Source organism: Colletotrichum aenigma (assembly GCF_013390185.1).
Source record: "Colletotrichum aenigma strain Cg56 chromosome Unknown KSG_Cg56_contig08, whole genome shotgun sequence".
NCBI lineage: Eukaryota > Fungi > Ascomycota > Sordariomycetes > Glomerellales > Glomerellaceae > Colletotrichum > Colletotrichum aenigma.
Window position 1 is genome coordinate 3347885 of NW_023500914.1, and position 67388 is coordinate 3415272.

Here is a 67388-nt window from a genome sequence, read left to right on the forward strand (position 1 = left end):
TTGTTGAGGAGCATAGTCAGCGAATAGTAATGGAACATTGTGTTTTTCACATAAGTCACGGGCGCGTTTGCAATGCCGAGGATTCGCTTGTGCAGTGTACCAGTTCAGCATTCGACATTGTGTATGTTGCCGCTGAGACGATGTACAGCGGAATGATCCACTAGCCACTTGCGGTACAGGAATGAAGTGAAATGTGGTACTCAGACGCGTTTGGCAGTTGCACATCATGCTCCAGCAATGTTTTCTATAGCTCAATTGACGCAGCAGCTCTGGGAACCAATGTTAGTCCTGCGGGAAGGACTGGTGTTTAGGATGCTAAATGCTGAATGCAGACGCAAATGTGAAGAGTGTAGTGAAGTCTGGTGCAATGCAGGGGAGACGCCTGCAGGGCGAGTAACTTAGGATCACAACAATAATAGCATGTTGTCAGGAATTGCCATTATCTCTCATGCAACATGATATTTCCTAATTGACATTGCTGTTGTAAATTCGATGGGAACATAGGGCTGCCCTCACCGATTCCAACACCAAAAGAGTGGGCCCAGAGGCACTCCGAAACAAAGCACTTACGTTGAGGACACCTACAAACAGTAGCAGAGAGTAATCATCAGTATATCGAAGCCAAAACACCAATATGGTATATCACCGGTGTCTGCGTCCACTGCCACCCCCACTTCCACCGTAGCTATTGGCACTGTTGACCGCAGGCTGCATCACAAAGTTACGTATGCCCATCTCGCATGCCTGACGCAATGCTTGATGCCGCATGCCGCCTCTCATACCAGAAGCCTTATGGCCAACAAAGGTGTCCACCAAAGCAGCACCCAGGGCAGCTGTGGCTACTTTGGTGCCCTTCTCGCCGATCCAGGGCCCGGGCTCATTACGCATCTGATAGGCCGCTTGGCTGCCGACACGAAATGCGGTCTGGGCAGCTTCACCAAGAGCTGCGTACCCAACGGCAGACTTCGCCCGTGGCCGAGCTCCTCGCGCGGCGTTTCCTATGGCAGGATTCCTGGGCACAGACCGACCCCTTGTGGAGCGTTCCTGCCCTGGTTGGACAAAGCGGCCTGGCGAGTCATTTCTCCCATTACCGCGGCCCGGGGCCGCATGTTCAGCAGAGCGTTTATGGGGTTCGTTCTGGTAGTCTGAATGGCGAGCACGATATGTCGCGCTAGCCCTACGCGGAACAGCGCCGTCATCCTCTGCGTGACGTGACCTTCTCCTATCGCTGATCTGAGGCTCTGGATCGTAGTCGGCATAACGGGAGCGGCGCGTATTACTGGGACGCATTTCTGGGTCATAGTCAGGGTATTTGGCGCGTCTTGTCTCGCTTGTTCGGGGCGGGTGGTAGGCATGTTGTCGCTCACGACCCCGACGAGATGCGGGCGCGTATGTGTCGAAGCCTTCTCGATCATTGGTGGCCCGATACGAGTCCCCCGCGGAGGGCCCATGGCTTCGCGCTCGCCGAGGGAGGGCTTCATCGTAGTCGTCGTGGTAGTTTTCCTTAGGAGCTTTGCGATCACGCCTTGTATCTACTGGAGCTATGTGGTCGTCCAGTACGGTGTCCTTGCGCTCTTTGCGGTGCCTGCGGGTCTCGCGAGGATCTTTCTTTTGAGCATGTTCTCGCGGGTTATCATCGTAAGAGGCAACAGGTGCGGCTGCAGGCTCAGATCTGTGGCGACGGCGAGGTCCCGGGCTGCGACCCCTGGGAGGATATGGGTCGTCGTATGGGGCGGCTGCCGGACGGCGATACTGATATGCATGCGGCGGGTAAGAGCCATCCAAATCGATGTCGGGTGCTCGACGGTGAGGGCGTCCCATCCTTAGTCAGGATGGTCGGTTGTGTATCCAGCTGATGAGAGGAGGCGAGGGAGGTAAAGGATGGTCAGACAGGCAGATTTGTAGCGAGAATCCTAGTGGCTTTTGGGAGGATTGATTCTAGAGACGAGCATGGTGAGCAAAGAGACGAAGACTATGTGAGGGGGAGGAAACCTGGGGGTTGCGTATATAACAGTGCGTAAATCACACGGGAGTCCATGTTGTCGTCGTTTGGGGGTGGGGAGGGGTGTGGCGTGGGTTTGGGTTGGTTGGTTGGTTGGGTCAGGATGATGGGTGCGAAAATGAAAAGGTCTGGGTGGATTGATGGAGAGACTAGTCTAGGCAGTGTCGACAGGCCGGAAGATGAAGCCAATACGATTGCAGGCACACATCCCTCTTCCCTCTGGTCTGAATGACTGCCTGTCTGTCATGGAAACCAGGCCTGACCAGCCAAAAACCGAGATCAGACGGGAGTTGTTTAACGAGGATAGCGTCACACGTAGGCGATCGGCTGACCGCTGTAGTTTTGCGGGGGTTTACGGGTCGGAGGACTCCACTGCAGTCGCGTGCGTTCGCTCAGTGGCTCGGGGTAATGTTGGGGCTCTTTCTTGCTTCCCACAAGTGCGGTCTTAGTCTTCCTTCGCCTCACCTGGTGGAACCAGTGAGGCAACCTCGAACTCTGCATCATACTTAGCCGTAGGTCGTTTGATAATAAGTCTTTCTCCAAGGGCCCGGCCTGCCACGTCGTGTACTCTCCTCACCAATATTGAGTCTGACCTCTATTCCCCCCCCCCCCCCCCCCCCCCCCCCCCCTTTTCTTCTTTTGCCCTTTCCTTCAATCTGATTTCATGGCTCTAGTCGCCCGTTATTCCAATATTCGTACCCAATTATCTAACCAAGCAAGCAGAACTTGGCGTCTCAAGGTCACCTTGTTACATTATCACGACATGGGCTCCGGAGGAATTCGCTGCAGGGCGGTTGTGTTGTGGCGGCATCTGGAGTGCTGCAGAATTCGAGGAGCGGAACTTGCCCTGAGCCAGCCTATCGTTGGTTGTGGCCGGCTGGAAACCCACATCTAGACCTCGGACCCCCGTGCCAACGACATGCAGGGTCCAACATATGACGTCACATGAGGTCAAGGTGCGTCTTCAAGCCACCATCCAGACAAATGCTGTTGGAGTTTGCAATCCCAAACGCATTGCATCCGCACACCTGCATCACGATCCAACATCATGAAGTCAGCTTGTCCACAAATTCATGGCTAATCTGCCTATCAAGCCCCCCTGAATCCCGAGGTGCAAGCAACTCCGTGGCATCACAGCACTGATCCCAACTTCCACTCCAGGTGTCGTTAGTTCAGCTTTCTACTAGTCGAACTACCCAACACCTGACTTTTCACTAGTCAGTGTCCTCGACACCGCTTGACTGCACACTCACAGCCAAACCAATGCATCCTGTAGGGAAGGAGAAAGAATGCAGGGCGGTCAACACTTACTTCGGCCCAGTCTGCATGGTACTGCTTCTTTGATCAGACGGTACTCCTGCTGAAGATTCGCTGCGGGTGACGTCGTGAGATTACTTGACATGGCAATGAAGTCCAATCGCTCAACCTGAGGCGGCACACTACCTAGGTAGGCCAGCATTCATCACATCACGCGACGTGAAAGGAAAGAGAGGGGCAATTGCATTTCGGGTGTCGCTTCAGATCGGCCCTGAGTTCTGGGAGCGTTAGGTGCCGAGTTGGACACGTCCCCCTTCAAAGGTTATCAAGTTCGGATGACATTCAACTACTTAATCTGGCGAAGGCAGAATCCTTATGATGGGTACTGGCATGGATGGAAACCTCGATAATCGAGTCTAGAGGTGCAGGCGCTAGCATCGGCGTTCCTGAGACTCGCATGGGTTTGCTGGCCAACTTTCGACTTGACCAGAAGCCATCCGTTGCGCAAGACCAAACTTCCCACCTTAGATGCTATGCACAGGCCCTATTATTGAGCCAAGGCTAGCGCGGTGTGGGATGGATGATTACCTTAGCAAAGCAGGCCCCTGGGACTTTTCCTACTTTCCCGCCGCTGGCCTGGTCTGACTCAGCAATACCGCCCGCATCTCGATGCGTGCTGTGGTTTCTCTCTGAGCACAAAGTTCTAAAGAGATCGCCTATCCTTCCTGTGTCTGCGCGGCTATATTTCCTGCGTACTTAATCACTCCTGTTCAGAGACGATAGGAGCAGCGACGACGACGATTGAAGCACGACGATAAGTAGACTAGCCACAGGAAAAGTAGTCGGCATAGCACAGGAGAAATAGGCGGTCTCGTTCTAAAATCTCACACAAGCCTCAAGCAAGTCGGACAAGGCATCGCCGAGGTTGGGTCGGTCCCAAACCCGTGGCACCGTTCCATATCACAAGCGGGCTGCGCACATGTGCCGTGGGAGACAGGACCCTGATTAACATACAACGCTGCTGTTCAAATATTGCCACTCCGGTCTTCGGGCATCGCGATTTCGAGACTCTAACATCAGCCAAACAGTCCTACGGTCGTGTACGAATACGTTATTCTGTGGGCGCTTTCCCTCCCGAGCTCTCGGATCCCGCGGTGCAATCCCGGCGAAGTGCGCTGGTTTCTGATTAGTGCTGGTCTGTCGTATTTTCAGCGATATCCAAAAAGAAAGCGGGGCCAAAGATAAGAGATGTCTCGTTTGGGTTATATGTCCCGTGCCGCGAAGTTGTCCTTGGATAACGGTCGGCTGTTGTCCATCTGAACATGCCGCCGTATTCTCCACAACCGAGAATGAGATGGGTTGCCCACCTTGGACGAAGCTAGGCCAAGATGACAGTGCATTGACATGCCATCTGATCCCGAACATTCGGGTCGTTCCTTCGCTTCGTGCATGAACCAAGTGAATGTCACTGAAAAGGATGGAATATCCACCCCGGAAACTTGGGACATTAGATCGAGGCTGCACTGTCTACGACGCTTCAAGGCTGGCCGTGAAACTCTGCAATGAACACACATTGTAGAACGCATCACGCTTAGCCGGTAGCCACTGGTGATGAAATACCTAGTCTGGAGCCGCGGCCAAAGAAAGTGTGGCCAGGCTTGCAGCGGTATGTGTCACGACAGCGAGTCAGTGACTATAACCCAATGGAATCTGCAAACACTTGTTCTTGCATACTCAGAACCGAGCGACGTCAGCAGGATCGCCAAAAAGCTATCTATCGTGACCACACCAGAATCACATATCCCATTTAATTCGACCATCTTTCGAATCTCTGGGACTCATAAGATGATCCACGCGCGGAAACGGCATGGCCGTCAGGCGAGGGCATGATTCCTTCCTTCCTGCACATCCTCACTCATGCAGTCTGGTGGTGGTGGTGAAGGCGTTTGTCGGCGATGCGCTAGCGCTGCGGTGTGCCCTCCCTCGGTTTCCCAACTTGCAATTCGTGGGGGTGGGCCGGGCCCTTGCTGGAGTGAGCTGGCAATCACAATCGAAATCGTAATCAGCAGCCGGGGTGCATGTCGGGGGGCTCCTATCGCTCAGACGAATGGCAGGTAACAGATTAGACGTGAACTGGACCAAACATGCGTACACTCTTTGCCGTCGGTGGAGTGGTCCGCCGACGACCGTTCTTCGCCCGGTTTCGTCCAAGAAGTCGTCGCCAGGCATCCAACCACGATAACGAATGACGGGGGACGTAGTCCGGGCGACGCCGTTCGGGCAAAGCAGTTGTAGAAAAGGGGAGGGTGGGTTTCTCCGGCCGCCAATTAATCCATCCATCGACAGCTGGTGGCGCAGAGACAACAAAGTCAGAAAGGGTATCTGTACGTATCTACTGATTGTACTGTACCAGAGGCTGGAATCTCAACATCAAGTAGGTACCCAAGAAACGGAAGCGCCCAGGGCAAGACATTACATCGCAGCAGTGGATATGGTGGACATGGCCGGCTTGGCGACAACCGGGACGTGGCCTTCGCCGACTTTGTCTCGCATGGCTGGTTTACCAGATGAGCTTGTATTACCAATACCAGGGCGACAACTACTATGTATGTGCTAGCTACCTACTGCGGAGGAGCTGACGATGCTGATGCCAAGAACGAACGACATGGAGACTGATTAGGACATGTCGCCCTCCCGTCGCCAGCACACCATACCGACCGCGCCATCTGAAGAGTTCCACGAGGTGGCGCTGTCCGGTATCCGGCGGTCTGATGGCGCTGTCAAGACGCACTGCTGCGGTGTCAAGCTGGAAAAAGAAAGCAACGGACGGCGTTGAAGTCCACACGCGAGGCTGTCCTCAGCTACCTATACCTTACCTCATTGCCTGTTATGGTACCGGACGTCTTTTGGGCTCTCTCACTACGGCCCCGCCCGGCCACGGCGGGCCACGTCCAAGAACAGCATAGCACCGGGCCTGTGAGCCCAATCAAGCGTGGCAATCGCCCCTCTTCGAAGCTGAAAAATGGGGTGTTAATCCCGCGGTCAATGGGCGGCTGCGGCAAGTAGAGATAGCTGCCCCGGCCGAGACAGCTGCCCCCATGTGGAGGCACCAGGCGGGCTGCAATGTACTGTGCTGCCGGTCATCGGCCGCGAGGCTCCGCCTCGTACAATCGAACACAGTATGCGTACATCTCATCCCACGGAGGTTCCGGCACGGCACCGATGGCAATGGTTGGTTTATTGCTGAGCCTCCAAAGCCCAATGTACCTGAGTGTGCTAAGTCAGTCCCCGAAGGAGACTTGGTCCCGAAAACCAGGGCGGGAGGGAAGAGGGAGGCAGAGATGCCAGAACAATGAAAGTGACTATTATGCGTGCAACAAGTCCCCTCCGTTCTAGGCTTCCTGCCATCTTTGCCCGGCTGCGGTAGCAGTGACAGAGGCAGTCGGCGCGATACCACCATCAGCCGGGGCACAGCATGATTCAACGTCGGAGAACCCTTAATCAAGACCAAGTGCTCACCGACCCAAGGTTCCTTGCCTTAGTGTGCATTTCCCGTACCTTAAACCACCTTAGCTCAAGATGGGTCCGAACCGTGCAGTCAAAACATAGAGCTCCTCGACTTCAATGGGGACTTTTTACCTGCACTTCATGCCCCTGCCCTAATGCTAGGCAAGGCGAGGTACCTACCCAAGGTAAGGTAAGGTCGGGTAGGCCGCACTTTTGTGCGACTGGACGCTGTTTTCCAAACCCGAAAACCTTTCCGCCTCTTTTGTGGGTCGCGAGTCCAAATTTCCGTAACATCCAATTCTACTTCTCGACTTCTGCAACCCGCCATTTGCGGCAACGATGCTCTCGTCCTGACCCTGACCATTACCTTTTCCCGCTTGAGCACACATACTCACGGGCCTCTCTCCTTCCTCCCAGCACCTATGCTGTTCTGCATTTGAATGGCGCCGTGTGGCGCTCGATACGGCAGGTTTCTGACGTGACATGGCACCTGAAATTGGACGATAAAAGTGAGGGAGTTCCATTCCCGAACGAAGCCACACCGAATGGAGACCTAGCTGCTGGCGGTGGCGCCTCCATACCATGTGGTGAGGACGGGAGGGTATCCATTCGTGTGGCCAAGTGAGTAAACGGCCATACTAATCGTGGGTCCTATCTCTGATGACCTGCCTTAGATATCGGCTTAGCCATACCTTAATCGGTAGCCGCGAAAGAAAAAGACAGCGGTCGGGACGCGCTTCCTTTGTTTCTTCTCCCCTCCCCCCTCGTCGCCCCTTCCCCTCCCCGTAGAATCCATCAATACTTTTTCAACCCCGTCCATGAGTGAGTTGAGTTCAGCTTGACTTCTAGCCCGTTGACGCGACCGCGTCGCACACAAGCGCCGCGACGCCCTCTGCCTTGGTAGGAGGTGGTCCGGTCCAGCCTTCATTTGGATACCTTACCACGGCGACGTCGACGTATAGCGCCCAGGACGCTGCCATGCATGCGGTGCGATGCCATGGCTATGTATCCGGGCCGGATGCAAGTACCTTCCCGCGCTAAAGGGCTTGTCCGCCTTGCCTCACATACCTTACTAGTCTTTGCGATACATGTACGGATGCCACACCATTCTCTTGACATACTGCGTAGAACGATGGAAGCCAAAGTTAGAACGTGGGTGCCATGCCATGCACCTCCATCGCATCAAATCCCATCGTTCCAGCATCCGTATCCTTGCCCACCTGCCCGCCTACGGCCTGCGCCAGTGATCCACGCCATGCCCCATCACAGGCTGGACCCCCCGCCCCCCCGGCGATCCAGCAAATGATAATCATTTTCGCGCTATTAAATAATGGCTCGAGTTTTCTTTGATAACGGGACTGACTGGCTGGATGTTGTCCATCGGCCTTGCCTCCTCCGAATTTGCTGCCGCGCATTCTACGCAGCAGGTTGATAAAAACCTGACGTCTTGCCGCTCTCTCGGACAGCTTGCTGCTTCTCTAGGCTTGTCCTCCTCCTACCCACTTATCACCGTTGTCCTTGTCCGGTCTTCGTCGGCAGTGCGATCTCGAACCAGATCTGTTGCACTGGAACCTCCTGCGTCCTCGCAAACTACCTATCGCTGGTGTCAAGTTGACTGAAGCTTTCCCGGTCTTGCTTTTCACGCTTGCTTTTCCGGCGACGAAAATCTACGCTGCCACCTTTCTCACTTTGATCAGACTCTATCGGCTTTTGATCGCCACACCTGGTCATATTTTCTTCTTCGTTTCCATTTTCTTTCTTTCCCCTGGCCTGTAGACTGGGCCGTCTGATCTCTCCTCGGACACCAACGCTGAAGAGGGAGGGGGGAAAATTTTGTGCAAGATGGGGTGGATTCATAACGCCAATGCCAAGATCGCCGCTAGCCCGGTCGGTCGGTGGTTCCAACTTGAAGGCTCCGGCCATGTAAGTCGCAGTGCCCCTAGATCATTCCTTGACTATCCCAATTGGCGTTGAGCTCGGCTCGCCTGCTTCTCATGGTCGCAGGTCGCCGTCAGACGCGAGGATGGCAGGACTGGATGGTTTTCTTGCCCAATATCTGACTGCGGTTACTAACCGAAACAACTGCAGCCCCGAGAGCGTAAGGGCTCGTACTTCTTCACCGAGATCCGTGCCGGTCTTGTCGCCTTTTTCGCCATGGCTTACATCATTGCCGTCAACTCGTCCATCGTGTCTGATACCGGCGGCACCTGTGTTTGCCCTCGTACAGCCGATGACTTTACTTGCGACAAGGACGAAGATTATCTGCTGTGTGTGGCTGAGGTGAAGCGCGACATCGTCACTGCTACCGCCGCCATCTCTGCTCTGGCCACCTTTTTCATGGGTCTGCTTGCCAACATGCCCGTTGGCTGCGCCCCGGGCATGGGTCTGAACGCCTACTTCGCTTACTCTGTCGTCGGCTACCACGGGACCGGCGCCGTTCCCTACCAGGTCGCCCTCACTGCCATCTTCATTGAGGGCTTCATATTCTTCGGCCTCGCTCTGCTTGGGATGCGCCAGTGGCTTGCCCGTGCCATTCCCCGCTCTATCAAGCTCGCCACCGGTGTCGGCATCGGCTTCTTCCTCACCCTGATCGGTCTGACTTACAGCGAAGGTATCGGCCTGATCGTCGGTGCCACCTCCACCCCCTTAGAGTTGGCCGGATGTGAGCAAGGCCTCATGGTGGACGGCCTTTGCCCCTCTTCAACCAAGATGCGCAGCCCAACCATGTGGATTGGCATCTTCTGCGGTGGCATACTGACCGTCATGCTCATGATGTACCGCTTCAAGGGCGCCATCCTCGCTGGCATCATCCTTGTCAGCATCATCTCCTGGCCCCGCGGGACCGACGTTACCTACTTTCCCTACACTGCTGTCGGGGACTCGAACTTCGACTTCTTCAAAAAGGTTGTCGATTTTCACCCCATTCAGCATACCCTCAATGTCCAGGAATGGAATGTTGCCGGTTACAGTGGCGCCTTCGGCCTTGCCCTCATCACCTTTTTATATGTCGATATTCTTGACTGTACCGGCACGCTGTACTCGATGGCTCGATTCGCAAACCTTATCGACGAGGAGACGCAGGATTTCGAGGGCTCTTCTGTCGCTTACATGGTTGACGCCCTTAGCATTTCGATTGGCGCCCTCTTCGGCACTCCCCCAGTCACTGCTTTTGTCGAGTCAGGCGCCGGCATCTCTGAGGGCGGAAAGACTGGCATCACTGCAATGATGACTGGGCTTTGCTTCTTTATATCAGTCTTCTTTGCTCCTATCTTCGCTTCTATTCCATCCTGGGCTACCGGCTGCGTCTTGGTTCTTGTTGGATCCATGATGGTCCGGGCCGTGACCGAGATCAATTGGAGATACATGGGCGATGCTGTCCCTGCGTTCATTACTATGGCTCTTATGCCCTTCACGTATTCCATCGCCGATGGCCTGATTGGTGGTGTCTGCAGCTACATCTTGATCAACACCCTAGTCTGGGTGATCGAGAAGGCCTCTTTTGGCCGCATAGTTCCCCCTAATAAGGACGAGAAGGATCCTTGGACGTGGCGCATTCCTGGTGGCATCCTTCCGCCGTGGGTTAGACGTCTCATCAAGGGCAAGAAGGACTTCTGGCGTGCAGACCACCAAGATGGCGGCAACGTCGCCGAGGAGCCTCAGCCTCTGGAGAAGACGGCCAGTTCTGACCAGGGTGGCTCGGTGAACGGGAAAGACAAGGACGTTGGCGAGACCATCTCACCGCGGGGTGACAGGTCATCTTGAGTGGTATCAGTAAGGGAGGATCTTGGAAATTATAAACATAAAGTACGAATGTCTTGCTTGTTACTTGGACAGGATACCCGACCATGGACATGCGTCCAGCATTATTTGCTTTAAATTTACAACAGCAGCAGTAATGAGAAAGGTGAATATTCCCACCCGTGGTGCTTGCTACTGGCTTGGTAGGGTGTTTTTGCCGGACATACTGCGAGTGGCTCTCATGACGTACGAGCTGGTTCAGGCCCTGACATCCTCGCCATTGCCGAGAGTAGCAATCGTGCCAATTGCAGACTCAACAATGCCGTCCTGAGTATCGTGGGGGCTTGCAGCTTCAGCGTCGGTGGATACGGCTGGTGCCGTTGTGACGGCTTCGCTTCCAGCTTGTTCCATGGCAGCAAGTCGCGCAGCCCTGCCTTCCTTCTTTCGCGGTACCGGTGCTGTGGGATGTATCAGTAGACGAATCATTGCCACAGATTTTCAATGGCAACGAGAACTTACCGCGGCCATTTTCCTGGACGTAGAAACGCCGGAGAAGACTGACAGCTTCGTCACGGCCCCATCCGCCCTCTGCTTCGAATCCACGCTCCACGTTGCCACCATCGCCGGGTTGGTCTGTTGCTTGGCGGTTGCCCATCAGCATGCTCTTGTTCGACGAAGAGCTAGATGGTCGGGAGATGTTGCTAGCGTTAGTGGAGACCTGGAGAGGCTTTGTTGCAGGGGTAGGATCGGACGAGCTGGTTGAGTTCTTGTGAATGCTGAACACGCCACCGGTGCCGCCAAACTTGTCGTTGACAGCGCCGAAATAGACCTTGTTGATGCCAAGCTGTCGCAGAAGGCCAGCACACATGACGCAGGGTTCGACTGTAACGTACAGAACACACTCCCGGACAATGGAGCGGGCGACTTGAGTATCTCGGTGCAGCTTCTGACCGTAGGGGTACAGGTGACCGTTTCTGACATAGTCATCGTCCATAGGGAACAAGTCCGAGTCGTCGTCATCTTGAGTGTCAGACTTAGAACGCTGGTCGGCCGACGAGTCGAATTGTTTATCGGCCGGCTTCTCAGACTTGCCCGCTCCGTAGGAGAGAAGGGCGGACAGTGCCATGAACTCAGCATGCCGGGTACCGTTCCGAGTAACATTTGTTGCATTCATGCCTCTGGCCACGACGGCTCCCTTGTGGACGAGAACACAGCCAACGGGTGTCTCGTTCGTCCTCAAAGCCAGACGGGCCTGCAGGAAAAGTCAGCCACTGCGTTGAACAACCTCATCATCACGTGGCATTCAAGAATAACCACAACCTACCATATCCAGAGCCTGGTCCATGAAGACCTGATGGATGCGCTTTTCCCCGGTAGGAGTGTAGGGGTCACGGTTGATGGAGCCGGACGACCGAGGTCGAGAGGCTGCGTCATCGACGGAGAGGCGGGTCAAGACGGCAGTGGGAGCGACAACTGCAGTTGGGGGAACTTGATTCTCCTTGTCGTTGGTCAAAGCAGGAGCGGTCATGGTCTTCGGAGAATCTGGGTTTCCGGCTGAGTCTCGAGTATGGGAAACGATGGTTCGAGGTGCGACATCGGCCATTTTCGATTGTTCCAATGATGGTGGCAAGTTTTGTTCTCTTGGGGGAGATGATTGTGACTGGGAAGACGCTGCTGAGGCGGATGGAGGTGAAGGGGAATGTGATGGTGAGGTCAACGGTGGAGCAGATTTGGTGTTGGGAGAGAAGGGGGATTTGAGACGGGCGAAGACTGTCTGTAGGAATTTCCCAGTCGTTGAAAACCGCTGCATCCTTCTTTCCTGTGACTCGGAGTCATCTGGGGTCGATCCCATTGTGGAAGGCGCCTTCGTCATATTGCCCATCTTGGCAGGCTCGTCGATGCCTGCCAGTCAACAAGACTTCTTCTGGACAGGCTGGGCAGGTACCGCAAAGATCCCAGACAGCAACAACAATACTTAGATGCGCACTTGCAGGTGCAGGAGCAGCCTCCGTGGGCCTGGGCCTAGGCCTGAAGGTCTGGGTTATCTCCCTCTTTGTAGAGCAGAAGAGCAGGCAGGCTCCAGGTTTCAGGCACCTCTTTTGAGCAAACAAGTGGTCTGCTGATGAAATCAACACTACCTGACACAATCTTCTTTTGACTGCTCTCAAGTCCGCAGCTTGTCTAGGTCATCTGATTCAGCGTTCCTCCTCATCAAAGCCTTAAGGTTAGGAGAGGTCAGCATCGACCTTTCAAGGCAGAGATCGGGCACGAGAATACAGCACCAAATACCTAGTCCGTAAGCTTCCCAGTCAAAAGGTCTTTGTTGGTCTTTCCGATAAGAGTCTCTAGAAAAGTACAAGATAAAGGGTAGTGTCTAAGGCGACAGACTTGAAAACCAATGGCGACTCAAACCTGCCGGCAAAAAAAAAAAAAAAAAAAAAAAAAAAAAGTAGAAAAGAAGGGGACTGAAACAGGTGGGAAGCAGGTAAGCCCAGGAGTTCAGTTTTCAGTTGCAATGACTACTCCCTATGGCGAGAAACAGGCCTCAACCGGAAAGTCTTCTGCCCAGCCTACCTATGGTGAAGTCTGTTCGTCGTGGTCGATACCGAGAAACCAAGTTCAGAGTGCACAAACAACCCATCAGTCACATCGTGAGATGAACTAGGTTTGCAGGAATGAAGTGGGAACGTGTTCGATCACGTGATACGAGCTGTTAAGCAGTGCACTGACCATCTGAAAATGCCAAATTATACTACCAACAATTCAACTCGGCTTACCGATCTTACAGTAAATACATATATGCCACACAGGAGTCGACAAAGGAGGCTTGCAAGAAGTGAGTAAGTGCAACAAGCAACTGCTGGTTACACCCATCATGTCACGTCATCTCTTGTTATCATAGATAGAAATGTGAGCAAGACAGTATATTGTTAATCACACAAACTAGCAGGATATACAAGTTCCCTTTCCAACCTGCGCAATCAGCAAGACTGTCTTGCCCGATGATTAAGCTGACATGGCAGCCCTCGCTGGGCAATCATATCTCATCAAAACAGAGGGGTATCTCAGAAACCAACGCTCCCATAAACATCAGCAAACGCTACAACTCATTCCTTGTCCATAGAAGCCAGGAACATCCATCCAAGCCACTGGTCAACGAAGTGCCTATTAGAGCACTTGCGCGAAGCGCAGAAGCCTGGGCTCAACTGCCGGGCTCGCCCGGGGGTTTTCCGCGGCAATCTGGCGACGGGTGTGTCGTAGTCTCGTGCTGACGCAGGAGAGTAGCCTCGCGCTGTCGCTGAAGCCTTGCGGCTTTGGCGTGGTACTGAGACGGCTCTGTTGCGGTCTCAAGCCATGGAGACTTGAGTAAGGGTAGTAGGCCTCATACATAACGAGGCCAAAGAGGATCTGGACAAGGCCACCAGCAAGTGCTCGGGCTTCCAGTGAAGTGCCAATCTTGCCAAAAACTGCCACAATCAGTACTGCAGACAATAGTGCCTGTGTCATGGACAGCTGATCGACAAGAGCGCGACATGCGATTACTACATGATCGCCGACCATGGCCTCAATCGCGCTTTGCACTCCAGTCACCTTAGTGAGCGAAGACCGGGAGCTGAGCGGCGCAGACGTGCCACGACTAATCGCCGACGATGTGCTGGCAACCGGCGCGCCACGTGCTGGCGTGGCCGTGGTCTCGCCAACGCTCTCACCAGAAATTGTCGCCGTGGTAGTCGCGTAATAAGACTGCTCCTCGAACAGTGTCGAGAAGCGATCTGAAGAAGCAATGGTGGGTAGCGGTACTTGGCTTGGCACTGCTCGAACCGGAGACGCGTTGAAGCTTCCGCCTTGTGCGATTGCTAGTGACGTGTTGGAACTACTGGCCAGCGCAGCGCGGGCAGAGGTCAGTCTCGTAGTAACGTCGCTGGCGGACTGGTGCGATAGGGCTCCATCATGACTGCCATATGTCAGCAGCGGTGATTGTGCTGACCGGCTTCGGCAGGCATCTGGACGGATGGTGGAGGAGGCGCCAAGGTTCTGTTCCACTGTCAGCGTGAACATTGAAGTTAGGCAGTCAGAAGTGCGCACCAGTGAGACATTTTCAATCTCTGAAAATGAGGGGAGTGCTCTTCCACCTGATGGTAAGATATGCCCATGATCCACATAGGCAGTTTCGAGGAGTTGCGGTAATGTCAAGGCGCCGGAACCAGCTGTGCTGACCGCAGCTCTTTGGGCCAGGTTGCCTGTCTCGGCATCGTGTAGGCTTACAGACCGGCGATCTTGGGTCAAGCTTGGGCGCAAAGACGAAGCCTGACCAAAGTTGGAGGCACCAATTTCGTTGACCAAAGCAGAGTCGTCGTCCAAGAAGCTCGGCTCAGGAGAGTACAAGCTGAAATCGACGTAGTTGTTGGCCGGTCCTGAAGCATCCAGGTACGGTAGCGTCGGTGGACGTAGTGCGGCATTCTCGAACGAATCGGCGACAGAGACAGTTTGGAGGATGTCGCGGTTGGCTTGTAGTTGATCGAAAGTGGCGGAGGGCGTCGCGGGCGAACGGTTTGACTGTGGAGAGAGATGGCCCGCGGGGTCGAAGAAGAAGTCGTAGTCGAAGGGGGTGACATTGACGGCCTCGTCGTCATACTGTACGAAGGACTCCCAGGATTCGGAAAAGTCGAAAGATGTGTCGGCAACCTCAAGAGCAGGTAAGATCGGCTCAGTAAACAAGGACGGAGATATGTTATGCTGCGATTGTCGGTCTTTGACAGTACTAGTACCTGGTACAGTCGAGGTTCTGGCTTTCTTCGCTAGCCGAGCTGGGGTGGCGGGTTGCGCCTGCGCAGCTGCGGTACGCTTCTTGTGGCTTGGGTCGCACCGGACCTTCTTCTTCTTGCAAGCATCACAGGCCTTGATGATGCGCATGAGGTGTGCGTGATCCCGTTGCTCCTTCGTCTTGCAGCCGCGAGAAGCAGAATTGGTGACATCGCGGCCATCCTTGGTCATGATCTTCATTCCTGGGAGATGAGAGAAGTCGCTGGCTTGTGATTTGGCGGCAGCAGAAGCACTCTTCTTTGTGATCTTTGTGGGCTTCGTCTCCTGGGCTACCGAAGTAGGAGTTGACACGGACACAGTGCTTGGCGTCGAATGGGACCAGCTCCAGTCCGAAATGACAGGGGAAACGAAGTTGGAGTCGTAGCCGGAATCCTGCACGGGGCTAGACCGGGCAGACACTGCCTGTGTCACGACGGGATAATACTTAAAGGTTTCTCCTGTAAGTTGGGAGTACTCAAAGAAGTCCATCGAAACGGTGGCCCTCTTCTCTTTGATGGAGGCGGGTCCAGGAAAATAGGCATTGATGAGGTCGTCAAGTTGCTGGGTACCCAAAGCAGGGTAGAACTGCAGGGAGGCGCCAAGGAATGGTTGGCAGATTGAGAAGCCCTGGAGAGCGCCGACGGAGTTGTTGCGAGACATGGCCGCCATTTGATTGACGGCGGAAGCTACGGACAGGAAGCGGCGAAACGTGGACGATATTATGATGGACAATCAAGTCCTTGAGATAGAGGTCGGTTCTTTATTGCAGAGCTGGCTGAATCGATTCGTCTGAGAGATTGTAAGCCTCTACGGTATGGTTCTTGCAGCCCGTCCCTGCCGGGCATCTAATTCAAACCATCCCAGTTCCCCGCGTGCAATGGCTTGGCACTACCTAGGTAGGGGGGTATCCGCCGGCCGGTGTGTTGGGGGGGGGGGGTTCGGGCCAGGCAGACATGACCGGAAAGACTTGCGTACCTGGAACAAATTCGATGCGGCAAGAGACTATTACGTTTTTGACGATAGAAGCTTCAGAGCGTGTTACTGTAGGATCGGTTTTTGACTCAGATAGATGAGATAGGGTATTGATGATTTCCAGTGGGAAGGGAGGTAAGCCTGAGGAAGGGGGAAGGTCTCCAACTTGTGAGTGGCTTCAGCGAGTCTATCACTCGGCGTATCAAAGTCGACGAAGAGAGTAGCGAGAAAAGGAAGAAGCGGAAAGGCTTGGGCGGGAAGGGCGGGCGGGAGTCATGGAAGGTATTTCAGGTTGAGGCAGCTCATGTGCACAGCAGCATCGTCTGGTACCTTGTATACCCGGCAAGGCGCAGCCTGTCCGTGGTTTTGATTGAACTCGTCGGCGAGATGAAAATGGACTAGCGCCCTCGCGACGCCGTTTCGTAGCCCAGCCAATCATAGCCGCAAATTGAGGCCAAAGGATCCATTAGAAGTTCTCTAATTGGTTGCCCAGACCCACCTCCAGCGCGCCAGACATAAGATTTTCGGCGACCGAATTGGCTCTCGTCACGTGACTGTGAGTCAGCCTCGAAGTCAATAGCGGCCGCTCCTGGACGTTCGCACCAGCCATGCAGCTTTAGGCGGGGGCGGGCTAAAATGCTGCAATGCTGACAGGCGACTTTTGGGATACGTACCGCGTCCATGCAAGGACATTGTTCTGACTACTTTCGATGCCTTTTCTGAATGTCAGCAAGATGCCACACCCTGCACTATCGTTCTTTCGTCTTTCAAACCCCCTGCTCATAATCCTCGCCCTAGACTCACAGCGATCTGGTTTCCAGCTCAAATCATGGAAAGGACCGAAGGAAAGCAGGATACTGGAAGACTACGGCTTGCAATACAGCAAATGCTTAGGTGTAGCGGGCATCAACAGTCCTCCTTTGCACTGCGCGCACTTTTTGGGACAAGACAGGAGCTGCCCAGGCTGATGTCAGCTAGGTCGTTGGTTCGCACATTACAGGCCTATTCCACCGCGTCACCGGTCTTTATGACTATGATGAGTGTTATGTTCTTCCCGAGCGCTTCTCTCGCTGCCCAGAAAAGAGGATTCGCAATTTGAAGGTCTGGCCCTCCCAGTCGCAATCGTGAACTTCACGAGGCAATATTAAGAAAGATGACTCTGCCGCGCGTTGAGCCCACCCGCCAGCCGAAGGTCTAGATATACGCAGGCTGCAAGGGGCACGAACATAATAGAGGTTCTCTATTGACCTCATTACTACTATATTCTCTATAGGTTTCAATCACTATTATCATCCCTACAAAAATTTACTGTCCCATTGTTAGTGTTGCCCTTCTTACCCTCGTCACCATGCCTATCCTCATCGTCCTCATTGCTGAGCTAGTAGCGAAGGGATGGTTGACGGTGTCGGAATCGACTAAGCCTGACAGAGTAGTACGTTCAACAGACAAAGGTGTGTTCAGTTCCAAACCTAAGACTGCATCTGTCCGAGTTCTACGTTAGGATAGAAGGCGCCTGACCAAGTTGTTTCTGTCGGGACCCCCGCATGTTGGGGATGAAAGAACCTTTAAGAGGGCGTTCGCTGAACTCCTGGGCCTTCGTAGCTGTTTGGAAGCTGAACTAGGCATTTCGCAGTCCAAGTGTTCATTCGTTTGATCGTTCACGCCTTCGTACCTCCAGTGGGCCGAGTTCTTCGAGGTTTCTATACCGGGTAGTATGGTGCGATCGTAGCTGCTCAATCGCAAGGAAGGTTCCGTCCCAGTTTTCGCAGCTACCTTGACATCCCTATGATTCTTCTTGACCTGTCTCCCAATAGCCAAGGGCATATCTTGCTAACTAAGACGAGTGGTGATTCTGCAGGGACGCAGCCCCGCGCCTGTCGATCCCTGGAACGAAAGGCAGTGGGCCTAGTTGCCATGTTGCACTGAAGTAGCAAGTAGAGATGTGGCTGAAATTAACGGGGTTTTCACCTTGCGGTTGTGATACCGGAACGTCACCATGACGATAGCCACTTTGCCAGGTGAACTTGTCGATTCCTAACATGGAACGTAGCTTGGATGGGAGCTCGCACCTTTCTGGTCTGTTGAAAGCGGTGGCTCAAAGTGTAAGACTGAACTTAGAGGCTGAAGCCGGCCACCCCTTCCCCAAGCCTACCATGGCTGCCCAAGTTGCGAACCATGATGTCGAGTAGCAACTGAGAACGGCCGACAAACGACACTTCGAGTGCGAGGTGGGAAAGTAACAATGCCTCGTTAGCTTGCACATGGCAAAGTTGCAATCCTTGGAGAGAGAGCAGTCAAAACAAATTAAGACGCTGACAGTGAATTGGACTCGTATGCTGGCTGTATTGCGTTGATATCATTCTATCCATGAATTTTCCGTCAAGACCGTACGCTGTCGGCGGTATAGGCTCGGTTTGAATATCAGTCCGCATCCAGCGCTATTTCCACTTAGCTAGGCCTTGTACACCCCAACAGATCGTATGCCTCTCTGCTCCACGGTCCGCCATTCGCTTTGGAGAATCCTGGTAAATGTACGGTAGACGTGTCCGCCTCTTCGGGACCGGTATTCTTGTCCGAGTCGGGCTTTGACGCAGTGACACTGGGGAGTGTCAAGCTCGAGTTTGCTGAAATGAAAGATTGTGGGACGGCACCGGCGGCGTCAGATTTTGTAGCCGCCTTACGCCCTCTGGTAGCCGGATTGACGAGTCGAGCTCCTTTCGTTGATTTCGGTACTTCACTTTGTAAGATGTTGATTCCTTCGTTGTTTGAGAATCTGGGTGCCCTTTCATTTTTTCGTTTGTTGACCTCTTGGAAGAAGCTCGACTCTGGCTCAGAAGATTGGTCACGCGATAGCGATTGTCTTTGGTCAAATGAACCAATTATCTCCTTGCTCTTAACGCTCCTCCGGCCAAGAGATGCCAGTCGAGGCCCAACATGAACACTCCAGGCTTCTGTATCCTGATGCGCATCACGCATAGACTGGCCCCCTTGCCCCCGAGAGTGTCGACAGACCATACCTGCGTCGGGCAAGGTCGCCGTATCCATGTCGCGAGATGTCTGCAGCCACTGGTTGTCATTCTGGCCCTCACACCGTTGCTGCAGCCCATCATTCCCATCGCCACTCCTTGTTAAGTCGATCGACATTCTATGATTGCGCCGTGTCGTCTGATCTTTTGCAGTGACTGGAAGGTCATCACCTTGTTCGATATTAGGACTGCAACTGACTCTGGGAACGACCAATGAAGTATCTTCACACGCCACCGTCATTCTGTCCGTTGTCGCATCAAGTTCCGACATTCTGTCATAGTCGGCGGGGCTTCTTGATGTAGCTCTGTTTGACATGTTTGATACCATCAACAAGCCACGCTTCTGCCTGGACTTGATTCGTAGCTTTGCCTTGGGCTCGTCTGGGGTATCAGGTTGGACAGCAATTGTGGAAACAACATCGCACTTCGTCCACTCGCCTTCTCTGACTGCATCCTCGGTGGATCGTCGTGACGGTTTTGAATCCGTGCTGCTCTTGCCAGGGCAGAGGCCGCTGTGATGGGCCTTTTTGTTCTTGGGCTTCTGGGTTTCGCGCAGGGACGGCGCCATATTGCCTGTCATTGTCGACGCTAAGAAAGAAACCTCGTCTATAGTGAAACGATCTGGTCTTTGAGATTGGGTGCCCTTCTCCCGTGGATGCTCTGTTGATATTGGAAACTCGTCGGAGCTGCGGGGCAATTGATCAACCCGCAGTACTGGGTCTGCTTGCGACACTTCGCAGGGTTTCACGACTGCGATAGCTTTGGTCTTGCGAGTTCCGCTGGGCTGACCAAAAGCAGCCTGATGTTTTTGGAATGCCCTGGTGCTGGAGGTCTTCGAAGGCGTATGTGCATCAATCGTGAGATCCACCGCAGCAGGCAACGGTTCATGGGCAATGTTTGCTGCTCGGATGGGGCGAGCAGAACGACTTCGTTCGCTGATGGGTGTTATCAGTGGCTGGCTGCGGATGGATGCACTGGCCGACCACGATGATAGAGTCAAGGTGGTGCCGAAAAGATTCTGAGCATAGCCAGACTTGCTCGGAGGCGACACGTCCCTCTTCCTCCTCTTTGCTGGCCTCGCGTCCTCGTCCTGGGAGCTTGGAGCCTGGGCCGCTATGCGATCCTCGTAGAGAGATGTGGTAGGTATCACCGCTCTTCCTTGCAGTCCACGTGGGGTGTTGAAAACATCGGCCAAGTGGCGTTGCTTGAAGTGGGGATGCGGTTGTTGCTGTGCTTGGTGTTGTTGCCGCCGCCGCCGCCGCTGCTGCTGCTGCTGCTGCTGCTGCTGCTGCTGCTGTTGTTGTTGTTGTTGTTGTTGTTGTTGTTGTTGTTGTTGTTGTTGTTGTTGTTGTTGTTGTTGTTGTTGTTGTAGTAGGGGAAGCAGCGAAGGACGAGCAGCAGAGAGGGGTGAGCTGGCAGCAGAGAAGTGAGTATGACGCTGCTCTACGTCTCGGGCTCTCTTGTCGAGGAGGTCGGTAAGATCCTGGTCTTTGGTGCCAATGCATTCAGCGACCTGTACAATGACGGCGCCGCGTTCCAGGTTGAACTCCTCGCCCTCGCCGAATGCGAAGTCCTCGTTCCAGTGCATGTCGCCGATGAAGTTGCCCCTCTCATCATACACCATGATGCGTTTGTTAAAGGTGTGGAACTTGAGGCGACCATCTTGCCAACGCTTTTGCTTGCGCTTCAGATCATGGGTGAATAAGCAGATGAACTCGTGGACCGGAGCAGAGGCCGGTAGACCCGAGGGCTGGCTATGACGGTTGATAAGAGGCATCCTGGTCGCCATATCCGTGATTGGAACATGGTTATCTTTACGGTGAATACTGAGTGTTGGGCCGTGATGAGAAGTGACGGGGCCTAGGAAACATAGGTAGGACGCGACGCGACATGAGACGGCAAATAGGCACGCCAGGTCAGGTGACCCAGAGTGCCTACCCACCAAACTTAGGTAAACCTTACCGTAGGTACCTAGGTGTGCCTTGCGGCTGAATGTACTCTGTAAGGTGCCAGGGTAATACACACGGCACCCAGGCGCACTGAGGAACCTTAAGACGAACATGGCCGCCCCGCAAGGGCCTTCCTGTGCTCGCTACTCCATGCAGCTCTAAGGGAGAAGAGGAACCCTGAGATTTGCGATGCGCCAGAACCACAAATCTGGCTGACGGCAAACATAAAGTCCCATCTTGTTCCGGTCGCAGCGCCCTTGAAGGAGGTGGCTGGACTCATTTTATGAAAGTGTCTTGTCAGGGTGGAAATCCATCAAGCCTCAAACCGCCCAGGACCGTACTTGTGCCGGCTGCCGGGCAGGGCCTGCTAAGCACCCCCTCAGGGCAGAGGGTTGGGACGCTACGTTATTTTTGGTTGGCTTCCGCGCCTGACAAGGTTCCAAGGCTGGCTCACACCGCCGGGGGTTGCGTAAACATCCTTCCTCAGCTCCAAGTCTTGTTGGTTGATGCATCGTTATACCTGATACCTTACCTAGCAAAGTACGGATGTTCGTCTGTTGGACGTGAGGCACGCCGTGACCGTGCGATTACGCTCTAGACATCTCAACCGAGCCGCTGCTCTGCTGGGTGTCCGCTTGTCCCTGCCCTTGTCCCTGTTCCTGTGGCCTGTCCTCTCCCCATGTCCCGCCCACCTTCACCTCAGTGTCACTGTCAGGTCCGGGTAGGCATCGTATCGGCAAACTCCTCAAATATTATTCAACGTCCCCTCCTTCAAACCCCTCTACCTCACTTTATACACCGCCGCCGTCGCAACACCGCCTATGCGCGACACCCACGCGCTTCCCCGACTACAGCTGCGCCCGTGTTGTTGTTTGCTCCTGCTCCTACTCCTCCTGCCATACTGCAGGTGGTGCTGGCTTGAGAGACAAGCACCAGATCAACTCATATGTTCATTCCTACGTGTGAAATACCCCGCCTGATCACATCTACCCTCTCGCTCCCCCGAGCAAAATGCAGTCCATGCATAGACAATTCGGAAAGCTCATGAACAAGAGCCCTGGTGACAATGCCAAAATCGCCGCAATTCTTCATGACTACGAAGACGCAGACAATCTGCTGGGGAAGGTACTCTTGCCACCATGTTTTTCATTCATATTCGTCACACTGACATACAAACGCCAACTGCCTTACATAAACTTCATTGCCCTCCTTTGGCCACCCAGTCAACTAACGTCTTGTCACCGGGCTACAGATCATCGAAAATACCAAGCAGCTTCGTGACTCTTGGGTGGCTGTCGGAACTACTCAGTGGGCCATCGTCAAGGAATACGAAGGGTTGTACGATCCCATTGTCGGTGCTACCGAAGGTCATGGGCGACCTAGCATTGCTACCCCTCAACAGCAACTCGACCGAACTTTCAAGCTCCGTGAAGCTTACTCTGATCTCAAAGACGAGTTGATTGAAGAAGTCGCAGCCATCGACGCCCAAGTCATCCGTCCTGCTACCGAGGCCCGCGACTATCTGCAACCCATCCGGAAGACCATTAAGAAGCGTGAGAACAAGAGGCTTGATTATGAAAAGGCAGAGGACAAGGTGAAGAAGCTACAGAAGAAGACTGGAAGAACGCCCAAGGAGGATGCAGCGCTGTCCAAAGCAGAGTTCGACATGTCTTGTGCTTCGGAGGTGAGCTACCTCATGACCAAACTTGCACAGGCGATGTCACAACCGCTAATAATTCACTCTTGCAGGAGTTCAATGTCGCAGATACCCACCTTCGCGAAGCTCTCCCGCCCATTGTCGAAGCCACTTTCACATTGATCCCCCACCTTCTGGCATCCCATGTTTGCATACAAAACAGGCTTCTTGGCTTGTACTACACAGTACTGCACAATTACTGTGAGGACCACGATTTCCCGTCCCCACCGCCTCCAATGGAGCAGGTGGTTTCGACGTGGTCCTCTGCGTTCATGCCCATTAGGAAGGAAGTAGAATCCATAAGCTGCATAGCCCACGGCAGGGCCTGGCGTCAACCCAATCCAACATCGTCAGCTCGCAGTCCTTACTCGCGGACCCCATCAGGCATGACGTCGAGCGGCGAGGCCACCACCCCCACACCTCGAATTGTGCGAATTCCTTCCTCTAATTCGGTTGGGCGGCCTGCGCCCCCTCGCGACCCGTCTCCTCAGCCGAGTCCCCAGCCAAGGAGCACAAGTGCATCCCGTGTTCAGCTCGGCTTGCCAACTGACTTCACAACGGCCACAGCACTTGGAAGCCCTCAAGGTGCCTCTCGAGTATCACCGGCATACACGACTTCCAAATCAGAACACTTTGGTCACCAGTCAGGAATTTCGGCAGGCAATGGTAGCATCGCTGCAGGCAAGAAGAAACCACCGCCACCGCCGCCGGCTAAGCGAGTTCAGGTGCCCGATGATTTCGTAGTGGCACAGTATGATTTTGCCGGTGGTCCGGGCGACTTGAGTTTTAGGGAAGGGGATAGGATTAAGATTGTCAAGAAGACGCAGACCGATCAAGATTGGTGGATTGGGGAACTTGGGGGAATTAAGGGCAGCTTTCCTGCCAACTACTGCAAGGCGGCTTGAGGGACTATGTCTTACGTTTCATGTCAAAGCATGCCTACATGGTAGTTGAACGAAAATGCCAATAGCCATGTTTCCTCCGATATCTTGTTGTAAGAGAACTTGCGACTGCTGAGGCTACGCGATGCATGTCATCTGGACAGATCGTGCCCATTGGGTATATCTGAAATGGTCCTGGATGGCATCTACGGAACGATGTAGTAATCGCTCAACTAGCTTTCTTATTCCGGAGGGTAGACTTACCTATCATATTGGTACCTGGATTTGTATTTAGAGAACGACTACTTTTCCTTTACGGCGCTCTACTGTCATCGCCGTTCTTAGACTACTATTGTCGTTGTTATCGTCGCCGTCATTTGTGATATAAGTATATGTACAGAGGTAACGTATCAGGCACAGGAAATTTAGGACGTCTCCGTGTTTAATCAAATTGACCCCGCAACTAAGGGGATGAAGTGGTAGAGGAGCAAGCGCAAAGTCAACTCACACGTGGCTGGTGGCAAGTTGAAAACCACGCACCTTGGATTTTGTGTTGTGTCAGTATCTAAATACAATGCCCGTCTATCCTTTCTGTACAAGATAACCAACCACCAACTCCAAATGGGAATGTGCACAAAGGCACACTGCCCAAACATGATACGAATGAAGCAATATAGGCCACGCGATGAAGACCAACTTGGTCTGATGCAAAGCTGTACCTAGCAACCATGAGGGTATCATAAACCATAAAACGATCGTGTCCGGCCACGCTATTCGCCTCTGACTTTTCCACTGTTTTTTTTTTTTTTTTTCTCCCTTCTTTTCTTTTTTTGGCGACGCCATCTGCTCTTCCGGTCCGACGTGGACTTTCTGCCCTCCGATCGGCTGTTCGCCACTTAAAAAGCCTGAGGACCTGTCTCCACTGCCGGAGAAGTCGCCCCTTCCCGACGAATGCGCTCCTCTTCCGCCCGCAAGACACGGGCAATTTCATTATCGCGGCCCCGATCCAGATAACCAACATCCTCGCCCTCGAGATTCATGGGCGTGACGGGGCCGGGACTTCCAAGGGGCAGTAGTCTTGGAGAAATTGGTTTGTGAGAGCCGGTCGTTCCGATTTGGTGCAGATTTGTCAAGGGTACCCCATTCAAAGTCACAGTGGAGCTAGAGGTTACATTGCTCTGGCTTGCCGCGCCACCCAGCACTTCGCTCGCAGCCAACCTCGCTTGCGCAATCATGTCTCGTTGGTATTGCTGAAGCTTGCGACGGACCTCAGAATCTTGTCTCGAGGACCTGAAGCCCTCACGAGTCGGGATGTGGCCTTCAGATCTCGTGGATGATGCCCGAGTGGGAGGCGCAGATGGGCCTATTCTCGTCGGATCTTGGCTTCCTCGGCTCTCGTAGTTGGATGGATAATACTTGCCCATTGGCAGTGGAGTATCGTGTATGCCGCTGGGTAGATACGAGGCGACGGGAGTGTTGGAACGTGACGGATCGGATTCAAGAGCCATCGAGGGCGATAGATGGGATGATGGCGCCATGAGTATGGGCAAAGGCGTGCCGTGAGGCTCGACGTGTGAGGAGGAATCGCGTGTCAGGCAGACAGAGCGGTGTCGGAGCGGACCGCCGTCGGCATGAAAAGGATGAGTACGATGGATTCGGGCTTTCGGATCTTCGTGCAGCGGAAAGTAGCCACTACGAACAAGCAATCAGTTGTTTTGGTCCTCATTTACACCCGTTCGATGGCCGGATTTCAGAATGGACAAGGCGGTGTATGCACATACCCATAAACGTCTCCGCGGGCAGACAAAGGTTCAGGCGGTGTGTGCGTAGGTGCTGAATTGATCTTCCGAGGGGAGTGCGGCAGCTCAATACCAATTGGGCGGCTGCTGGTATGTCTGATGGCTTGAAGGGATGTAAGATCAAGTTGGGAAGGCGCGGATCTTTCGCCTATTAAGTAATCGACAAGTTAGTCCTCGGCGGGGCAGGGAAACGTGGGATATTGGATCGAACGGGGGCGAGAGGGAAAAAGAAAAAATTTAAATAAAATTGAGAAAAAGAGGAAAGCATAATACTGCGTGAAGGGCAAAAAAACATGACGCAACGTTGAAGGGTCCCCATAAGCCATGCGAGACAGACGAGAAGGATGTAGAAAAGGGCTTAGGCCCGGGGATGACCCGTCCGTAGCGCAGAATGACTGCGAATGATGACGATGGGTGCAGGGTCCAGCCATGGAATTTGCAATGGCCAAAAATATGTACCGCATGTGTGGAAGTTGCACTTGGCACAGGGCCTGTGAGGGGTCGCATGCCGGCCCAAGCAGCGCGAGAGCCCCCCTCCGCGAGCGTTATAGAATAACGCAGCCAACCCAGCGCAGCACCCTCAGCCCTCAGCCATTGGCCTCTGCACGCAATGCCATTATACACCAGGCGGCGGTGCCCTGAAGTAAATGAAGCGCTCTTGTTAGAAGGCCCAGTTGTCATTGCCCCCAAGGAGCTCGCACTCTGCGATACCCCGGACGCTCAGGTTGTAACTTGATCGTGCCTTGACAAAGGCACTAGACACGATTTTTTCCCAAAAGGCCCACGCGGCGAGTAACGCAACGAGCGGGTATCGGCCAGCTGGATTGGTCTGACGGGACGGCGTCCATCAAGTAAGCGCTACCACCCTGAGGTGCTCTGCCGTGTCCACGGTGCCACAGTATCACGTTGCTCGGACTGATGAATACCTTACCTTAAGTAAGGTAGGCAATGTAGGTGGTCACCAGTCACAACCCGCCAACCACTGACAACTGCTTGACTGGTGTTCGGAGTCAACCCCGCGCTGGACCGCGACTGGCGGCTGACTTGCGCCAGCTCCCAAGATACCGTGCAACACTTGTAGGACGGGAAAAGGAGGCACAACGGTATTGGGGTAATGCGAGCTAGCAAGGAGACTTTGGAGGATGGAATTAAGGGTAAAGGGTTATGTATCTGAGGTGGCGACAAACTACCATAGAGCGCGCGCTCAAGGTAAGGTAAGGTAAGGTAAGGTACCCTGCACTGCGATTCCCAATGCCCTCCGAGGGCCTGCGTCCCAGCCGCCGGACCCGTGCACGAGCTGACTTGGTGGCGTCCCGTCGAGGAGGGGCTTCCAACCCCCGCGCGGGTGGTTTGCAATGACCAACGGCCAGCCCCGCCAGTCAGTGCATCGGCCCCGAAATAGTTCGATTGGGATTAGAAACAGAATGAACATGATACAGACTAGAAGATGGCATATGGGAGCGTTGTGACCAAGGTCAACCTGGGGACATGACAGGCGGGGCTGCAAAGACGAGGGGAACGGTGTGCCGGAGAAGTCGAACATAGATGGATCAATAATTTGAGCCCAAGAATAGCAAATAAATGGTGGAAATCAAGTGGGAGAATGTAGACGAAACAAAACGCTGCGACTTGCCTCTCGAGGAGCGTACTTCTGGCGCCGACGTCAACTTGAGACTATCAAATCCCGTCTTCTCTTGCGCCGGCGTGTTGAGTCCAGGCATCAGCAGGTCGCAGTGGTCGTCAGATCGAGAGCTGGCAGAGGCCACCGACACGTCTGAAGAATTGGACAAGGTCCGTCCAGGCATTGCTGGCCGTCTCGTCCGTGAGAAATAGGCTGGCGGCTTGAATGAACGGCCCAGGTTCGCCATTGTTGATGCTTGTCCCCGTCCGTCCTGCTCCTCCCTCTCGGAACCTGATCGTGGACCTTCTTCAAACGGCTTGCCCATGCCCCTCAGGAAAGGCACGAAGGCGTACTAGATGCTTGTCCACGACGGCCGACGCTGTATTTTAACGTTCCTGTCGGGCTGCCAGGTTCGATCGCGGTCGAAGAAGATGCGTTTGAAAATCGGATTGGCAAACGGGGCCGACTCGTCGCCGTTATCGAGGATGCTGTGCTCTTATCACGATGTCCTTGGAGAAATTGGAGTGAGACCAGGAAGGGCAAAATATGGGCGGGCGAGGTAGGGAGGTAGTGTAAATGGCTTATGTGGATATGTGGATGTTGGCAGCGTCGACTTGGGCGTTGCGGCAAATGGGTCCCAGTCATCCTTTCACCCTGTCGTCCGGTGGTCCTTCTGGCGGTCGATCTTGCATGCGTGGAGAAGTTGGAATTAATGCCAAGTCGCCTGTAGCGCAAGCGCTTTGGTCTGGTCTGGTCTGTCTGGTCTTGGAGTCGGAGCCGAGATGCCGGGAGGATTGGATATTGATTTTTCGCCTGGAAATATGCGTAGGATGGAATTTGAAGAGCAAGGACGTGGTGGTGATGTCCTCCACTGCCATTTGCACTGTTCCTGGCCTCTTTTCACTTTGGACCAGAGCCAGAGCATCAGGACTTGAGAGATGGCACTGAATGCTGGCTCTATCGAATCCATTCTGACAACAGCCTCTGCAGCCTTCTTCTTTTCCTCCCTGAAGTCGATACTGCCTCAACAAACACTAGAGTGGCGGCACATAACCTGGTTGCCTCCATTATTAGGCACTTTCCATGGTATCTACCTCCAACCCTCCCTACCACAACGTACTTATGCGGCGGTGTGGGTGGTGATCCGATACATCAAAGTCATGGAAAAGAAGGGGTCCACCTCAGGGTCCTTGTCGGTGGCTTGCTTCACTGACTACTTGCTGCATTGGGGAAAACAAGGTGCCCGATTTTCCAAAAGAGAGGAGCTAGGTACTTGCTGCGTACTTCTTGATTGGGCTGCGACATTGTCGTCCAAGATGATTGGGTACCTATCTGTGAGAAGGAGTCTTGCGAAGTATCGGTGAAGCTGGCCTAGCTGACATTTGATCGCACTCGGCATCACCTCATCCGTTCACAGCAGCGCACCCACGTTCCCATCCATTTCATCCTGGTGTCTGGTCTGGAAATGCCGCTGTCGATCTCTGGCGTTGATCGTCACTGAGCGTGCAAGCGGCGTGGCGGCCAAGCCTGCCTGAGTATGGACAGCAACAAAACCATGCTGGAGCTCTATAGGCAGTACTATCGTAGCGCCATGATTGGAGGCCTGCGCTCTTTCCAGCCACAGGATGTCTGCCCCGAAAGGTCACCCAGCGACTGAGGTTCTCCCCCGTGTATACCCCGCACGTAACCTCCCATGTCCCGTAATCATACCTTGTTGTACGCAAAAGAGTACTCAAAGTGTGAGCCTGGCCTACGGCCACCCCTATTACATAAGTATATATATGCATAGCTGCATTAACCCCATCAGGTCCCATACTAATAATCTATCCCTCTATACTATATCTATAGTATTATACTTTATAGTAGTAGTACAAAATAGTATATCTATAGTTGCAAATTAAGTATGAATTTCTTCTCTTACTATATTAGTGAGAAAGAACTAGATATGAATATTATTAAATTGTAGAATTAGCTATATTAAAAGTTTTATTTTAATTAATTAAACGTTATCAAGAGAGCTTATTACTAACTATAGTTTGTTATTTAATACTAACTTAAATATAATAATTATCTTACTTTAATTATAACTTAATAACCTCTCTTAACCTCTTAACTATATATTTTTACTTTTCTATTGTTGTTATCTCTTATACCTCTAGATTTTAAAATCTATTTATTAGCATAAGTATAAGCGTATTTAAAGGCGTAGTATATACGCCTATATAGTATAGGGTTATAGATAGGCTTATATTATAATAAACGGTGATAATCTTAAGTATTTATAAATATTTAATTATATAGATAATAAGAAGGGAAGTAATATATTATAACAATTCTTATTATTATAATTAGCAAGTTATATCCTTTAGCAGAGCATGAATAAGTACTGTATAGTAATACTATAACTACGTAGTATATTATATACTATATATAGTGTAGTGTAGTTATGGTATTAAAATTATTTTTGTAGTATATTATAACCCCACTTTCTATAGTATATAGTATACTCTAGCCCCATTTTTAAATCTGTAGTAATGTAGTATAATACTATATACTACACTTAAAAAACTAGTTATTTAATTCTAATTAAATAATTATTAATAATTTAATAATGGTTTTAAGTTATATAGTTATTTAACTGATAATTATTATTAATAATATTAGTTATAATATAATTAATTATAGTATATTATTATTAATAATTAATATATATATAATATTATATTATTAATTAACTAGTAAATATATCTTAATAGTTTTTTTAATATTAAATTAAATATAAGCTGTAATAATTAGTTATTAAAAACCTATTAATATTAATATTAATATATAATATTATAGCTAAAATATAGTATAATTTATAGTAAGTAGTATATTGTATATTATTACTATAGTAATATATAGTGTAGTAGTAATACTGAATGTTTTGATGTAGTATACTATATATTATAACTATATATAGTATATAGTACTATAGTACTATAGTAAGCAATACTCTATCCTTTAGTAAAGAAAAATCAAGAGAAAGATAACCTTAAATATAACTTACTAAACTATTAATTATATAAAGTACTTATATAACTAATATTATAGTTATAAGTTATAATAAACACAGTATTTTTACATAAAGTTCTATAGTTTAAACTTTATTAGTTTATTTTATATAGAATATTAAAATAAGTTAAGCGTTATTATTACTTTTATATTATAATTATTATTATAAGAGAATGTTATATATTAATAGATATACTTAGTAGATTTCATATTAATAATATTATTATACTTAATACGCTTAGCGCTTTAGATATCTTTCTAAATAATCGCCTAATTGATATTATTTTTACAGCTAAAGCTAATTAATAACTATTTATCTATAATTTAATCTATATAGATTTAATCTAACTTCTACTTATTAATAAATTTAACTACTTACTTTTAGAGCTAATTAAGGTTACTAATATTCTATTAAAATTAGATCTAATTATATAACTAGCTTTTGTTATAGTAGAAATCTTATTAGACTTTAAGATTAAGATTTAATCTAGCTATGAAACTAATTTAGTTTAATAGAAGATTTTTAAAGAAATCTATTAGAATATAAAACTTAATACTAATAACTATACTAAGTTACTATTTAAGATTAAACGTAGTTTTCTCTAGAAAATAAACTTTAATTATATCTTATATCTCTATATCCTTTAATTCTATTTTAGTAATATTTTTAATTTAATTTATAATAGTAATTATTTTAGTTACAATAAGCTATTAGAATTTATATCTTAATACTATATCTTTAATAGTTTCAAAGAACTATAGAAATATCGACTTAGATACTTATAATATTAAATCTTTTAGATCTAATACTATAAAGCTTATAGTAACTTATAACTTATTTTACTACTATTTTACTCTTACTATATAATTTTAATTAATTTTATATTAATATTACTACTATTTCAAGAAAGTTTAAATATAGCTTTAGTTATAATTTATAAAATATCTTTATTATACTACGTAAAATTATAGATATCATAAAGATATAAAGTATTTAACTTAGATACTAATTAATATTTTCTAATTAGAGTTTTCTTAAGATTATTATCTCTAATTAAGATTTAAAGTTTCTATTTATAATATAGAAATTAATTTAGTATAAAACTAGTATAACTTTATTTTATATAACTACTTATTACTTATAAATAGATAGCTAGATAGAATATATAATCTAAACTATTAAATTTACGTTTTAATATTATCTCTATTTACTTTTAAGTTTTAAGTTATAGCTTATTTATTTAGATTAATTATAGTTTAAATTTAATTGTATAAGATCTATATTAACTTAGTTACTATTTAATAGGATTATTAAAAGCTTTACATTTAATAATATCTTACTATTAATATCCTATAATTTATAACTATATATTATTTAATTTCTACTCACTAAGATCTCTATTTATAACGTTATTTCAATCTTTATATTTATAATAAAATATTATTATAATTATTAATATACTATTAGATTATTTATTACCTTAATTATAATGTAGAGAGGGTTCTTTTTAGAGGCATTCTCAAGAGCTCTATCTAATATTACTATAATAAAGCGCTCCTAATTAGAGTAAAATGCTTACTAAAGCTAAAAGCTTTACTTAATATATAGATATTATACTATGTAGTAAGTAATCCTAGCTATCTTTTTTAAAAAAGTATATTTAATATAATATTAGTATTCTTATATTCTTTATATAGTATAAATATTATAAAGATACTTTAGGATTTAGAATGGGTTATAAGGATAAGTTATTAATATAGGTTTAAAAGTAAAGAAAAGGAAAAGAGAAAAGTATAAAGCCTTATATATAGTAGAGTATTTATACTTCTAGTTATAAAAACCACTTCTAATAACCTCTTTAGTTAAAAAGTTATCTCTTATATAATAATATTATTATAAAAGCTTTAGTAACCTATTTAGCTTAAATATAATTAGCTTTACTATATATAGCGCTACTATTACTAGCCTCACACTATATAGCTAGCACTATTACTATTCTATTTATCTATTTAGTTAGAGCGCGTGTTTAACTTTATATAAAGGTTTCTTTACTAAGAGAAATATATAGGGTTTCTATACTATTTTCTTTAATTAGTAGAGAGTATAAGTTAAAGTACCTATATAGTATTTCTAGAATTATACCTATATATAAGGTGAATTTTAGTATAGTCTTTTTATAGAAAGGCTGCGTTATAACTATAAACTTAATATTATTAGATTTTTTAATCTCTATAATAAAGTTTATTTACAACTATATAAGAGATATAATATCCCTAAAGTAGTAATTTTAGGATTAAAATATAGATAATATTATATAAGCCTTTTTATTATTATAGAACGTATTGATTATACTATTTATAAATTTTAATTTCTATTTTATTTTAAAATCTATAATATTATCTCTATTAACTATTTAGAACTAATAACTTATTTAGATCCTTAAAGTTACTAGTTACTACTAATCCTATTAATTCTAGCTAAAGACAAATCCCTTATTATTAATAAGATTCTCTAGGAATATAATCTAATATCTAATAAGTAGTATTTTATTTTATATAAGTATTTTAGTTTAGATTATTATTAATACATCTATTAATTTAATTTCACTAAACGTTCTATTTATAATCATTTAGTTTTAGTTTAGAACTAAAACTATTAAACTTATTACTACTAAAAAATAAGATTAGCATAGAGAATTAATAAATTATAATTACTATAAAATAGTAATAATTACAAGATTATAAAAATTATAGATTAAAAGTAATTAAAAAAGAGAGATAGGATTTAGATATCTAAAAATAGCTTTAAATAGGTTTAGTAGGAATATAGATTAATACTAATAAAGGTATTAATACTTTTAAAGAGAGGTATATTACAAGCTTAATTTATAGCTAACCCCATTACATAAGTATATATATATATATAGCTATATCGACCTTATTAGGTCCTATACTAGCAATCCATCCTTCTATAACCACACCTATAGTACTATACCTCACACAAAGCCTTCTGACCCTTTGAGAGATGAAACATCTGCAGTTCTCCCAAGGCCCGTTAATGGTAGCCGCCGGAGCCGCTGATTCTGCTGCTTTGCGCAGGGTACTGCAAGTGAGAGGGCCCTTAACCACCAAATACTTATGGCTGGCCATACAAGGGTTTGCATCCCGGGACCGGAGTTCTTATGACCGGCCACACTATAGCACAGTAGCAGTTTTCTCTTTCACTCCCGAGGCGCACCTCAATCTCTGTGTCTTCCGAGGTACCCTTTGACTGCTTCACGTTTTCTCGGCCCAAGCCGGTGGACGTTCATGTGGGGCTTCAATTAACTGAATGGCTAGTGGATAGATAGCAACACCACCACTGAAGTGTACCGAGGAGGTCGTTGAGTGGAATGGTGCGGGTCCAGGAAGTACACTACTTAAGGTCAGTCAAGTAGTTAAGACATCTTACCTTACAACGAAGGAAGGACCCTTTATCCGTACTTTCGCATCACTAGAGCTTGGCTCCTTTATAAATTGTGGCCAGCCAACCCACTCGTACATCCAAGCTTCGGTGCGCATTGGAGGCCGGAACAAGATGCGGAGCGCTGATCTCTTGGCCGATCGCTACCAAGTTCAACAGGTTGGGTAAGAGTCGGAATCCCTTGCTTGTTCTTCCCCCATCAGCGGGAGGGGTTTTGGGGTTGAGGGGGCAGAATACGTGGGCGTATTACGGATAGTCACAACGCCCATCTCCTCCAAGGCTGCTAATGCAGCATGCGGCTGGTGGGGTTAGAGGTTCGTATCCTGAGGTAGGTACGGTACCTCAGCCAAGAAGTCAGTATTACTATTCTGTGCTATGCTGCTGGTTTTTGTCGGCTAAGTCAAGCAGCACGGAACCTGGCTGCGACTCTTACTAGCACAGCAAAGCTCTGCCGACTTGAAACATGCACACGGTGACTTCGGACTGCGAGCCTTGTCCGCCAGGTTCGCACGTTCGGAGCATATTGGGGTCCATGTGTGGCGCTCACGTCCAGCTCTTCTACTTTCCTGTGCCTACAAATGGAGATTGCCGTGCTGTAATTGCCGATTGTAGACGTTGACGATAGCTTCAATTGCATTTTCCTGAACCGCGCCATGCTTGCTATTGCTAATCTTTCACCTCAGGGCGTCAATGAGCGTCGTGTGCTAAGTATTCGTGCGCTCAAATGTTGACCACGGCTTTGCGGCCATTACGTCACTCGAGTGGCATGGGGTTGCCCTGCTCGAAGCGGAGTTGTGGGGCTTTCATGCAGTCGAGAGGACAGAACGGGGATAACGACCAGCGACACCACTAGGTTGGCAGCCCCCTGATAGAAAGTTGCAGGTCGCCAGTGACCAATGCGGCATGTGGGCAGAACTCATCGACCTCACTACGGCGTGCTAGGGGACGTTCCCCGGAGAGCCAGGAGGAACACCTCCGGGCGGGCATGACGTACCTACTCCGGACCAGATCAGTGTCAATGAATTTGCCTGATGATATCGAACGAGTCTCGTTGCCGACGATGAGACGCAATAAGCATGCGACTTCACACTAGCATCAGTGCGATTCCTCGATGTACTGCATACTATGCATCGGTGTTCGTTGTCACGCCTAATCTTCGTCCATGGCTCCGGGGTTCTCTGGACCCCTCCAGAGCTGCGCGGTGAACATTCGGCGACGGGTCCAACACGTATCGCTATCATTCCGTTTCTGCGGATCTTCAGATCACCCTCTGCTTTTCCGCACCTGCACTACGTTGACTTCGTCCTCGTTTACATGCCTGAGTGTTTCTGTCACGAGCATCGAGCGCGTTCGATGGAACTTAGACTCCTTACTAGAAGCTGATAGAAACCCGTTCGCCATCAATGTGGCAACGCCCGGGCTGGTTATTTATCTAAGCCTGCTGAGCCTCATTGAGGCTCTGGTATCGTATCTGCAAAAAAAACAACTCCAAACGCCAGCATTTGCAGCTGCTATTGTGATTGGACAAAGGCTGATGGAGGGAGGACTGAAAAAAAAACATCAGCACAACCGTCCGTCCAAGTACGGACATTCACAAGATGCGCCAATTGGAAATGCTCGCACGGGAGGTTTCCCTGCGCGGCCTCTAGACTTTGCCACGGCCAGTGAAGCGCGTACGACGTTCCCGATGACTCCACCAGTAGGCAGCGGAAGCGAGGGTACTGATGAGCCAGAGCAGTGCGTTGGCTAAGTCAACCCATACTGCATTCTTCATCCGCTGAATATCTTTATCGCCCTCGGCATTTTCCTTGATATACATCTATCGATCGAGGTAAGTATACACGAAACAAGAGCAGACAGAGGCAATGTCTGGCAGTTTAGCTAGTCAGGCAACGTACATTACCAAAGAGTCCAAAGAGAGCAATCCAAAGGACGAAAAGAATGAAGTCCCAGACGAAGGTGGCGGCAAATCGTAGGATGAAGGGGACGCAGTAAAGAAGGGCCGTCACGGCGGAGAGGCCACCGACCACTTCAGCGAAAACCTATCGGGCGTGTGTGAGCATTCATCCGTTCCTCCCCCAGAGATGCTAGGAAATTCGTACCCATTTAGAGTCGACATATACCCCCTCGTTTCTGGCGCGCTGCAGATCGACGGCGTACAGACCACAGACGGTGATGGCCAGGACGAATTGGAAGAAGTGCAGGACGGTGAAGGCGAGATAGCTCGCGGCCATGCCAAAAAGGCCCATTTTGAATGCTGGTGGAGGATTCGGGGCAGGTCGCCGATTACGGAACGGGGTTTGGAGGTTCAACGGATGCTTGACGGAGTTTCGACGGAGGCGGCGCTAAAAGCGTATGACTGCTGGCGATTCAACGGTGGCTGGGGATGACGATGAAGGAGGAGAATTGCGGAAGTGGACAAAGGGGACTGGCTGGGTTAGGGAGGGCTTTTAGGGCAATGCAGAGGGTGTCTTGTCTTGCAGGCGCTAAGGGGAGGTCGCGAACGGGTCGTGACCTCTCCAAGGCGATGCCAGGTTACCTCATGTGAGGAGTTATCGTGCCATTCAACGCTAGCCAACACCAAACAGGTTGATCGGCATCTTGATGTCGTCCTTGCTTTGACGCCCTGAGTGTCGGTGCCCAGTGCCCTGACATTTCGAAGGTCTCAGGCCCAGACCTAGGCCTGGGTTGGTTGGTGACTTCAAGGTAAGCAATTTTGGATGGCGCCTCTCAAATGGTCCCCTATGACGCACTTGGCGTGCCCCTTGTGCATTGTGAGCCAATGGAAGACGCAAGAGCAGCACACGCAGATGACAGGGGGACTGTCATCTGTTGGCCCAAGCTCAAGCTTTCAGGTCACATAGTACTATGCTAGGTTGCTGGATGGCACATGGCACTCGGGTATCAGAATAATCGACCGCTTTCTGGACCACCCCTCGCTTCAACCCTTAGGCCTCCCCTCAGATAAAACAGAAAAATAATAAAAGAATATTCAGAAAACAACTTACTCTCTAAAGATTAATTTAATACCAATAATTATCGTAGTTAGAAGGTGGGCTACGCTGGTGTACTAGGCGCAAAAAGGTACGCTCAAAAACCGGTCGTTTTTTCTAATACCCGAGTGGCATGGGCAGATGGCAGAAGCTCATCCGGCTCCGTCAGTTCAAAGTCTCTCTAACCTAGGTAACTCAGGAACCGACTTGAGTGAGTGATTCGCTCTCTGCCACCTAGTACAGCACCGTAAGCCGGGCAAGTAGCACGTAGACCTGGCCACGATGCAGAACACCTGGGAAAGCACTCCTTGTGGCAGTAAATCATTGGACGCACTATTATCTAACCCTCGTCAAGCCATGGAGATGCGGTCGAGCCTCCAGTGACAACACAACAGCCGCCCGGTATTCAAGACTCGCAGGCAGGGTCGGATCCCAGGGTCCTGCCGAGCTTCGGAAGGTCTGTCGAAGAAAATACCAACAGGGCTTCGGATGCCCGCGCGCGACACCCCCGGCCCCCCCTTCCAGCGCTGGGGAATCCGACGCACATACACCTACACACTGGACCTCGGGACATATGGGCCTGACCGGTGAGCGCTCCAACGCTCGGCCCGGTCCGGAGCCTCTTTCCGTCGTCCATGTCATCTCTCCAGCTCAGCGGTGCTGCCATCGCCATGTTGACACTTCTGTCACACTAGTGGCTTTGTATCACATCAACGACCTGTCACCGCCTAGCAGATATCTTGCCTATGTCGCACAATGTCTGACGGGGCCACATCCGACTTCCAAGCGGCTGAGTTGCCCAAGCCGCCCTTTATACCCGTTCCTGGTCTCCCAAACTTTCGCGATGCTGGCGGCTACCCGATTGACTCTCAGCCGGGCCGCATCCTGAGACCGGGCATTGTCTTCCGCTCCGCAGAGCCTTCGCGCCTAACGGACCAAGGCGTCGCCCTTCTCCAGGACATCGGTATCACCCACGTCTATGACTTGCGTTCCGCCGTCGAGCTCAAGCGCCTCGCGCAAGCAGGCGCCAATTGCGACGTCCGCGAATGGCCGGGCGCCACCCGTGTTTTCGTCCCCGTCTTCCAGGACCAGGACTACGGCCCCGAGGCCATCGCCCTCCGCTACCAGAACTATTCCAGTAACGGCACCGAGGTGAGTAAAGAGTCCCAAGTCTACGTCTGGAAGGCCGTCGGACCCCCCACCACCCGCTCGACTTCTTCCCTGGCCATCTTCACCTCGTCGAAGTTGATAACCTAAAACGTGGCCACAGGGCTTCACCAAAGCCTACGCCGACATTCTGCGCGCTGCTTCAGGGCCGGATCATCCTCAAGACCCCTTTCGGACTATTCTGTCTCACCTCGCCACCCCGGAGATTCCGACGCCGTTGCTTATCCATTGCACGGCTGGGAAGGATAGAACGGGCGTTATCTGCGCACTCATTCTCAGCCTCTGCGGCGTCTCAGACGATGTTGTGGCCCACGAGTACAGCCTGACCGACATTGGATTGCAGGACCGTAAAGAAGAACTGGTCAACCACTTGCTGACCACGGAGGCCATGAAGGGAAATCCCGAAGGCGCCCGCCGCATGATCGGGTCCCGGTATGCGATAGATCATTTGTTACCCCAGCTGTGCCAAACCGCCACTGATACTTCTGAAAACCCTCAGCAAGGAAAACATGCTTTCCACTCTCAAACTGATTCGCCATGAGTACGGGTCGGTCGAGTCATTTGTGCAGACAAGATGTCGCCTCTCGTCAAAGGCTATAGAGCAGATTCGCAAGAACCTCATCGTGGATGTTGCAGATGGTCACCGTGTTGTAGACTGGGTTTCGCACACCAAGTACTTGCTTTGATGAATATGATAGTCTTTTTTGGGCTTGAGAACTCCTTCGAGTTGCCCGTTCGCTGAATCAACGTCATACAGTTACATGTATACATACAGTAGGTAGTTACAGCCGTCGGTACTCTGTCAGACCGACGCCAATGTTGGAAATGGCACTAACCAGGCCTTTGTGGCTCCCTCGTTCTTGTAGCGAATAGCCATTCGCCAGCACGTCGTGCCTTGGTATCGGAGACTACTCAGATCATATTGAAATTGAGTGTTCATGGTACCGATGTGGGGAGCTTAAACTCTCCCTTCTTGCGGTCATAGAAAGGCACACCATATCTCCAGCCCACAGCCTTGCGGCCACGGCCGTCCTTGCCAGCGGCTTCGACGTTCATCTCCTTGAATCTGAACTCAAAGCGACCAGTGTCCACGCGTGTCGTTTCTTCCTCCGCCTTTTCCAGACGCCGCCTCTCCTTCTCAATGAGCCTGTCTTCTTCAGCTCGAGTTGTCTCCTGAAACTTCTCGAACGCCTCAGCTGGCTTCACGCCGCTGTCTATTGATTTCCTCATTGTCACAAGCTCCTTTAAAGGTGATCGCTGGTCGGCGGATAACATGTTCCTGTGGAATGCCTTGGCCGCGTCCTCTCTGTTGAATTGACGTGACTCGGACACGGGGACGAATAGTTGCTGCATCGTGAGCTTGTGTACGTGAATCTCATTGATTGGTTCATGGGGAATTTGAGCCTCCTTCCTCAAGATGGTCTGGGGAAGCATGCCCAGAACCGCTTTAGCATAGGGTGTAGCTAGCTGCTTCTTCTATTGTTTGATTGTTGTCAGCAGGTTGTCTGCGCAGATTCCAGAAATGTTGCGAAGTGAGATAGTGTAGCTAATCAGAGAGGCTCGCAGTGCCAAAGGTGTAACCATGTAGTGCGTCTTCAAGACTAATCGAATTTGGAAAGTTGATCATCATAGAATGCTTGTTGATCCCGGGGGAACTGGGTAAAGACCAAAAAAAAAAAAAAAAGCCCAGCTTACCTCGGCAACCCATTGCTTCTCCATCTCCTTCATGCGCACCACCGCAGCAACTCGGCGAACATCGACACCCAGAGAAGATGATACCGTCTTGAGCGAGTGTTTGCTCGTCTTGACTCGATGGTAAATCTCTTCCCTGAGTTCCTCGCTCAACACAGACTGGCTTCTGAAAAGAGGGTTCAGAGGAAAAGGCTGGTCTGGCAGCGATCCCACGTATTTCGGACCATTCTGAGGAGCGTCGCGAAACAGCATGCCGCCTTTAGGATCCTTCAGCCATCGGTAGAGACTGTGCTGCGCCTTTGACCTTCTGAGCTGCTGCGACGTTGTGGAAAACTGACAAGAGACTTGCGCAGCAGGACATGATCGTGACGCTCTGCTCAGTTGAGCATCGCACCACTTGGCGCCAACGGTCAGTGGCGACAATGACGAGCCGGTTCGTGGAGGCATTGTGATCAAAGTCGTCTGGCCGCAGATGCGCACCTAGATTCGCCAATTATGGTGAGATCATTGGAGTGCAGACGGTGTCGAGACATGAGAATTGTGATGGGAGAAAGGAAAAGTCGGTTCGTGCCCAAATTTTCCCTCGTTTTCTTCGGAGCTGGGGCACGGACCAGGCCTGGGGGAAAAGCTTTGTTGCCTTAGTCATCCAGCTAATGCCCGCCCCCTCTCCCCTTAGTCAGCTGGCCATTTCCGTTCGAATGAGTGCAGAGGAACGCCATAGACCGATCGTAAACTGCGTGCCTTCAACTCTTCCGATGCTTTTGATCATATTCCAATATACAGAGTGCTTCGTTTGTTTCCTTATTATCATTATTTCCTGAGTGCTTGCACCACCCGGTCTCACCCTGTAAATAATTCCCGCGTATTCCCTTATTCCGTCACCCCTCATCAAGGGGATGGCCTGCGGATCTGTCGTGTAGCCCTCATATTTAGCTGCGTAGACGTTAAGCCCAACCCATGCGCCATGGAAACGCTACGAGCGGTGTGTTCCTTCTGTTGGTTCCCTTGGAATTGTGTCTTTACTTCCAATACCATCTGGCCCCAGTCCAAGATTCTGTTGGCTACTTCGGTAGTACGCTGCGGAACTCTTGCTGGATATCTGTGCCACACGAAACCTAAAAAGCCATTATGCTGGAACTGATGTCATCGAGAGCCGATTCTTTTTTGCCTTCGTTTTCAAGACGGCAGATTTCTTGGCCGCTTCAGTGTCGTCATTTTGTTGACTGAAGTCTTTCCACCTTCTCCAGCCATCAAAATCGATCAAAGCCTGCATGCAACCCCACTCCATGACTTTCCTCTCGAGCCAAACAAAGTTGACTGGCTGAGTAAAGTATCAGCATTAGCTTGAAACGAGTGCGAAAACCAAATGGCGAATGCATACCTTGGTAAGAAAATCGTTGCAACCAGCAGCCAGCGCCTCATGTCTGTCGCTTTGAAGGGAACTGGCAGTTAGGGCAACGATGATGACCGGGCTCTTGAAGAGCTCCATGTTCGTCAAACGATCCTTCTCTTCCAGCTCTCCATTCGTCAATTCCGGTACACTGGAAGCAGAGGAGGAGAAGACGCCAATGGAATTGACTCGTTCTAGCCTCCGAATTTCTCTGGTAGCATCCAACCCACTCATTATGGGAAGCTGAATATCCATCAAGACGAGATGAAAACCGCCAGTTCTCCACATGGAGACGGCGTCCCGGCCATTGACGGCCGTCTTCCACCTCACCTTCAGACGCTTGACGAACGCTTCAAGCAGTTTGAGGTTGATTGGATTGTCTTCAACAATTAGAACGTTAATAGGCGGCACCCCGCCGTTCAGTATGCCGGCTGGCAGAGTTGGATGATCCATGTTCTTCTTCGTCTTCTTCGGCCGAGAACTTGCCGGACGAGGCGACGCTGTTCTTGGCGGAGGAGTTGCCACTCTCTGCACCTGCTGAACTTCTGGAGCAGGTGGTGTTGGAAGTGGCGGTGCCACCGGTGCTGTAGCCGAATGCTCCGATGCGTTCGAGTGCGTCCTTGAAGGCGGCAATCTTGGGTGAAATGCGTGTGAGGCGTGGTTCGCCGCAGTAGCGGCAGCAGTCATGGATTGGGCATTAGCGACGTTTAGTATGGTCGGAGAGGACGTATGGGTTCTCCCCAATCGCGGGCGTTCGGGTCTTTCTCTGTATGCGCGAGAACGTGTGCCTCCTGGAGAAGGGATAGGTGGTATTTGGCCAGTGCCGAGCACGGCAATAGAATGTGCGTGGGGTAGGTGTGGGTGTACGGGATGGGCGGGATGGAGAGGATGTGCCGGGACGGTGGTGGCAGGAGCAACGACCGGAACGGGTAAATTGGGTGACGGAAGCGCGCCTACAGGAGGAAAATAACCCTCGCCAGCCTCAGATGGCCTACCCTCATCGGCGTAATAGACAGCGGTGGCATGGGTTGGGGCCCGAGGAGAAGGCCTCGGTGTACGTCTGCTGGGTATGTCGATGACCAGAGCCTCGTCGACCGTTTGACCGCCGGGAAAATACGCATCGAGGGTACGACCCATGGGTTCTTCGGGGCCTAGTAGGCGGTCCTGCCTCTGCTCCCGTGGGCAGATGCGCAATGTGAGGTCGGGAGAGTCGAAGTGTCTGCCCAGAGAGTTGGCGTATTTTCTCAAAATCATATCGCGCACGTCGTCGACCAAATCATCCTCATTGATGGTAATGAGAGTAGGAGAGGCACCAGGGCGCCTCACCCAAACCTTTCGGGTGACCATGTTTCCGTTGATAGGAAGCAACGCTTCGACTGCGGAGGGATCGACTTCGTGGTTCGTCTGCGCGGCGTCGAGCAAGGTGCGGATTAGAGCAGTCTGGCGATTGGGCAGGAGGCTCTGGCGGCGAGGAGGACCGTCTGGCCTGGGCGACGATGGTGAAGTCGGTAGGACGGCGGCAACAAGTGGCGTCGAGGTGCCGATGGCATAGCTGAGGGGGCCAAGACGGTCGATGTTGTGGTGAAGGGCAGGGTCAGCCTCGACGACTACAGTTGGAGGGGGTGGGGATTGCGGCAGCAGGGGAAATGGCTTTTGGTCTTGCTTATGTTCGTCGACGGCGTGAGGTTCCGACAAGGCAGCGGCAGGCAAGGCCTGATTCTCATTAATGCTTGGGAGATTAATGGTGTTGGCAGCGGTGGTCACGGTAGTGTTCGTTGATGGGCGCAGATCGTTTCCTGTCGGTCCAAGGTCGCCGCTAGCTGAACGTCGGTCAAAAGCGGCAGCGGCAGCAGCAGGTGCAGGTGCAGGTAACACCAGCGCGGCCGAGTCAGCGTTGGTGTGTGGCTTGTGGGCACCCATACCCGAGTTGTCTCCAGTTTCTTTGGGCCGCTGCTCGTCCGTACTGTCAGCGGAACCCTCCGTCACCAAAGATGGGCTGCTCTCAGGCGCATGAACGCTCTCGTCCTGGCCGAGGTGATGGACATGATGTAGGTGTTCAGTTTCTTGTTGCTGCGAAGGCGATGGTTGTGGTGGCGGCTGCTCATGGCCGTCTTTATCATGTGGTTCATGGGCAGTGGTAAGCGTAATTGCCGCCTTCAATCTCTGCAGCAGCGGGTGGTCTGCGCCAGGTTCAGGGCTGCCAGGACATGGAGTGTGCGGCTGGGACTGAGACTGGGGCTGGTGATGGGGCTGGTGCAGATGTTGGGAGCTGGAGGCGGTTCCAGCGGCCGAGGATTGCCGCGTGAGCGAGCTGTGAGCATCGCCGTTGGTGCCGTTTGTGGATGCTAGCGAGGGGGCGGCCGAGTTTCTTCGGATGAATTTGGCCCTAAGGCGAGCTCTGATATCACCAGCAGCACCCATAGAAGCTCACATCCAGTGCGAGGGAGGGCGCAACTCCCAGGCGAGAGAGCTGAAGTCGCGTTGGGCTGCAAAGAGGAGGAAATGGCGGATGAGCAGAGCAGGTGAGCAGTTGAGCAGGTGCGGCACAGCTGGGGTCCGTAAACCGTATGTGTCGTGTCGTGTCGCGTCGCGGCGTGTGGCGGTGGCGGGTGATATACTCTTGTTTGGTGGTGATCAGGTGGATTGATGGATTGATAATAATTGTTACAAGGTTGGGTCTTTTGTGACTTTGGTCTCGGTGACGCTTCGTCCAGGACCGCGGTAGCAATGAGACAGACACAAAAGAAATGTAAATGCTACGTATGCGTGGAACACGCAAAGCTGGGTTGTTGGGTTGGTTGGGACAAAAAAAACAAAAGGAAGAATGAAAGAGGCGAATGAATATGGATCGGTACGATGCAGTTGGAGAAATGGCAGGCCTTACACTGGGGGTAGCGGAGAGAACAGGACGGCGTGGATGGCATATGAAGGGATAAATGATGATTACCTTCCTGGACTTCGACTAGAGCCTTCAGCCATGAAGCAGAAGCCTTGGATTCAATAAGTAGGCCAAAGGTAAGGCGGGCAGGTCCAGGACGAGGCCCCCCCGACAGACAACGTACGTGGGTAACGAATTCGAGGCACCTAACCTTAGGTAGCCCAGTTTGCTAAGGTACCTTACCTAGACGAGTCGACGATGCCAAATCTGCCAGTAACGCAAGGTCTATCGTTGGCAACTGGGGAAAATCGCAACCCATAGATGAGGTGACAACAGTAGCACTCTAGGCCATACTCACGAATAGGAACGGTACGGACACAGTCAATACAATGGCAAAAAGCCTGCTTTCCTCCTTCATTTCCCACACCTGGCCGCCATCTTTCGTGCTGCAGTCGACCCACCCCCTTTCCCCCCTTATCCTCATTGGCGCTCTTATCCCTGGTTGCCTCAGTTCCGACTTGCCCAGCTGTTGTTCATCGAGATCTTGCACGCCAGCGCGCCCGTGCGTGCGAATCCCCAAACGGCGTTCCGACATACCACACTGAATATGACCACTTCGTGAGTTTGTCAATGAGTGAATACCATGTGAAATTCGAGGACAACTTCCTGGCCAAGATAAACAACAAGCGTTCGTACTTTAACTTGTAGTGAGTGTCCTAGTACCTGGGCGGCCAAGGTATAATGTCGGGTACCTAAGGTAGGTAAGGTACCTACGCTCACAGCTGTCGGCACCTACCTGACACTAAGGTTCCTACCTACCCGACATGACCCACTTCACCTTCGACATAGGTAATACTGAACTAAATAATGACATATCCATCGGTTCTGCAAGTTCAGCCTCGTATCACAATAGCCCATCGTTGGAGCTCAGCAAGTGTTGCCCATCATGTGCGTCGAACCGCAAGAGACAGAACAACGGTATGATAGGCCTGTCCCACGCCCTCCAAGGCCGCCCACCAAATCCAACCATATCCGCTCCCACAACCGCCGCCGCGAATTTCTCACCAGAAATCCCCAATACTTCCAAAACTCAGAACACCAGCTAGCAGGTCGGTCTATCGCGTTATTCACACGGCCACATATCATCTACGTTTCGAGAGACGCTCATAATAACAGCATTCTAGATCCTCTTCTCTACGACACCCTGGTCCGCAGATTTCAGACGCCCGCAGAGCGAGAGGCAGATGGCCGAGCCAAAAGCTACTCCCGTGTTTTAGAGGAGTCGTTGCTAAGGGGAGAGGCCCGCCTTGCCGACCTCAACAAGTCTTCAGCTATTGGCGGTGATGCTGAGAAGATTGACTGCGCCAAAAGCTTCACCACAGAATCTGATCTTTCCAAAACACAGAATAAGCAGGATGGGCTGGATAGATGGACCGAGTTTCTGACTGAACGTTTTGTTCACGGTCATGATGACGATTTCGACTACACACAAGTCGATAACAACGACGAATACGACGACATGGAGAGACGCGACGCCGAGGACGCATGGTTTGATGCGGAAGATCCGAGTTGGGCTAGCGACGCGGAAGACGACCAAAATGGCCGTGTCAGTCATGGCACGCAAAAGCGAGGAGAAACTGGTATCCAAGACTTCTGAACTGGGTGGTGAAGCCGCCACGAGCGATTCACTTTGAGACTTTCGTATTTTACAGTCTCCGCTCCCGATTCGACATCCCGTCGCGCCATCGTTCTTTCCATTCTCATCTTATTCAGCTCGGCTAAACTCGTCTTGCCGTGAAGCGGGCCGTAGCCTCCCGTCCACCATCTTCAAATCCTCGACAGGACTCACATGCTACGCTGAACGAATGGGCGTCACCCCGGATTGCGCGTTGTCGCCGTGATGGAAATTTGCTCATCTCTTCATATGCTTATAGACGGCGTGTAGTATGCTAGCTGAGCAAATCCCATGACGTCGGGGCGACTCCCGTCAGGCTTGGCGGTGACCCCGCTGTGAAGTTGGGGCGCGTCCTGGACAGGGTCCAGGATGGGATAAACCGGGAAAATGCGCTGGATAAATTCAAAGGACGCTGGCTAGCCGTCCCGCAAATTCCACCTTACCGGGCCAGCTTGTGTCGGCCATATCTTCCACAACCGCAGTCCCAATATCCATGGGTGGGGAGCGAGATTCCTACGAACATATTTAAGAGCCTCCCTTCCTCCTCTCTCTAGTACTGATATCGTGTGAAGAAAACGTCCTTCGGATATCTCTGTCGTCGGCAAGTTGTGCTTTCGAAAAGAGAACCAGCCACCAGAGGGTACAACTAACCCCAACTTCGACCGCCCAAACCCCCGCATTCAACCCCGCACTAGATCGCTACTTCCCCTCTCCCTCTTGTCCCCCCGTTGTGTCAGTCCCCATCCTCCACGATGGCGCCCCTCATCGATCACATTTACACGGCCGACCCCTCAGCTCATGTCTTCAATGGCAAAATTTACATCTACCCCTCTCATGACCGTGAGACGGATATTCAGTTCAACGATAATGGCGACCAATATGACATGGCCGACTACCACGTCTTTAGCACCTCGTCGCTGGATCCTCTCGAGCCCGTCGTAGATCACGGTGTCGTGCTGAAGACAGAGGACGTTCCGTGGGTTTCGAAGCAACTCTGGGCCCCCGACGCCGCCTTCAAGAATGGAAAATACTACCTGTACTTCCCTGCTCGCGACAAGCAAGACATCTTCCGCATTGGCGTCGCCGTGTCGGACAAGCCCGAGGGCCCTTTCACCCCTGACCCTGAGCCTATCAAGGGTAGTTACAGTATCGACCCGGCCAGCTTCGTCGATGATGACGGGCAGGCATATCTCTACTTTGGTGGTCTGTGGGGCGGTCAGCTGCAATGCTACCAGAAGGGTAACGATATGTTTGACCCCGAATGGCTAGGCCCTAAGGAGCCCAGCGGCAAGGGGGTTTTTGCTTTAGGTCCCCGTGTCGCCAAGCTCACGGAGGACATGCACCAATTTGATGGCGAGGTCCAAGAAATCCTCATCCTTGACCCCGAGACGAAAAGGCCTATTCTGGGTGATGACCACGAACGTCGCTTCTTCGAGGCTGCGTGGATGCACAAGAAGGATAACCTCTACTACTTCTCCTACTCGACGGGTGACTCTCACTACCTCTGTTACGGAACAAGCGAAAGCCCTTTTGGTCCCTTCACCTACGGAGGACGCATTCTTGAGCCTGTTCTTGGCTGGACGACACATCACTCGATCGTGGAGTTCAAGGGCCAGTGGTGGTTATTTCATCACGACTGTGAGCTGAGCAATGGCGTGAACCACCTGCGATCCGTCAAGGTCAAGGAGATATTTTATGATGCGGAGGGAAGGATCATAACGGAGAAGCCTTGATAGATGTGGCGTGAAGCAAAATGGATTCTTGATTTCTGATCTCTCTCTTGACCATACTTGTTTTTGTACCGTCTCAACAGGTAGTACTTCTAATAATCCTCCAACCAAAATGACTACTTGACCCTCATATCCTTAAGGGCTTACAGTAGAGAACCAAGAATTGGCTACGGCGATTTGACGCCAATTCCTATTTCCCGTCGCTCATGCTGACAGACTTCGAGTACATAAAGTGGTGCTTGCAGCGAGGCATTATGAAATAGTATACTAATAGCAAGGGTTTGCGGGGGGTATATGGGGGTAAATAGGAAAGCTAGGCAAATACCTATGACAAAGGGAAGAGAAGAAGACGGAAAAATGAAAGAAACCCGTATGAGATAGGTAGGCCGATAGCCGCTTGGGTTCGTTAGGCTGTCTCAACAACGCCAAAACGCAGCTTATTCAAAGCCTCTTCGTACTTTGCGGGGCTGTGGTCGATCAGCATGCTCGTACCAAATCGCACCTCTCTAAACCTAGACTCAACATTTCGGACGTATTTGAGAACAATTCTTTGAGCCGGCCTGCCTATGTCTTCTTCATCGGACAAAAGAAAAGCGTCCCGCCTCAAGACTCGCGTCGACTCCACTAGGAAGACTTCGCCGGGGGGCAAAAGCTTGAGACTCATCATGTTAGAGCGCAGAGTCGTCAGCGCCGATACACTCCACTTGTCCTCTTCGGCAGAGCTTGAGCGGCTGCTATTTGTGTACCACTTGTCGGCCAGACCGGACTGGAAAGCCTGCCAGATCCGCTGTCTCACCTCGCCCTTTGCCTCGTGGTTGTCGCTCTTGAATGCGAGAGCGACAGCTTGAAAGTCGTGGAGCACACCCAATGACAGAAAGGGAACCAAGTCGCTGCCGTGGACGACACTTGTAACGAGCCCTCTGGTGGCCTTGCGCAGCGATGGCGACATGGTCCCCGGCGGCCCGTATGCATATACATGAATGGGACGACCTGACGGCAAGCACACATGCGTTGTATCGGTTTGCAAGAAGCGGCCATCTCCAAGGAGGCGGCGGTGAGGCTCGGACGATGTGACGAAGCCTGTGCCGGTGGCAGAAGGCTCTGCAAGCATCGTTCCGAGGAGTGCGGTGACTCCGCCGCCGAGTGAATGGCCGCAAAGGACCAATCCGTAGTCACTGAATTCGTCAAGAGCCTCCTTCAGCGTATACAAGACGCGGCCATCGCCACCGTACAGCAAACGGCGGGCAGACGCGTGGATGCCCTTATGAACCTTGTACGACTTGCCCCTCCAGTACAAGTTGTCGTAATCGCACGCCATGTCAGCCAAGACATCTTCAAAGCCAAGTGTGCCACGACATGCCAGTACGACTGCCTTAGACTCATGGTCTAGAGAGATATAGTGCACCAAAGGAACCCCGGTTCCTGTCGAGCCAGTCGTGTCAGAGCCACCTTGGGGATCAACAAATGAAGCAAGCAGAATGCTCGCGGCTTCGGATTCGGTATGGTGGGCAAAAGATCGTATCTCGTGATGGGTGTCATCTAAAGCTCTCAGAATGGGCATCTCTTTAGAGATACCCATGAACTTCAGAAAATTGGATCCATATGATGCTGATGAGAACCGCATATACCGTGTGACGTTGCGAAGGAGATGGAATGCTGGGAAAACTCCATCCACAATGCCAGCCCTTCTCAGGGTGTCGATGGCCTCCGAATCCGTGTAAGCACTCTTTTGGTAGTATGAAGATAAAACCAAAGACGTTTGCGAGCCCGTTGTCGCGATGCTGTATAAACTCGGAGTGTTGACATGGGAGCGAGCTCTACGGGACTTCATGGGGGAAGAGGGCTTCTCATTCATATCCCGTTCTGATCTGGACTTGGGAATGCCATTCTGACCTTGACCATCCCGACGGCCGTAGGCTGGAGAATGCGGCCGGTATCCGTCAAACGTATGAAAAGAATATGTATCTGTTTGCGAGACTACCGAGTCGCGCCGACGCTCGTGCACAGAGATGTAACTAGCCCGTGACGAGCTGCGTGGAACAGGAGAGGGCACATCGTAGTTGCGGCCACGCGAGTTCGACGCGGCAGTAGGCCCCATCGCTCTGCTTTGAGATGGATGGCTGGTGGGCGCCGGCGTACGCGTGGCCCTTTCTCGGAGAGGGGCTTTCGCTGCTGGCTTCACCTTCCCGGACGAGTGAGAGCTCCCAGGACCTGGCCCGTCCCGGCTGAAAAGATTGGAAATGTTAGAACTTGTGCCCCTTTTCAACGCTTGTCTGATACCGCCCTTCTTCTCGGAAGGTTTTTCAGAAGGCTTGCCAGACGAGGCAGCTTCACTCTTGGCCCTCTTGGGAGTGTATTTGTTATCAGATTGCGACGGGGCAGTCACTTCTTGTCGTGGTTTGACAGGGAGAGGTGCTAGAGGTGCACGTTGCCGCTTCTGGTTGGGAGCGTTCTCCGGGTTCTGTTTCGGGGTGGGAATCTGCGAGGCTCGGTTTGCCGAGGTAGGCGAGGATAGTCCTGGTCCTGCCTTCGCACGTCGGGGAGTAGGATTAGGCGTCACCTCCTGTCCGGGCATTGAGGAAGGGCTCCGTGATGGCAAAGACTTGGGCGGTACTGGTGGCGGCTCCTCGAAATCAAGCTCCCGGCCGTGATCATCAGACTCCTCAGTATCGTCCATGCACTCCACTGACCCAGCAACGTGCTCTGGCTCTTCGAATCCCCGATATGTTGTACTTCGTTGCTTGTTCTTGTCCACGCGGTAGACCACGCGATATGTCGGGTTGTCGGTCTGGCGTGCCAGCTCCACCTGGCGCTCGGACGATGGGAGAACTTCGCGCTCGACGACCTCAACCCCAGGAGGGGGTGTGACCATGGGGGGTTCGGGACCAGTGAAGTCGACGGTGATCATTTTTCTCGTCAGAGTCGTGGTGGATATGGACACGCTCGTATCCGACGGCAAGGTTCGCATGATTTGGTTCTTGAGGCGTATTTCCGGGAGATCATCGTCTTCATCTTCACTTGTGTCTTGGCCCCCGTGACGTTCGAGAGCGGCCAGAACATTGGGATTGGACTGGTCGCTGGGCATTGACACCAGGATGTCGGGGCCCTTGCTCTGATAACGACCCTTGTGAACGCCATATAGACTGTTCTCGTGTACATCCACCCGTTCCCCATCGTTCAGCACGACGACGTCCCAAACAATCTCCTCAAAACCCAGACGGCGAGTTTCCTCCTCCAGAAAACGGCGGCATTTGCGTTGCAAGTACGCCAGAGCACACAGGCCCATGACCAGATCGACAACCCCTACTTGTTCGCCCTCGACCCCGGTTGCTGGATTCTGAAACTCGCGACGAATAAGAGTGATGATACTCGCTATGGCACGAGAGGAGTCGGTGGAGCCGAAGAACTGATCGAGAGATGACAGCAGCAGCTGGGATATCTCGGACACAACAGAGAAGGTGGTACCAGTCATCTGAAAGCCGGTAGTGGTCCAGAAGACGATCTGTGACATGGCATGGTGGAGATGCTCTAAGCTTCTTTCCAGAACGGTCTCGGCGTCCTCCCTGGCCAGGTCGCTGTTAGATCTGGTGAGCATATCCCTCCCGGCCCTGCTGAGAATGCCTTCGAGGAGACCGCGCCCTAGCTCCAGACTGGAAAGGGTCGTAAACTTGGCAGCATCAAAGCCATAGGAGCTGAGGAGAGTGCCAACTCGGATGGCAAGACACGTCGAACGGGTAGCCAAGCTAACGGCCTTCGCAAAAGGAGCTGGGAGCACAGTCCGGCCCTGCTGGGACTCGAGAGGAACATGGACCAAGTAGTGGGAGTTTTCGTCTAACTCGTCGTCTGAGTCCATTGTTTGTGGTATCAATGCCGCTGGCGACGCCAATGCGGATGTGAATGTGGGCGCTGGAGCTCGCATACGGAGGTATGAGCATCGAACGAAGACAGGCAACGGCGTGCAGTTTCTGGGTGTCAAGCTGGTTCAGGTTGGAACAGATGTTGCGGACATGTTATGCTTGGCACCCTGCCACAACTCTGGTTAGTTTGAAAGAGTATGTTTCGTTGCGTGGTATCTGATAGACCAAGATGGCGAAGAAAGCGTGGTGAGGAAAAGAGAGGTAAAGACAAGAGGGAGCCTTCGCACCGCAGTCAGCCTTGACACAGGCGTCAACCAGGAAGCATAAATAAAAGAAGAATGAGAAGAAGCATAGAAGAAGCGGCAGTAGGGTTTAGATGAGATAATGTGACATGCAGAAAGGGAAGAGGCAAGTCGGCGGACAGTGGCAATATGCGAGCGAACGCAAGTGTGCAGACGGGCGGGAGAAGAAAGCAGAGCAAAACTAAGTAATGTGCTTGGGAGAACTAGCAGGCCCAAATGGGCAAAGCAGGAAACAAGAGTCGAGTACATACGTGAGTACCTAGCCCAGCGCACAGGACCGCGGGGGCGTAGAACAAGGTCGGACGGCGGCACTGGGAGGGGAGGAGATGGGAGGGCAGGGCAGGGTAGCACGGTAGGTAGGTAAGGTAGGTATGTAGGTATTGGTAATACCTATTGCGAGAAGGAAAGGGAGCCCTTGTGGGCGTGGAAGAGGCAAGGAAGGGACCCTGTCCAGCATGTTTTGGCGTAGGTACCTTCCTTGGGAGAGACGGGGAGTCGGAGCAAAATGTGTTGACCTGGGCTGCGCGGATCAGCGCGCGTCCCCGATCGCTGGGTTGACGTGTTGAGCCGCTGCCGCGCCAGGGCTCCAATAGGAGCAGGTGGGACGTTAGGTTGGGTGTGGCAGCATGTGATTGCATTTTGTGGGGGATGTTCATGCGCAAGGACGGCGGCGAAGACAGAGACGGCGCTGGGGACGGCGGCCATTGGGGCTTCCCACTGTTTGAACTTGCGAAATGGAGGGGGAGGGGAGGCAGTTGTGAGGGGAGGGGAGGGCATTACTTTAGCGTAGCGTGATGGATGTGGTTGGGATACCTTACCTACTATGCACCTACTATGGTACAGGATGGGATGGGATGGGATGGGATGAGATGGGATGGGACGGCGGCGGCGGCCTCGAGTTCGTGATGGATTCGCCCAGCCCCAAGAGGCTCGCCGACCAACGCTAGCACACCCTAGGCAAGCCTGGCGGAAGCATCTCGATTAAGGGGACGGCCGTGACCATGGCATGGCACAAAGCCTCGATAACGGTAATGGCAAAGTACAAGCCGTTGTAAGGTACAGTACCTTAGCTGTGCTTCTTTGATACCTAAGGTACCATACCATGGATGGACCTCCAAGCCCGAGTTGACCTATTCTTTCTGCAGGCAGGGTGTTGGGTGCCTTGCAGAACGTCCGTCTGCCTCCGGATACCTATCGGGGCCACATGTAAGCTGGCCCGAGGCGGTGCCTTACTTGGAACCCGAGGCGAGGTTTCTCACGAGACTGTGTGTGGCTGCCATCCAAACACTCCTACCTTGGACGCCAGAAAACAAGCTGAAACTGTGGCATTCATCGTCATTCCCAGCCCATCCGGATCGCCATGTTTTGTTTCCTGTAGTGCGGTGCAGTTCCTGTTTGTGGCTGGCCATTCTTCTCCCCATCCTTGCATTATCTGTGCGGCTCATCCAACCATTATTGCAGTACCTGCCTTGATGCTCTCCAGCATGCGTTCCTCCACGTTGTGTACCTATATAAGTGGGTGAGTGCCTAAACGCTAGGCCTGATTATTTCTCTGCCTTCATGTGAATCTGTCATCCTTTTCTCGAAGGCCCTCTTATCTTCAAATACCTTGCTGTCCGCGACGAGCCGGGAACGGTGCTAAGAATAGATGCGCGCAGGCTAAGCCGCCAGATCATCCCGTCCAGTGTGGGTTGGGGGCAAGGGGGGGGGGGGGGCCATCAGCACTGATGGGCCCCCTTTTCCATGGATTGCTTTGTGCTGCTCTACGGATATTCTAGTACTCGTACCTTTGGTGGAAATAAGCTGCAGCTGCTGCAGCTGATTATTGCCATGGCACCTGACAGCCAATGAGGTGCCACAAGCCGGCCTGCAAAGGCGGAGGATGGCAGGCATCTGCAGTCGGCTTTGGTGGTAAGGTATTTGGCGATGCATTCCGACAACGCTGTCAATGATGACGGCAGGGGCTGATGGCCATGGTGGGGAGCACCTTCATGCCTACTGCGGTACCTAGTTCAGGGACACTGAGGGGCGCAGTTAACCATCTCAGGACCCGGCAAAGCGAGCTGCGAGGCACCTAGGCACCTAGAGGTACGGATTCAGGCTCCCGTCACACCTCCCCGCCAGCTTGGAAGCTCAGCACAGCTCTGCTCAGCTCAGCACGACACAGCACAGCACCAGGGTTCAACACCCAGTCCCCGTATTTGCACCTTACCCAAGGTACGGTTACGTTACCGTACCTGACCAGGTTGCCTGAGATCTGCGATCCAATGTGGATGTCGCCCAGTCCGGCGGAGAGGGGACCAAGTCTGCAAACATCGCGTCAATAAACCACAACATCTCCCCCTTCTCGCTTCTTTCGCCTTCTACTTTCCTCCCATCCTCTTTTACAGCCCCTCCATCGCGTGGCCTTCACCGCTTCGCTGTCTTTCTCCCTCGCTGACCCAACAACGTCTGCTTCTCGACTCTGTTCCTCCCCCCAACGAAATTCGTCACCGCTTCACTCGCCTTCCACCAAGCCCTCAACTTGCGCAGCATAACTTCGATTTCGATCCAACCCGATCACTGCCCCCCTGCTATCGGGGCCGAGTCTCCGGAGGTTGCGACGCGCAGAAGCTCCTTCACAATGGCTGAAACGGGCCTCTTCTCCGATAACCTCATCTCTCCCGCTGTTGCCTCTACGCTGCCCGAAGGCTACGTAGTTCGCGCTCTTCGCCTCTCCGACTACAATGCTGGCTTTCTCGACTGCCTCCGCGTCCTGACCACCGTCGGTGAGATCAGCGAGTCCCAATTCGCCGAGCGCTACAACTGGCTATCCAAAAGCGACGGTTACTACATCCTCGTCATTGAAGACACAAGCAGGAAAGCCGTTGTTGGAACCGGTGCCTTGATTGTCGAGCGCAAGTTGTGAGTTGTAGCCGCCGCCTCGCAGCTCCGCGCTTGCCGCAGAAGATTATTGCTGACCGCACATTTCCCCTCCGTGTAGCATTCACAGCCTGGGTCTGGTTGGCCACATCGAGGACATTGCCGTGGCAAAGGACCAGCAAGGGAAGAAGCTTGGTCTGCGTATCATCCAGGCCCTTGATTTCATAGCCGAAAAGGTGGGCTGCTACAAGAGTATTCTCGATTGCAGCGAAGCAAACGAAGGCTTCTATGTCAAGTGTGGGTTCAGGAGAGCCGGCCTGGAGATGGCCCACTACTACGAGGGAGACAAGAGTAAGGCCCAGTAGCCTGCCACTTCCCTATTCATGACTCCGATCGCCGACATCTTGGGGTGTCATGTTGCGTCGTTCCCCGCCGTGCAGTCTCTTCGCTGGGATCGAATCAACTTGACGCGCCTTGTCGGTGCAGCCCGGCTCATTACCCCGTTGTGCCAAGGCGAACTCGGATTGCATCGGTGACTGCTGATGATGGGTTCCCGCAGGACTGAAGCTCTAGATCATGCGAGCACCGAACTTGCTTCGGTGGATGACGAGATCGACAAGTAAGAGCGACAGAGACATGGGAACGATAGATGCTTGCTCACGGATCATGCCTTCCTTAGCCTCGTGTGTTTACCTAATACTACTATTAGTTGCAATCCCTTGGCTGCAGCGCAATGATCAAAACAAGGTAAACCGCACATCAGCTGGTCCCGACCGCGCTACCTCAAGCGCTTCTAGCCCGTCCGTTCCTAACTTCGGATGACTGCCACACTGCCACACCGCCTCACTGTGACTCTATGTGAGGAACCAACATGCACTGGCTGCTCGCAATGAGTGGCTGGTCAGCCCGTCGTAATACGCAATCAGCCAGACCGCTGCTGAGTACTGGCTGCTTCAGACAGGATTGGTCCTACCGTCGCCAAGGATGAGGTTGCCTACCCACGCACCAAGACCACCTTCAGGGTCTAGCCGTTGTGTCTGCCTGTCGCAGCTGGTCGGGGCGTCCACCATCGCGTCTTGGTCGAAGAGCGCTGTGCCCCGCGTTTCACTTGCCATGAGTCGGATCAAACTAACCAGAAATGCCATGTACAAACAGGAAGGCACAGCAGCGTCGCGCAGACAGCGTGTTGAACATGGTTCACTCGGCACCTCAACTGCACTTGCTTTTTTCTTTCCTTCGTGTGTTGTGGTTTGAGAACATTGACTCAAAGTTCATTCGAGGATAGTGAGATCCAAAGACACAAGGACAAAGGACAAACAAATTACTGTTGGGTCCGGATCCGGCTGAGAAACACAATGCACCAGTCCGGGGGATCTCCGTCATCAACCCAGTTTTCCCGCTTCCTTCGGAGCTCCCGTGCTTTTGTCCACCACCTTGGACGCCTGAAGAATCTGACGTACCATACCTGACACTTCTGGGCTTGCACAATTGTCAGAGTCAAGACCTGAAGCGCCTCACAGATCTTCACATGCGTGGCCAAAGCGCTGTCTGTCGCAGATGAGCTGACGGAACCCATCCTGATCGATGCGCCGCCCGTCCCGTTCGTATAAGACGTGCGCCGGTCTCCATGTCCCCTTTATTGGTCTCACGATCGGACAACGGATGTCCCCAACTACAACAGTCCGAGAAGCCACTACCGAAGTATATCAAGCCTGCAAGTCCACCCCTTAAAACTCCGAGCGCGTTTTCATTGGATCCCGAAAAGGCGACTGCGGATCGAACGTTTTCCTACTTAAATTAGCTCTTTGCGCCCGTCTTTCTGGTCTGGTTTCCGTCATGATTGAAGACTTGCATTGTGCCATTGCTCGCGTGCGAATTGCTTCACTACAGTCAGAGTAAGTCTTCTGTATATCCAACGCCGGCAATCGACCCCGGCTACTGACAGGCACGGCCGGCCCACTGATGTTGTAACTCACGAATTATAGGGTCATTAATAAATCGGCCAGTCGCGAGGTCGTACGTCGAAGAAGCAACAAAGTGAAACCCATCTTCATCGTCAAGGGTCGACCACCACTTTTCACGAAGCAAAGAACCGTCCGCGTAATATCTTGAAATTAATCCACCATGTCGCCGCACAAGCTTCCTGAGATGGATGGTAAGCGGCAATGGGTGATGGGCACTGAAGCCTTCGAGCGCAAGATGCCTCACCACCAGGGAATTAAGGCTCTCTGGGAAACCAAATGGAAGTTTCCGGTACGCTCCCGTGGCAAATCGTCACAAATTTTCCGTTGACCATCATAGTGCACCAAGAGCGTCTACCCTTTCCATGACGGGCAGTATGAGGACTTTGAGCCCATTTTCGAGCACTTGATCAAGGTATGTTTACTAGATATCGTGACCTTCAAATTGTGACGGAGATTTTAGGAAAACATCAATGACGGAACTTCTACTGCATACACTGAGGCCTTCTTTCCGATCGCAGAGGCTCTGACAGCCAAAGGCGACGGGGCGGCGGCTGCAGGCAAGAAAGACGAAGCCAGCGATCTGTACCTCCGAGCATGCACCGTGTACCGCATAGCGCGGTTCCCATACATCACGGCGTACCCTGAAGTCAGCTGCCCAGTCAAGTGGAAGGCGTGGGAGGCTCAGAAAGAGGTTTACATGAAGGCGGCCCAGTCATGGGATTGCCCCATCATTGACATCTCCATTCCGCACAAGCATGCCAAGGGTGGTGACCGAAAGTCCATTCCGTCCTACGTCAGAGTTCCTCACGGCGCCTCCAAGAGCAATCCTAGCCCAGTCGTCATTCTGATGACTGGTCTTGACGGCTACCGTCCTGACAACACGGTTCGCTCAAATGAATTCCTCGCGCGCGGCTGGGGAAGCGTGATTGTCGAGATCCCCGGAACCGCCGACTGCCCCGCAGACTCCGCCGATCCGGAGAGTCCTGACCGTTTGTGGAGCAGCGTCCTAGACTGGATGGCTGCCGATGGCCGCTTCAACATGGACAGGGTCCTGGTTTGGGGCCTTAGCTCCGGCGGGTACTACGCCATTCGCATCGCGCACACTCACAAGGACCGCCTGATCGGATCGATTGCGCAAGGGGCCGGTTGCCATTATTTCTTCGACCAGGAATGGTTGGAGAAGGCTGACGGACACGAATACCCGTTCTTGTGAGTGGACAGACGTATCAAACATTGCGAATGTTGAGACTGACGAGGCATAGGTTAACTCCGGCGATGGCCATGAAACATGGCTACAAGACGGTTGCTGAATACAAGGCGGGTGTGCAAAAGAAGTTCTCTTTGCTCGAGACCGGGATTATCGATAAGCCGTCCACCCGTTTGTTGTTGATCAATGTACGTCCACACACCTTGCCGGAGAGATCTCTTTGACTAACAAAATCAGGGTACACTTGACGGCTTGATGCCTATTGAAGACTCGATGATGCTATTTGAGTACGGTACGCCTAAGGAGGCCAGGTTCTTCTCGGGAGCCTTGCACATGGGATACCCCATGGCCAATGCATCCGTGTATCCTTGGATGGAGAGCGTCATGAACAGCAAGATGTAATTACGGCTACTGCACCGCTGGCTGCAACAAGAACACTCAATTTTATGCGGGCACACCAGAAACTTGTCGTCAGCGAGAATGGTGATCATAAGCGAAAGTGAACGGAGTGTTTTCTGGATGTTTTTCCTTCTTTCCATTTCTTCAACCACCTTTAATTAAAGCTTTGTTTTCGTGCAGTGGCCGCATGCTTATCGGCCCATCCAGCCACCGTCAACGACCAAGACGTGGCCGCTCACGTAACCGCTGGCCCTGCTGGAAAGGTAGACTGAAGTGCCCTTGAAGTCATCAGGCGTGCCCCAGCGACCAGCGGGGATTCTCGCACTGATGCTGGCCAGTCTCTCCTTGTCATTGAGCAGGGCCGTGTTCATCTCGGTCTCGATGTAACCGGGCGCGATGGCATTGACTGTGATACCCTTGGAGGTCCACTCGTTGGCGAAGCTCTTGGTCAGCTGGGCAACAGCGCCCTTGGAGGCGGCGTAAGCCGGGACAGTGAAGCCGCCCTGGAAAGAAAGCAGGGAGGCGTAGTTGATTACACTGCCTTTGCGGCCGGTAACGGGTGAAGGCTCGAGAGTGAGCATGTGGGCGCCGACGTCGCGGGTCAGGGTAAAAACGGAGTTGAGGTTTACTTGGATAACCTGCGTTGGCGGACTCCATTAGCTTCCAGACATGCACCGAGGCGATTGCTTCGCTCAATTGACTTACGGCATTGAAATCATCATCAGGAAACTTCTCGCACGGATGGCGCTTCTGGATGCCGGCGCAGTTGACGAGGATTCGAATCTGGTGGCCGTCCTTGAGAACTTTGGGTACGAGAGCAGCAACGCTCTGTTGTGAGCTGAGATCTGCCGTGTAGATCTGAGCCTTTCGGCCTAGCTTCAGAATTGAGTCTCTGGTGGAGGTGTTAGACTCGTCGCGCTGAACGAGAAGAACGTCTGCTCCGGCCTCGGCGAGACCAATGGCGACGGCGGCACCAATGCCCCGAGTGCCTCCAGTGACGAGGGCGGTGTGGTCCTCAAGGGAGAAGAATGGCGAGGCCATGGTGTAGATTACGGTGTAGGCGTTCTGCGGATATCACGAAAATCTTGGGTGGGAAAGGGGGGGGGGGGGATTGTGCTGAGAGCGTGTCCAACGAGGGGTATTTGAGTGATGAGAGGCTTTACGCAGCACACTCAGCTATCTTGGGGTGGGGGGATGAAGAAGATGAATGCGACTTTATTGGACGAAGGAGCGGCGTCGTGTAGGTAGGCAGCAGGGTCAATGGTCTTCGGGCAAGTTAATTCAGACAGTAACTGATGGGTATTCACAGTGGAAGCTTGGATGAGCTTGTGACGATGGCCGCGAGGTGCCCCTCACGGGCCATGCTTGGACGGAAGAAAGGTTACTCGCCGTGTGCCGGGGTGGTTAACGGATTCAAGCGACGTTTATTTCTAGAAGGAGCTGAAGGCGACGGATTAGCTCGGTGAATGGCTGAGACGGCTAGAGATGGTCATAACCCGCGGAATGGGTCATGATTCAACCGCACGGCATGAAACATGTACACTGTACATGAGCAGCTTGCAACAGCAAACGTTGAAGTCAAGACTACAACAGTCGTTACCCCTCAGCTGCGGGGATCCGCGACAGCAGGGGTCGTCTCCAACCACGTCGCCCTGTGACGTCGTTTGGTTTGGGCAATGCGCTTGCAGTTTTTCTTGTCGTCGACATTTGTTTACTGTGGGAATGTCTCATGAGCACGCGGCATAGTGAACGAGTCGGGGTAATTGTCAGAGCTGGGTTGCTCCTGATACCAAAGATTGTGCGAAGCCCCGCGAACACCATCACACGGCTCGATTGACTCGGCTCGATTGACTCGGCTCGATTGACTCGGCTCTGGTTAGATGGGAATTGTTTTTCTTTTCCCCAGGGCAGGTGCATGGCTCTCCGGCCCCCCACGTAAGGATGTGACGGGCTGCCCGGTCTGCTCCCCGCATATCGGAGCTTCAGAGCGGGGGAAACACAAGAAACCGTCAACGGCAACTGTCGGTCATGGTCCGTTACAATCTTTTCAGCTGCCAGCAAAGCCAACAGAAGCCGAGTCTTGTGCGAATCACCGGCGGTCTAATTCTTGTCAGCATCAATCCAAGACGCGACGAGCTCTGGGCTGCCCTGAAGCAGGCAATGGAACGCAACATGGAAGGCATGTACACTGACCTGGCGCAAAGCTTTAGGACATAATTGCCCTCTTGGGTCTTCGCGGCCATTTTCTCCAGCTCAAGCGTCGCCTCGAACGCCGCTACCTGAGGGTACGCAGTATCCGTAGACCCTCATGTTTCGGCGGGCATTGCCTGGAATGGATGGGGGTCAGTTCTCCACGAGCACTTACCCCTCCCCCTCTTCTTCCCCTCCACTAGGTCCCGACTCCCAGCACATAGGTACCTACTTACTGCAAAGTAAGGCAAGGTCAGGTATTCGCGATGGCTTCCTCGTCTTCGCTGCCGGACAGAATGCCGAGCCAATGACCACACCTACCTAGCCCAGTGTTCCACTGGCCTTGACCAAGTTCCACGTCTCCACCACTCCACACAAACTGGGTTTATGACTGCGGTGTGTCTGCGTCTCTGCTCTCCCCAACACTCGTTGCCCACTCGTACCCAGTACTTGTGCCTGTCGCCGTACTCCCCACGTCCGAGGGGCTAGTGTAGTGTCGTGGTCGACGCTGTGTCTGAGAAGTTGGGGAGCGATTCGGCGGCAGTTCTTGTACTCGAGCTTCAGACACAACTCGGCCTTGGAATCCCGTAACCCTCGGCCTTGCTCCCCCACTGACAAGTGAATTGCCTCCTCAGCTTCTCGACACGAACCCGCATTTCCGACCTGCATCGCTCCGCTCGTCGCGTCCGCCTCCAATCGCCCCCTAGCGTCGTGCCCTTCTTTTCAATCGTGTTATCCGATCCGTCGACATCGGACCTGTCGCCGTGCTCCCTGAGTCCCTCATCGCCTCGGCTTTTCAACAAAACAATCAGATAATTGCCCCCACTACCCTCTCACTTCTGTGCCTTTCCAACGTGCTGCTACTGCTGTTTCTTTCTGTCGTCTTTCCAAGCCTGGTTGCCTCCACTTCACGTATCCATCTTCAATCTAGTTACTATCCTCGCCGCCATCGCATAAGGGCGCAATCATCATGTCCAGCGTTCAAGTCCAGACCTCCGTGCTCCACGGCGCGAGGGATCTCAAGATTGTCAGACATCCCCGTCTCAGCTGACAATCGACATTCTGAAGGCTAATTGGCGCAGGAAGAAAGAGCTCTGCCTGCTCTTGCAGCTGGCGAGGTCCAAGTCGCTGTCAAGGCTACGGGACTCTGCGGTTCCGACTTGCACTACTACAACCACTTCCGCAACGGCGACATTCTCGTCAAGGAGCCCCTTACTCTTGGCCACGAATCTAGCGGTATCGTTACTGCTGTCGCCTCTGATGTCACAAATCTTGCCGTCGGAGATCACGTTGCGCTCGAGGTCGGCCAGCCATGTGAGGCCTGTGACCTGTGTGCCGTTGGGCGATACAACATCTGCAAGGGCATGAAGTTCCGCAGCTCTGCCAAGGCCTTCCCTCACGCTCAGGGAACTCTTCAGGAGCTCGTCAACCACCCTGCCAAGTGGTGCCATAAGTAAGATATAAAACCCGTGACATTGAAAGGTCTAGAGGGCTACATGCTAACACGAGACGGCGCAGGCTCCCGCAAGAAGTTTCCCTCGAGTTCGGTGCTCTTGCCGAACCTCTCTCTGTTGCCATGCACGCCCGGGACCGAGGCAACCTCCCTAGCGGGTCGACCGTCCTTGTCTTCGGCGCCGGTGCTGTTGGTCTATTGTGTGCCGCCGTCAGCAAGGCTGATCAGCAGAAGGTCGTTATTGCCGATATCCAAGAGGACCGCGTCAAGTTTGCCCTTGACAACGGCTTCGCCGATGCTGGCATTGTCGTTCCGGCCAAGCGCCCTCAAACGATCGAGGACAAGCTGGCCTACGCCCAGGACGTCGCAGGGTTGGTAAAGGCCGCCAAGATCAACGGAAACGAGGTTGGCGAAGTCAACGCGACTTACGAGTGCACGGGTGTCGAGACCTGCATGCAAACATCCATCTATGTGAGCATCCTCAGTCTAGGTCACACAGCTTTTCAGCGCTAACCCATGTATGCAGGCCACTCGTCCCGGTGGAAAGATCCTCATTATCGGCATGGGCACCCCAATCCAGACTCTTCCCATTTCCGCCGCCGCTCTGCGTGAGGTTGACTTTGTGGGCGTCTTCCGCTACGCCAACACATACCCCAAGGCCATCAACCTGATTGCGACGAAGCCAAAGGGTCTGCCGGCGTTGGAGAAGCTGTTTACACACCGTTATAAGGGACTGGGCACCATCAATGATGCGTTTGACATGGCGGCCAAGGTGAAGGATGAAAGCGGCAACTTGGTATTGAAGGTTCTTGTGGATACATCTAATTAGAGACTGAAATAAAAGTATAGTTTTGGATTTGCGTATTGCACTTGATAGCATTCACAAGGGCGAGTGAATAACCTCATTAATCACACAAGTTAAGCAATCACCATTGCCTGTGGGAAAGTGATTGCCGTAACAGAGGTCTATGCTGATGGCTTGGTAGAGACCGCGAAATTTTCCCATATTTGTGCGGCTACATTTCGTGCGTACTAAATTATCACTATTGAAGACGGAAGTAGAAGTAGTAAAATAATACCAACGACGACAGCGCGATGGTAAGGTAGAGTGTATTACTACAGAAAAAGAAGTCCTAGCTCAAGAAAAATAGGCGGTCTCGCTTGGTATCATGTGGTAACCCAGACTGTGACTTGACGCCATCGCGAATTTCTGCGCGCGCAATTTCTTAGAACTTTCGACGTCACAGTCTCTGTGTGTTTATTGTTCCAGTTTGCGCTCTCAATTATTCTATTCATTTATTTCATATGCAAACTGTGGGCATTATCCTAAGACTTGTCGGGGAATCCAAAGTCAATGCCAAATGGCGGGTAGACGTAACGCTTCAACTCCTTCTTGGCCGTAAGATCATCCGAGTAGGCGCGAAGCTCCTTCATGTCCTCGTCGTCGAGCTTGACAATTTCGAGGTTGGCCTTGATACGGGCGGGGGTGACGGATTTGGCGATAACAGTGCTGCCACGGGCGACTAAACAGAACAGAAATATTAGCAGACTGGATTAAAAGCGGGAGCTGGACTCGTGGGCATACCGTGGTAGCTGAGGAGAACTGTGGAGGCGCTGACGCCGCGCTTCTCGGCAATCTTCACAACGGGAGCCGCGCTCATAAGAGGCCCGCCGGTAGAGCCGAGCGGGCTGTAAGCCATGATGTGGATGCCCTTGTCCTTGCAAAAGTCGACGATCTCCTGCTGGGGAAGGCTGGGGTGGTTCTCGATCTGATTGACGGCAGGGACGACCTTGGCATGGGGGAGAAGTTCCTCGAGGTATCTCACGCTGTACTGTATGGTTTGTCAGTACATTGAACCATGGGCCTCTTGTCAGGCCGTGGGCAAACAAACTCACGTTGCAGACACCAATGGAGCGAACCTTGCCGGTATCAAGGAGCTTCTCCATGGACTTCCAGGTGTCGACGTGGGAGAAGTCGCGGAGGATGTCACGGCTGCCATCGGGCTTGGTGGGGAACCTGTCGTGGTTTCCTGTGAGGCGCTCATGTTAGTTGGTCAATAGCTCCGGAAACTTCGTCAACGATTCGTCGACGAGGCTGAGAAAACGAACATACCCTCGGGGTTCATGGCAACGGGCCAATGCTGCGCATCCTGTCAGTTTCAACGCAACCAAGGCATTATACAGGTGGCGGCAACCTACAACAAGGAAGAGGTCAACGTAGTCGAGACCCAGGCTCTTCAAGCTCTTCTCAAGGCCAAGCTTAACTCTCTCGTCGCTGGTGGTGTAGGTGGCCCACAGCTTGGTGACAACGTAGATGTCCTCACGTTTGACGCCATTGGCAAAAGCCTCCTTGAGGCCCTGGCCAACCTCGTCCTCGTTGGCGTAGCAGTAGGCACCATCGATAGCCTTGTAGCCGATCTTAAGAGAGTATGAGACGGCCTCCTTGACCTCACCGGGAGCAGATTGCCATGTGCCTTGAGGGGTCTACATCAGCCATTGAGTAGGAGGACGAAGAGGTTTGCATGTCTTACCCAGAGCGACGGCGGGGATCTCGTGTCCCGAGTTGAGCTTGAACGTCTGCGCAGCCATGGTGAGCGTTCGGAAGGCCGATGGGTATCGAGGTTAACCAAAATGATCGTGGTTCGAAAGGCGGGGGCGGGGTAGTTTGTGTATGGTATTTCTAGTGCGGGAGAGGAGCAGAGTCAATGGGAGGAGGAGGGGTTTAAGACGTCACTCACACAGCCCGGGAAAAGGCGTGGACTCTCGGTATATATATCGTCTGCAACCCGAAATGGAAATAAATGTAATCAGGGTTCTGCGTCGCGGTGCTTGACCACAGCCGGGTAAATACTCGATAAACAGGAGAGCTATCTCTCACCACACGCCCCTCCCTCTGCATCATCTCCTCGCAGCCAAGGTGCCCGTGAAGGGGCCGCGATTTGCATGTCACACTCGGGCTAGGATGCTACGGCCACCGGGTCTAGCTACTCTGGCAGCTGTATCTGGGGTGTGGACTTCCCCGGTTTGTCCAACTTTGTGCTGTTCCCCTCGTCTCCAGTGGGCCATGGGAGTTCCATTCATGGATAATTCGTTAGTCAACGAGGGTATGCCTCGGGCAGTTTTGGGCCGAGTCATGAAGACAGGACCCGCTATTTGGCTTGGTTTTACTATGCAGTACATACCTCACCTGGTGAGTGCAACTGACTGTGCAACTGTGACACTGTGGGCGATGTCGTGGTCCGTGAGGTGGTTGTTAAGCCCGCGGGGCGGCGGCCGATTTCCGGCGGGTCTCGTTGATAGTTGCCTTTTTTTTTTTTTTTTTTTTTTTTTTTTTTTTTTTTTTTTTTGCTGCCTCTCTGCGGTAGGTGCTGGCTTCCGCTTGAGGCCCTCCACCTAGTGCGGGAAAACATTCCGGGACCAACCCCGAGCCCACGCCTCTTCGCACCGGCTGCCTGAGCACAGTGTGGATGCCATGAACCAGCAAACCAACAAGTGTGAAATGTACTCTGTACCTGTACCCTGCCATTCATCTGGAGGTGCAGCCTGTCCTCGACGGGAACCCACCCCGACGATGATCCCAACCACATGTATTCAGCAATCTTTGGCTGGCCAAGGCGTCTACATAAATGCATGGAGCACCCCAAACGCATAGAGGGGGTGCTAACACACCGCAGATGCCAGCTTTTACTATTCGCCGAAGTTAACCTCTTTCGTGATTAATAGATCTAATATGCAAGGAAGAAGCTCTATAGCTGCGCCGCGCCGTCGTCCCATGGTCAATGTCAATGTCCACATCAATGTCATCGTACAATTAGCGGTATCCCTATCCGCTGTGGTGTTACAGAAGCCAATGCTCTTTCAACTTAACTCCCCAAACCGCCGTCAATAATTGCCTCTCAGCCGGCAATGAGCACCCAAAGCCTATTCATTGGTCAGCTAATCTGCAAATTATGGCGTAACGAGGCCGATGGCTTACAGAAAGAAGATCATGAGAACGCCGAACATTTTCTGGACACCATGTCAGCAAGATCGACGAAACCGACCAGCGGACAGAGTCACATACGGCAATCAACCACCTGTTGCTTGAAACACGGCCCCAATACTTGAGAAGCTCTACAGTTCGAGTTAGATTCCGCACAAACGGATTAGTCTGTGGGCATTATCGCCTACCTCGTTGCGCCCCTTGAACGTTGTCGACCACGTCTTCCGTGTTGGCATCGATGCGCTGGATCATCTCGCTCTGCTCCGACACCATGGTTGCCAGTTGTCCGAATATCTGCACGAGAGGGTTAGTCTATGATGCTCGGTTGTACGACGCCCCATGGGGGTGTGCCGGCTTACAGATCCAAGCTCGGCAATCGTGGATTCAATACTCTCAATAGCCGCGCCTCTCTCCTGGATATATGTGTTTTGCGGTTGCGCCTCCTCCATCAGGAGCAGCTGCTGATCCCCTGGGGGGTTCAGCGAAAGGAGGTCGGCTCCAGGTGAGGGTGTTCCTCGTTGCGGCGTGCCATACAAGGGCGATGCCGATTGCTGTAGCGGCGGCTGCGCATGCTGCGAAACGCTCGAAATAAACTAAAGACGCATTCATTCGTTAGATCCGGCGTCAATCGTACTGGAGGCAAAGGATCAACGCACGTTATCTGTCCGTGATCTGGACGCCTGGATGTTCTTCGTTCTCTCTTCCAAAACATCCTTGAAGTTGGCGGAAACGTCTGTCAGCTTGCCCTGAAGCATGAAAACAACGTTCTTGTTGTGCTCTCCTTCCTGATCAGCCTTCGGGTGCTGCTGTCGGGTGAGGACCTGCAAGTTGCCAATCTGCTGGTTGAGGGAGCTCAGATCTTGCTTGATGATGTAGGTAAGTTCGTTGATCTCCACCGGCCGGTCATCGAACAGCGTCCTGCGTCGCGCCACTGCGATAGTGAGAGTTAGTACGAAATCTGAACGGAGAATTCAAGGGAAATAGGTGCGTACACGTTGCTAGCTTTTCAAGCTTGCCCATAGTGGCAGAAATTCCCCTCCCGATTTGCGCCGCCTGTCGCGCAAACTCGGATCGCCTCGGCCTGGAGTCGCCATCGGCGACAGCCTTCTGGGAGTCGGTCAAAAGCGATCGTTGCTGAGCACCAAGTTTGCTCGAGGCTTTGCGACGCTGCGCTTGCGCGAGAACCGACTGGAACTCGGAAGTTCGGTCCTGTATCGAAGCGACTGCCATCGTAGCTTCTATTTGGTCAAGAAGGAGGGGTTCGGACGGGGGCGACCAGCGCTTCGGAATCGGTGAAGATCTTTGTGCAAGATAGATTTTTGCCGTGTCGATGCTCGATACAGGGCCCGAGGTGGATAGGAGTTCAGGGGTGGGAGATTGGCAGGTCGATTCGAGGGCGGTTCGGGCACAGCGGGTGAGTCTCTAATGGCGGACAGCGCTGTTGGGCAGGTAGTTGTACAAGAAAACGAGGCAAGACGGTGCGATGGGATGCGATGCAACACGAGACGCGCGACGAGGCCAGTTGTCGCGACTTGGTCTAAGCGGATATCTCGACGTAGGTTGTGCGGAATACAGGTTGGCCGTAGTTGTCGTCTGTCAGACTTGGAAATTCAGAGTCCGGAGCGTCAGTCTGCTGCAGTCGGAGTGACGGGGCCAGGGTGTCCGATCCAACCGCCAACGTGGTTTTTTGTTTCGGAACAGAGGCTGGTCTGCAGAGCGCAATTAGAGCGCGCGGCGCACGTGTGGCTCGTACCTTACAGCGTTCCATTGTTTGGCGTTGGACCTTCGCCTTCGGCGTCCTTTTAGCGCCTCCTTTGGTACCTATCCTACACTAGGTAGGTAGGGACGAATTGATAGGTAAACTTTCTCCAAGTATTAC

The 67388-nt window shown here is 51.8% G+C and overlaps 21 protein-coding genes across 21 annotated transcripts; 9 read left to right on the forward strand and 12 right to left on the reverse strand.

Moving 5' to 3' along the window:
- Positions 1 to 998: 998 nt before the first annotated feature.
- Positions 999 to 1481, reverse strand: CGCA056_v012373 (uncharacterized protein; the record flags this gene model as incomplete). Its single annotated transcript, XM_037327617.1, has 1 exon — positions 999 to 1481. The coding sequence occupies one exon, from the start codon at positions 1479 to 1481 to the stop codon at positions 999 to 1001; it is 483 nt and encodes a 160-aa protein (XP_037174812.1).
- A 4269-nt stretch (positions 1482 to 5750) lies between these two features.
- CGCA056_v012374 (uncharacterized protein) lies at positions 5751 to 5876 on the forward strand (the record flags this gene model as incomplete). Its single annotated transcript, XM_037327618.1, has 1 exon — positions 5751 to 5876. One exon carries the CDS (start codon positions 5751 to 5753, stop codon positions 5874 to 5876), a length of 126 nt encoding a protein of 41 aa, XP_037174809.1.
- Positions 5877 to 8608: 2732 nt separating this feature from the next.
- Positions 8609 to 10528, forward strand: CGCA056_v012375 (putative xanthine/uracil permease; the record flags this gene model as incomplete). Its single annotated transcript, XM_037327619.1, has 2 exons — positions 8609 to 8689; positions 8855 to 10528. 2 exons carry the CDS (start codon positions 8609 to 8611, stop codon positions 10526 to 10528), a joined length of 1755 nt encoding a protein of 584 aa, XP_037174810.1.
- Positions 10529 to 10762: 234 nt separating this feature from the next.
- On the reverse strand, positions 10763 to 12107 carry TAD2-0 (tRNA-specific adenosine deaminase TAD2; the record flags this gene model as incomplete). The annotated part of the gene is made up of 3 exons (XM_037327620.1): positions 10763 to 10962; positions 11024 to 11756; positions 11829 to 12107. The coding sequence occupies 3 exons, from the start codon at positions 12105 to 12107 to the stop codon at positions 10763 to 10765; spliced, it is 1212 nt and encodes a 403-aa protein (XP_037174807.1).
- Positions 12108 to 13672: 1565 nt separating this feature from the next.
- Positions 13673 to 15967, reverse strand: CGCA056_v012377 (uncharacterized protein; the record flags this gene model as incomplete). The annotated part of the gene is made up of 1 exon (XM_037327621.1): positions 13673 to 15967. The coding sequence occupies one exon, from the start codon at positions 15965 to 15967 to the stop codon at positions 13673 to 13675; it is 2295 nt and encodes a 764-aa protein (XP_037174808.1).
- Positions 15968 to 19472: 3505 nt separating this feature from the next.
- CGCA056_v012378 (Uncharacterized protein) lies at positions 19473 to 21082 on the reverse strand (the record flags this gene model as incomplete). The annotated part of the gene is made up of 2 exons (XM_037327622.1): positions 19473 to 19476; positions 19536 to 21082. The coding sequence occupies 2 exons, from the start codon at positions 21080 to 21082 to the stop codon at positions 19473 to 19475; spliced, it is 1551 nt and encodes a 516-aa protein (XP_037174815.1).
- A 1183-nt stretch (positions 21083 to 22265) lies between these two features.
- Positions 22266 to 23855, forward strand: CGCA056_v012379 (Regulator of cytoskeleton and endocytosis; the record flags this gene model as incomplete). Its single annotated transcript, XM_037327623.1, has 3 exons — positions 22266 to 22379; positions 22507 to 22938; positions 23004 to 23855. 3 exons carry the CDS (start codon positions 22266 to 22268, stop codon positions 23853 to 23855), a joined length of 1398 nt encoding a protein of 465 aa, XP_037174816.1.
- A 1567-nt stretch (positions 23856 to 25422) lies between these two features.
- On the reverse strand, positions 25423 to 25616 carry CGCA056_v012380 (uncharacterized protein; the record flags this gene model as incomplete). The annotated part of the gene is made up of 2 exons (XM_037327624.1): positions 25423 to 25523; positions 25613 to 25616. 2 exons carry the CDS (start codon positions 25614 to 25616, stop codon positions 25423 to 25425), a joined length of 105 nt encoding a protein of 34 aa, XP_037174730.1.
- A 9797-nt stretch (positions 25617 to 35413) lies between these two features.
- On the reverse strand, positions 35414 to 36017 carry CGCA056_v012381 (uncharacterized protein; the record flags this gene model as incomplete). The annotated part of the gene is made up of 3 exons (XM_037327625.1): positions 35414 to 35587; positions 35667 to 35810; positions 35871 to 36017. 3 exons carry the CDS (start codon positions 36015 to 36017, stop codon positions 35414 to 35416), a joined length of 465 nt encoding a protein of 154 aa, XP_037174729.1.
- A 1500-nt stretch (positions 36018 to 37517) lies between these two features.
- iphP-0 (Tyrosine-protein phosphatase) lies at positions 37518 to 38614 on the forward strand (the record flags this gene model as incomplete). Its single annotated transcript, XM_037327626.1, has 3 exons — positions 37518 to 37913; positions 38032 to 38360; positions 38428 to 38614. The coding sequence occupies 3 exons, from the start codon at positions 37518 to 37520 to the stop codon at positions 38612 to 38614; spliced, it is 912 nt and encodes a 303-aa protein (XP_037174409.1).
- Positions 38615 to 38864: 250 nt separating this feature from the next.
- On the reverse strand, positions 38865 to 40067 carry CGCA056_v012383 (37S ribosomal protein S35; the record flags this gene model as incomplete). The annotated part of the gene is made up of 2 exons (XM_037327627.1): positions 38865 to 39404; positions 39624 to 40067. The coding sequence occupies 2 exons, from the start codon at positions 40065 to 40067 to the stop codon at positions 38865 to 38867; spliced, it is 984 nt and encodes a 327-aa protein (XP_037174408.1).
- Positions 40068 to 40746: 679 nt separating this feature from the next.
- mcs4 (Response regulator mcs4) lies at positions 40747 to 43431 on the reverse strand (the record flags this gene model as incomplete). The annotated part of the gene is made up of 4 exons (XM_037327628.1): positions 40747 to 40941; positions 41002 to 41390; positions 41422 to 41644; positions 41968 to 43431. 4 exons carry the CDS (start codon positions 43429 to 43431, stop codon positions 40747 to 40749), a joined length of 2271 nt encoding a protein of 756 aa, XP_037174413.1.
- Positions 43432 to 44834: 1403 nt separating this feature from the next.
- On the forward strand, positions 44835 to 45545 carry CGCA056_v012385 (uncharacterized protein; the record flags this gene model as incomplete). Its single annotated transcript, XM_037327629.1, has 1 exon — positions 44835 to 45545. The coding sequence occupies one exon, from the start codon at positions 44835 to 44837 to the stop codon at positions 45543 to 45545; it is 711 nt and encodes a 236-aa protein (XP_037174412.1).
- Positions 45546 to 46315: 770 nt separating this feature from the next.
- Positions 46316 to 47296, forward strand: xsa-0 (Xylosidase/arabinosidase; the record flags this gene model as incomplete). Its single annotated transcript, XM_037327630.1, has 1 exon — positions 46316 to 47296. One exon carries the CDS (start codon positions 46316 to 46318, stop codon positions 47294 to 47296), a length of 981 nt encoding a protein of 326 aa, XP_037174411.1.
- A 403-nt stretch (positions 47297 to 47699) lies between these two features.
- Positions 47700 to 51146, reverse strand: Dagla (Sn1-specific diacylglycerol lipase alpha; the record flags this gene model as incomplete). Its single annotated transcript, XM_037327631.1, has 1 exon — positions 47700 to 51146. One exon carries the CDS (start codon positions 51144 to 51146, stop codon positions 47700 to 47702), a length of 3447 nt encoding a protein of 1148 aa, XP_037174410.1.
- Positions 51147 to 54075: 2929 nt separating this feature from the next.
- GNA1 (Glucosamine 6-phosphate N-acetyltransferase) lies at positions 54076 to 54679 on the forward strand (the record flags this gene model as incomplete). Its single annotated transcript, XM_037327632.1, has 2 exons — positions 54076 to 54356; positions 54436 to 54679. 2 exons carry the CDS (start codon positions 54076 to 54078, stop codon positions 54677 to 54679), a joined length of 525 nt encoding a protein of 174 aa, XP_037174407.1.
- Positions 54680 to 56438: 1759 nt separating this feature from the next.
- ayg1 (Heptaketide hydrolyase ayg1) lies at positions 56439 to 57887 on the forward strand (the record flags this gene model as incomplete). The annotated part of the gene is made up of 5 exons (XM_037327633.1): positions 56439 to 56567; positions 56616 to 56690; positions 56739 to 57487; positions 57541 to 57673; positions 57723 to 57887. The coding sequence occupies 5 exons, from the start codon at positions 56439 to 56441 to the stop codon at positions 57885 to 57887; spliced, it is 1251 nt and encodes a 416-aa protein (XP_037174406.1).
- A 188-nt stretch (positions 57888 to 58075) lies between these two features.
- Positions 58076 to 58925, reverse strand: kduD-0 (2-dehydro-3-deoxy-D-gluconate 5-dehydrogenase; the record flags this gene model as incomplete). Its single annotated transcript, XM_037327634.1, has 2 exons — positions 58076 to 58522; positions 58590 to 58925. The coding sequence occupies 2 exons, from the start codon at positions 58923 to 58925 to the stop codon at positions 58076 to 58078; spliced, it is 783 nt and encodes a 260-aa protein (XP_037173827.1).
- A 2119-nt stretch (positions 58926 to 61044) lies between these two features.
- Positions 61045 to 62356, forward strand: SDH-1 (Sorbitol dehydrogenase; the record flags this gene model as incomplete). The annotated part of the gene is made up of 4 exons (XM_037327635.1): positions 61045 to 61101; positions 61157 to 61527; positions 61593 to 61998; positions 62054 to 62356. The coding sequence occupies 4 exons, from the start codon at positions 61045 to 61047 to the stop codon at positions 62354 to 62356; spliced, it is 1137 nt and encodes a 378-aa protein (XP_037173828.1).
- A 497-nt stretch (positions 62357 to 62853) lies between these two features.
- Positions 62854 to 64116, reverse strand: gar1-0 (D-galacturonate reductase; the record flags this gene model as incomplete). The annotated part of the gene is made up of 6 exons (XM_037327636.1): positions 62854 to 63050; positions 63113 to 63359; positions 63424 to 63557; positions 63641 to 63668; positions 63727 to 64001; positions 64059 to 64116. The coding sequence occupies 6 exons, from the start codon at positions 64114 to 64116 to the stop codon at positions 62854 to 62856; spliced, it is 939 nt and encodes a 312-aa protein (XP_037173829.1).
- Positions 64117 to 65423: 1307 nt separating this feature from the next.
- Positions 65424 to 66739, reverse strand: sed5 (Integral membrane protein sed5; the record flags this gene model as incomplete). The annotated part of the gene is made up of 7 exons (XM_037327637.1): positions 65424 to 65448; positions 65504 to 65535; positions 65591 to 65640; positions 65698 to 65803; positions 65869 to 66102; positions 66166 to 66440; positions 66502 to 66739. 7 exons carry the CDS (start codon positions 66737 to 66739, stop codon positions 65424 to 65426), a joined length of 960 nt encoding a protein of 319 aa, XP_037173830.1.
- Positions 66740 to 67388: the final 649 nt, after the last annotated feature.